At 38.2% G+C, this 58,812-nt stretch overlaps 3 protein-coding genes across 4 annotated transcripts; 2 read left to right on the forward strand and 1 right to left on the reverse strand.

Annotated features, from left to right (window-relative positions):
• Positions 1–9,475: 9,475 nt before the first annotated feature.
• Positions 9,476–14,613, forward strand: LOC105680060 (uncharacterized). The gene is made up of 2 exons (XM_067349280.1): positions 9,476–13,575; positions 13,788–14,613. The coding sequence occupies exons 1-2, from the start codon at positions 9,476–9,478 to the stop codon at positions 14,611–14,613; spliced, it is 4,926 nt and encodes a 1,641-aa protein (XP_067205381.1).
• Positions 14,614–34,796: 20,183 nt separating this feature from the next.
• Positions 34,797–36,955, forward strand: LOC136998287 (uncharacterized). The gene is made up of 5 exons (XM_067350848.1): positions 34,797–35,109; positions 35,331–35,492; positions 35,603–35,862; positions 36,028–36,193; positions 36,475–36,955. Exons 1-5 carry the CDS (start codon positions 34,950–34,952, stop codon positions 36,630–36,632), a joined length of 906 nt encoding a protein of 301 aa, XP_067206949.1. The 5' UTR covers positions 34,797–34,949; the 3' UTR covers positions 36,633–36,955.
• A 29-nt stretch (positions 36,956–36,984) lies between these two features.
• Positions 36,985–39,059, reverse strand: LOC136998286 (putative nuclease HARBI1). 2 transcript variants are annotated; one of them, XM_067350847.1, is made up of 5 exons: positions 38,796–39,056; positions 38,482–38,622; positions 38,318–38,355; positions 38,088–38,245; positions 36,985–37,791 (listed from the first exon to the last, which is right to left on the reverse strand). In XM_067350847.1, the coding sequence occupies exons 1-5, from the start codon at positions 38,984–38,986 to the stop codon at positions 37,255–37,257; spliced, it is 1,065 nt and encodes a 354-aa protein (XP_067206948.1). In that variant the 5' UTR covers positions 38,987–39,056; the 3' UTR covers positions 36,985–37,254. The 2 variants fall into 2 exon arrangements, with proteins under 2 accessions (XP_067206948.1, XP_067206947.1); XM_067350846.1 differs by having other exon boundaries at positions 38,088–38,355; positions 38,796–39,059.
• Positions 39,060–58,812: the final 19,753 nt, after the last annotated feature.

Genomic DNA, 58,812 nt, shown 5'->3' on the forward strand with positions numbered 1-58,812 from the left:
CGTGGGCTGGCAATTGTTAAGAAAATAAGCCAGAGGCGGATTGTCGTGAGCTGGCAATTTTCAAGAAAATAAACCAGAGGCGGATTGTCGTGGGCTGGCTTCTTTATTATAAAATGTAAAATAATACCAAATTAATGTGTGTATGTGTGTGCGTGTGAGTGTGTAAAAAGTAAATAAACAAAGGATTGCTGTTCTCAAATATAAAAATAAGATGGAAATTTGTAACATATTTTGTATAGGTTTTTTATGTAACAGGAATAAATATTTCAATGTATAATTTCTATGAGTTAAATAAAACTTATATCTTTTCTTTGCAGACGTCAATTGCTGAGAATGCAGATGCAAAACTCACAAGCAGTGAATCAGGTAAAGGTTACTAATAATATTGACAATGAATCATCATGTCGACAGCATGACATGAAAGATTCACCAATTAGTACAAAAGTAATGCAGTGCTTTCAACAGCAGCAAAAGGAAATGTACAAAGAGGAACCTACTCATGATATTGATAATGAATCATCATGTAGACTGCACGATATGAAAGATTCAAAAATCAGTACCAATGTAATGCAATATCTCAAACAGCTGCAAACAGCTATGTACAACGAGATAATTACAAATGGTATTGATGAGGAATCTTCATGTCGACAGCATGATATGAAAGATTCAGAAATCAGTACAAATGTTATGCAGTGCCTCGTACAGTTGCAAAAAGTTATATACAAAGAGGTAATTACTAATGGTATTGATCACGAATCGTCATGTAAAGTGCACGATATGAAAGATTCAGAGATCAGTACGAATGTAACGCAATGCCTTGAAGAGCAGCAAAAAACTATGTACCAAGAGGTAATTAGTAATAATATTGATCACGAATCGTCATGTACAGTGCATGATATGAAAGATTTAGAGATCAGTACGAATGAAATGCAATGCCTCGAACAACAGCAAAAAGCTATGTGCAATGACAATGTTGAATTATGTGAAGATAACAGTTTTGTTGTCGAAACCATAGACAAGGACCTCTTAGATACAAATCGTATCCAAGAAAGTTTGCCCGAAAGTCGTTGCATAGTCGACATTTTTTAGTCGACAGTTATTGCTGATGGTGACAGTAGCGTATATCAGACCATTCGTGATAATAATCCATACAGTAAACAGATGGTAACTGTAAAAAAAATAGAATGCAGCAATCATTTGCTTCGCAATTTGTGCAAAAAATTGAAAATGGTGGCAGAGATGACTCAGTCAAAAACGCAAAAACAACGTGGCTTTGTACAGTTGCGAAATGTTGTAAAAAACATTTTGAATATTCGAAAAGAGGTAGAAAAGGTAGCCGAGCTACGAAGAAAAGAGCAACAAACACCTCAACATTACAAAGCTGTAGAATTACAACAAGATATATTGAATATTCCTAGCCATATTTTTGGCGAACATAAGCGATGTGAAACACGCGGTCATATATGCAAAGAAAACGAAAATAAAACGACTAAAAATTATGTACCATATCTGAAAGCATACGGCCTGTATCACGGAATAGAAAAAGCTTTCTCATATCTAAGCTGTTATTCCGACTTGTTACTGAATTTTACCAATAATCCTGCAGAATCGTTTAACTCGATAATCTGCAAAGAAATTGGTGGAAAACGCATTAATTTTGGAAAGCGAGGCTCTTATAATGCTAGAGTTGCGGGAGCAATACTGCAATACAATACGCAACAAGTCCTAACGCAATTGCATCAAAGTATGGGTAAGATTGTTCCATCTATTGTCGAGAATCTTGAAAAGCAACGACAAATTAAAGTTGCAAAAATTAGAGAATCTCGAGAAGCACAGGGAAGGCAAAAAAAATGCAAAAGAGAGTCAGGAACAGATCGTCATTACGGTCCAAAATCGCAAAAACCGGATCTTCCGTCCCACGTATATGAACAACTTCGACAAAACCACTTAGAAAAGTTGTTAGAAAATGCGAAAAACTGGCGAAACATCGAAATCGATACAAGAAACCAAAGTCAATCCGAATTATGGTTTTCATTGAGACAACAAATGTTGACGGCATCTAATTTTGGAACTGTATGTCGCATGAGACCGACAACATCTTGCGCAGCAACGGTAAAAGCTATTTTATATCCTCCATTTATTGATAACGCAGCCATAAAATATGGTCGTGAAAATGAAGAAATAGCAAAGAAAGAATTGGCTTTGAAATTAAAAAAAGAAGTGAAATCTTGCGGATTATTCATTGATACTGAAAATCCATGCTTGGGTGCTTCTCCAGATGGACTTATTGATGAAAATGGTCTAGTAAAAATCAAATGTCCTCTATCTGCTGAAAATTTAGCAGCTGAAAAAGCCATAGAGACATTGCCTTCTTTAAAAGGCATCTTTGATAAAAAAGATCTGAACAAAATGTATCAGAATCACCGATATTATTATCAAATTCAAGGTCAGTTAAATATAACACGGCGAGAATATTGTATCTTTGCTATTTGGACTCCAAAAAGCATGAAAATATTGCGCATTGATGCAGATAAAACATTTTGGACAAATCAAATGCTGCCCTTCTTGACACGCTTCTATAACGAATGTATGCTTCCAGAAATCTTGGACAGTCGTCATAATAGACATATGCCTATCAGAAATCCAAGCTATATTATAGAAGCTAAGGAAGAAGCAGCGAAAAAAATACTCAGTCGAACAAGTAGACGAAGAGTAACGGAAAATGAAAATGATATAGAAGAAAGCAAACGATTCAAACTGAACGTTTCACCAATGGAAGCAGCAAAAACCGATGCAACTGTTCTTGTTCTGCAAGATGAGCAAGAGCAAGATGATGACTGTATGATCGTAAGTTACTCACAGAAACGATATATAAGTGAGGATGATATGGTAAGACATAAAAAACTATTGGATGAAACCTTTATTCCTATCACTTTGATAAAGGAGAATGTCTTGCCTGTAAAAAGTCAACTAAATAGTGATTCGTTGGATCAATTTTTGCGCATTATAAAAAATACGTCTTCTTTCGAAACACAAAGTGTACTGTATTTACAATACCCTCACATAATTGAAGCTAGTCATAGTGACAAAAGCTTACAAATAATTGGAGGGAATTGTAGTAATCATTGGAGATGTATTTTCTTTGACGGCACCAAACTTCGGGTGTACGATAGTCTACCTGGCTGTACATATGATAAATTGGTAGCTGAAGAGAAAAATTATATACATCTTCGTTATCCTACAGTAAGCTCAAGTAACATAATTTTTGAAAAGGTTCAAAGACAACCTGATGGAATGAGTTGTGGACTTTATGCTGCAGCTTTCGCTACAACTATAGCTTTAGAAGGCAATCCTTGTGAAGTAAAATATTCCAAGGATGTAAAATGCATGAGAGAGCATTTTTATAAAATTATAAAAAACAATAAGCTGTTGCCTTTTCCAATATTATAAAATAATTACACACATATATGTATATATTAGGTCCTTGAATAAGTTCTCGCTGTTTCTTAAAAGATGGCGTAGCGGCACTCTGTGCATGGAATTTCGTACGGAAACGCATCAGCTAAGTAGTACTATATGTAACCTCAAATTCTAGTAGATACAGTTTACCACAGTGTCAACCACGTGTTTAATTACCTATTGCGAAAATGTCTACTTTTGTGCCAAATAAAGTGTTTTTGCGGGGAATTTTATTGCACTGCTTTATTCAAAAGAAATCTGCAGCTGAAGCACACAGAATTCTTGTTGAAACATATGGTGACAATGCTCTGTCGAATACGACATGCAGAGACTGGTTTAGGCGCTTTAAAAATAATGACTTTGACCTTGAAGATAAAGAACGTTCTGGAGCACCGACAAAGTTTGAAGACGAAGAATTGGAGGCATTGCTTGATCTAGATCCATGTCAGACGCTAGTAGAGCTCGGGAAAACATTGCAAGTAGATGCGTCAACAGTTTCAAAACGTTTAAAAGCGTTAGGAATGATCCAAAAGCAAGGACATTGGGTACCGTATGAGTTGAAGCCGAGAGACGTTGAACGACGTTTTCTCATGTGTGAATTGCTGCTTCAACGGCATAAAAGAAAAGGTTTTCTGCACCGTATCATCACTGGAAATAAAAAGTGGATACACTACGATAATCCTAAGCGTAGAAAATTGTGGGGTAAGCCCGGCCATGCATCAACATCGTCGGCAAAGCCGAATATCCATGGTTCGAAACTTCTGCTCTGCATTTGGTGGGATCAGCAGGGCGTAATTTATTATCAGCTGCTTAAACCTAATGAAACTATCACGGGAGCTCGCTATCGACTTCAGATGATGCGTTTGAGTCGAGCTCTAAAAGAAAAGCGGCCACTATACGGGCAGAGACACGACAAAGTCATTTTGTTACATGACAATGCTCGGCCACATGTGGCAAAACCAGTCAAAACTTACCTGGAAACGCTTCAATGGGAAGTTCTACCTCACCCGCCGTATTCACCGGACATAGCCCCCTCGGATTACCACTTGTTTCGGTCGATGGCGCATGGTTTGAGCGAGCAGCGCTTCCATTCTTTCGAAGAAACCGAAAAATGGGTCGATTCATGGATTGCGTCAAAAGATGAATCGTTTTTTCGACGGGGGATTCAATTACTGCCAGAAAGATGGGAGAAAGTGGTCTCTAATGATGGACAATACTTTGAGTAAAGTTATTGTAAGCCTTATATTTTAAATTAATGTTTTTTTTTAACAAAAAAAACAGCGAGAACTTATTCAAGGTCCTAATATATATATATATATATGTACGTATGTATATATATATATATATATATATATATATATATATGTATATTTAAATTATATATATGTATATAATAACTTTTTTAAACTGTTTTTTACTGTATTGTAACGTATAGAAAATTGCAATTCATAAGAATATATGTATCATATACACACATATGTATATTAGTATTTTCCTTATATACTATGCACATACATGTATACATAAATATATGCATACATAAATGATGAAATGTTATTTCTCTTGAAAGATGTATGAAAAGTATATAATGTGTGAGCAATTCATAATGTGAGCAATGCTGAAATTGTGTTCAAACTGTGCAATAAAGACAGACACAACTTTTTACTGTCATCGATACGCATTACATACGCTTAGATACACGTGCGAGACGACAGAGCAATAAAAATATGCAAAAGTGTCTGATTTCAATATATTGAATACAATGCTTCCTCTAAAATATACATTTAGATTTCTGTTGATAATAACAAAACTAAAAATTATCGACATTATCGATATTTTTAGTTACTCGTGTCACGTCCCGGCGCGGTGGCGGTAACACGTAGTGTTCGCACCTTTACGCGAGACTCAATCGGTAAGATTCACGAACCAATGAAAAAGTAAAAGATCAGAAAAAGAACGTGAAACACAAATGTTGTGTTTAATATAAAAATCGTAACCAAAATCCCTTTCTAATGGATAGCGAAATTAAATGAGAGATCGTAAGGGAAGCAGTATAGCATTGATATTTTGTTGCTCCTTACGCGAACAACGTGTATGACCAATAATTAGGACCGTATTCTAATGAATAATAAATTTAAATAATAAATCGTAAAGGAAAACAGTATCGCATTGATATTTTGTTGCTCCTTACGCGAACAGCGTGTATGAACGATAATTAGGACCGTATTCTAATGAATAATAAATTCAAATAATAAATCTTAAGGAAAGCAGTATCGCATCGATATTTTGTTGCGACTCTGCAAAACAACGTGTATAGTAATAATTAGGACCGTATTTTAATGAATAGTTAATTTAAATAGAGGCGAATAATGAATCCGAGTAAGACCACAAGAAAATGAATATGATAATAATGCAGCAACGTAGTAAGAAATAGTAATCAACCATTGTGACTGACATGTAATTATTTAAGTTTTATTATCATGCATTTGAAATGAAAGAATCGCTTAATACCATTAGAATGCATCAAGTATATGTTGACCGAAAATTTAAGAGAGTAACATTGGGTTTCGCTGATCATAAAAACTTTCTCCGTTTTCAGCGAGATTTTGCATATAATTAAGGTACCTGTCTTCGCATTCGTGACACTCGGAAATCGGTTGAATCAACGCGAGGTAGCGATGGCAAATAATGCAATGTAATCTTGGGCGGCGACGCCCGACGGATGCGTAATGCCTATCATTTAAAACTACGAATAAACTTTTATATTCAATCGGTTCGCTAGCGATGCATTCTTTGCAAAGACGCTCTTTTGCCGTAGGATTCACGAAGCTGGTTTCACGAACGCAACTAGCTAAGGAGTACCTATAAAGATATTCCAATCGAGGCGACCGACAAGCGTAACGTTTCCCCACACACATATCAATTATTTAAAATTCGATTAATCAGACGGTTGATTTAATAAGCTGGTTATAACTAACGTACGTATTCCCGGGCCTCCGCCAAGTAGAACGCTAGTAGGATCGGGAAGATTAACAACACTTCGTCCTTCTCGAGTTAATTGATTTGTTAGGCTTATAAAATGATTGAGACACGCGAGACAGTGACGCACTGGAAAAGGTTGAGATACGTTCTGGCCACAAACACGACACTTTGCTAATGGAACTATAGAACCGATATTCAAATGATGTCCGAGGACGTGTTCGAAATCATTTCGCGTTGGTTCTGATAAATCGTGATAGCAATTGAGGCACAATATCGTGCCAGTATTTCTATTCAAGCACGCGTTATCCAAGATACAGTACACGAAACGACAATTACAATTTGAGTCTGGGCGCGAAGATGTTACTTCGGTATCTGGCATTTTCTCTTGCTCAGATTTTAACTTTAAACCTTCCCATGCAAATAAATTTGGAACGGACTCACCGGTGTCGACTTGTATGGTACCTGAAGCCAGTGATAACTCAATCTAATTGTAAGGCGCCCGATCGGTTCCAGGATCGATCTTCCAATAGCAGGCTGATAGTCGTATGGAGATGAATCTTCAGATGCGTCATTGTTGCTGGTTATCTTGCGGTCGAGGAATCACTGCACTAGAGTTATTTCGCGACACGTCTTTACCTTTTATTATTCGTTGGAATTTAAGGATCGCACGCTAAATTGGAATAATGTTTAAGGATTTGAAATTAAAGATAAAATTCTCAAAGCAACCAAATAAATGTAATTATAAATGAAAATGAGAGTACATTGGTTTATAAATGAAATTACACTCAAATGAACTTATAAGATAAGAATTCTTACAAACATATTAGCACTTATGTTCTAGAAATGGAACGCGCAGTTCGCGAATTAAGTAATTGAACATATAAAATTGATAAACCGAACTTAAATTAACCGTACTGAACTAGGACGAAACTAGAACTAGAATTAGAATTAGAATTAGACCGAGACTGAGTCAGAATTGAAATTGCGAATGCGAAAACTAACGACTTGACCGAAACTGACTCTCTGACTGAGTATTGACGGCTTACTGAAAAATTGAATACTGACTCGGCGGCATCGCAGGGCCCGTATTTATACTCCTCTGGATCTTCAGAGACAAAGGTTTGTCCTATGCAATAGGACCGCACATGAATGTAATCTCGCTTTAGAATATCGAATGTTCGAGGCATGGTTTATATAAAACTGCAGGCGATACTTGAACCTAAGTTTTGAGAGTGGTATGGTTAACATAAAACCGTAGGTGATATCCGGACCTAAGTTTTGAGAGCGACGACAGATAATTTATAGTCGTACGCTTTGAAACGCAACAAGGGGTTTACGTTACGCGAAAGGTTTCGTGTTGCGCCTTTCTGGCGACATGTGTCGAGCGCTATTGATACAGCGAGCGATAATTCCAAGAGGCGATAAACTAGAAAGTTTAAGACAAAAATTTACGAGTGGAAATCTACTTGCTAAAATATGGGGACGTTACACTCGATAGAAATTATCGACATTATCGACATTATCGACATTTATAATTACTCAATGTTATCGACATTTTTAGTTCTATCTAGATGAGGGCGCAAACCCGTAGGAGTTCGATCTTCGCTTTAGGATCCCCTTAAGTGTGTATTTTTTACACATTTGGATTTGCAGTGTAGACAATAACAGAAACTTTAATACATATAACACTGAACAGAATTACACAGAATCCCGTTTTAATCGTACACTGCTGAGCTAGCAGAAACCGCACTTTTCTGCTCCCAAAAATCTGACATCTGTTTCCTTGTTTACAATCTCCTAGCAACAACTTGTTTATTTATAATATCCTAGTAACTATTAAACATCTATTATTTCTTAGCAACTATCCTCTTTTATTAACTCCGCAAATCAATATATTGATTGCGGTTCCATCAGCTGTTAAACGCGATATCGGGCGATAAAAGTCAAAACGGCAAGAACGCAACAATATTAATACGTTGATAAAGACGACGAATCAATTCAAACATCAGCTTTAAATCTACTTCAATTGAATGCAATGCAATTAATTATCAACGTGCCTAAAAATTGTAAGGTCTCTCATACAACTATTAAGCAAATAATTGATGGCATTACAAATTTGTTCGAAGTTTACTCAAGTATTATACAAGTATCTTTTTTATGTATTTATGTAAATTTATAACTATTTAATTTTTTCAGAGAATTGAAACAAGCAAGTAATCCCGAGACATTGTTCGGGATAAAGCGAGCGACGGAGATAGAGCGCGAGGCCGTGTCTCTCTTTCCCGCTCTCGTTGCGAACCGACGCGCGCGAGATGAGAACTAGAGCCGGCCTTCGCCTTGCGATAACACAGCGGCGAGCGTAAACATGCTCGAGTTGGAGCAAACAGCGAGAACAATACTCGCTGTTATTGCTATCTTCTGTTTAATTAACAGATTCCTCTCGAAGACGGAAAACCTGTTGACACTCTCAGTTTCCCACCTAGATCTTTTCGGGAAGGGCCAAGGCTTATAAGGCGCGCGAACGGAGCGCGCCTCAGTAGTCGCTCTTACGAATCTCGAGGAAATTAAAGACTAGAATATGTGAACTATTTAACGACACGGCTTTCTCTACATAGAATTGAATACGGAAATATCGGAACGACTTCTTATAACGGACTTCGCTTTGGACTTTTTTTGAACTGTTTGCTCTCGATAGGCGTCGGGGTTTTCTCGATAAAATTGTCGAACGTTGTTAAATTGCGTTAGCCGTTAAGAATTTTCGCGAGTGGTAACTATTCGTTGTTTAAATAAACCTCATTATATTAAAGTGACTTTTGCCTTCTATTCTTTGTCGGGCGGTCGCCAGAGCTTGTCTTGTCTCGAAGTTCCGATCCTAACAGTCCCTCACTCTCTCGCTAATTGTTCTCTCGCGAATATTAGCTGGTCCTTCGAGCCGGATATCCGCGTCGCCGGTGCCGGTAAATTTGAGTGAATGCGGTGACGTGACTGTGACGTTCGTCGACGATCTTTCGGTGAGCGCACCTGCCAGATAGGCATGAGTAGCCCGTCGGACGACCTCGTGCAGGCTCAGCACGACCTTTTTGGACTTCTTTCTCGATCCTACGACAACATGAGGAAGTCTGGAGAAGCCAACATAACACTCGGGCTCCTGGAAGCCCGCCTCCAGACATTGGAGGGCTACTGGAGCAAGTTCGTCACTCGCCATGAGCGGCTGTTCCAGGAGTACGGAGACGACCTCTACGAGCACGAATATGTGACGAAGGACTTGATGTTCAAGGCCGACATGTCGTACCACACGCAGAAGGGCAAATATCTGGACGATATCCGCGCGATGCGTGGTCCAGGCCAAGCGGCGGTCGCCGCGCCCGCTGCCGCCGTCGCGGCAGCGGCTCCCGCCGCTCCGAAGTTGCCTCGCATCTCCATACCACAGTTCTCCGGCCAGTACGAGGACTGGCCCGCATTTCGTGACCTCTTCTCTTCGCTGGTGATTAGCAACAGTTCAGCCACGCCGGTTGAGAAGCTCCACTATTTGAAAATCAGCCTGAAGGGGGAAGCGGAGCAGGTTACTCGCCAACTGCCAACGACTGACGCCAACTTCGAGCGTACCTGGCGGGCATTGAAGACGCATTACGAGAACAAGAGGCTCCTAGCGAGGTCATACATCTCGCGGCTCCTGTCGCTGCCAAAAATGAAGGGTGAGTCAGCCGCTGAGCTCCGCAAAATCTATCATTGCGTACAGACAACCGTCGGGTCTTTAGAGGGGATCGGTCGCCCCTTGACGCGTAGTGACGATCTTTGTGTCCAATTGATCACGGAACTTCTCGATTCGGTGTCGCGCCGGGAATGGGAAACGCAGCTTAGTAAGACGACGGAACCGCCGTCCCTCGACGAGCTGCTCGTATTCGTTGGCCAGAGGATGCGGACCCTCGAGTCGCTGACTACCCCGAAGAGCAACGCTGGCTCAGCTAAAGCGAACTCGAGTACTCCTCGTCAGAAAAACGCGTTACAGGTGCGCAAGCAGGAAAGCCAGCGAGGCCGCTGCTTTCTCTGCAACCAGGATCACTACGTGCGTCAGTGCGATTCGTATCTCAGCAAGACGGCTGCCGAACGAAAGCAATTCGCGTCGTCTAATGAATTGTGCGTGAACTGCCTCGGTAAGCACAAGCTTACCAAATGTCCGTCGCGAAAATCGTGCCTGTCGTGCAACGAGCGTCATCATTCGACCTTGCACGACGCCTACGCCTCAGTCGCGGTTGTAAAAACTCATCTCGTGAGAACGAAGAAGATCGCAATGTCAATGCTGCTGCAGACTGCTCGCGTTCGAGTGAAAGATCGCCACGGTGTCGACCACGTCGTGCGGGCACTGGTCGACGCGGGATCGGAAACGTCGTTGGTGACGGAGTCACTGATTCAACGTCTGCGATTGCCTCGCTCGCGGTCGGCTTTCGCGGTCTTCGGAGTCTGCGGCAAGAGGAACGGGGTATCGCGCGGTTTTGTCGATCTGCAGATCTCACCTCGAGAAGGCGATTTGTCGTTGTCGGTCTCTGCGTTGATCTTGCCGCGAATAACGTTGTACGAGAGCGGTTTCCGAGCGGATCCGACCGCCTGGCCACACCTGAACGGCATCACACTCGTCGACCCAGATTTCTTAGAAGCCGAGTCTGTAGACATCCTCCTAGGAGTCGACATTTACGGCTCCCTCCTCCGAACTGGCGCGAGGACGAGCGAGCCTGATCAGCCTGCAGCACAACAGACTGCGTTAGGATGGGTAATCTCCGGGCCAGTCGGCCCTGCTGATTCTCCCGACCGCACGCGGACTATGCAATGCCGGATCGAAGAGGACCTTGCCAGCCTGGTGAGGAACTTCTGGCAGCTGGAGGAACTGCCAACCGGTCCTGTTCCTCTCACTCCCACCGAGCAGGAGTGTGAGGATATCTTCCGACGCTCACACAGACGACAAGCGGACGGTCGTTACATCGTGCGGCTACCAGTAGTTGCTCCTCTGCCCGACTTAGCAGCTACTAAGCGCGCCGCTTCCCGCGTCCTGACGGGCACGGAAAAGCGATTTGCGCGAGACGACCGACTGCGTCAAATGTACGTAGACTTTATGAGGCAGTATGAAGACTTGGGTCACATGACACCGGTGCGAGCTGACATAGCTGCCGGAGATCGTGTGAGCTACCTGCCTCACCACGGAGTCCTGCGGGAGGCTAGTTCCACCACGAAGCTTCGCGTGGTGTTCAATGGCTCGACTGCGCTTCCGTCCGGCGATTCTCTCAACCGGAGTCTACTGGTGGGCCAGAACCTGCTGCCTCCCCTCGCCGACGTTCTCTTGAAATGGCGACTTCATCGCTACGTCCTGGCCTCGGACGTAGAAAAGATGTATCGCCAAATTCTGGTCCATCCTGAGGACCAGGATCTTCAGCGAGTCCTGTGGCGATACCATCCCTTAGACGAGGTGACGGAGTATCGTCTAAATACCGTGACATACGGTTTGGCATGCGCTCCCTTCCTGGCGATGCGCACTCTCCGCCAGCTGGCCGACGACGAGGCGGAGAATTATCCCCTGGGAGCTCGAGCTCTTCGAGGGGAAGTCTACATGGACGATGTCTTGACCGGCGCCTCTACCTTGGAGGAGGCGTGCGAGCTGCAGCGACAGCTGGCCAGATTGTGCATGGCGGGCGGCTTCCCCCTGCGCAAATGGTCGTCTAACAATTCTGTTCTTTTGGCTGGCGTCCCTGCGGAGCATCGGATGCAGCTTGAACTGCGGGATTGGCGACCGCACGAGACTCAGGGAACGCTCGGTCTGCGGTGGCACCCAGCCACTGACGAGTTTTCCTTCGCCGTCCCGGAAGCTACGCTGGTCGACGTCACAAAGAGATCGGTGCTCTCGTTCACGGCACGCCTCTTTGATCCTCTTGGCTGGCTGGCACCTGTGGTCGTGAGAGCCAAAATCTCCTTTCAGGCTACTTGGTTGCTGGGACTGAACTGGGACGATCCGCTGGACGAGGCTGCCGGACGACAGTGGCATGCCTACGCGGAGGAGCTCCCTCAACTCGAGTGTCTTCGAGTTCCGCGCTGGCTGGACGTCGCATCGTCAGTCGACGATGCGGAGGTGCACGGCTTCGCCGACGCATCCGAGCGTGCCTACGCTGCGGTGCTCTACATCAGGATCGGCTGCGGCGACTCTTGGCGGACGAGCTTGATATCAGCCAAGACCAAGGTCGCTCCTTTGAAGACGGTGTCTCTGCCGCGGCTGGAGCTGTGCGCCGCCTCTCTCCTGGCAAAGCTCACCTCTCAAGTCTGTGCCACGCTCGGCCTGAATCGGATTCCGATCCACCTGTGGTCGGATTCCACGGTCGCTCTGGGATGGATACGCGGTCATCCAACTCGATGGAAGACCTTCGTGGCCAACCGTGTAGCGGATATCCAAACCAGAGTCCCGGACGCGCTGTGGCATCACGTGCCCGGACTCGAGAATCCTGCCGACTGCGCCTCTCGCGGATTGTCGCCCGGAGAGCTGGTGAAACATCCTCTCTGGTGGCAAGGGCCGCCGTGGCTCCGGACGGCTCCATCGACATGGCCCTGTGACGTGGCGACGCCCGACGAGGACAGCTGGCCGGAGGCGAAAACTTTAATCCACGCGGCCAGGACTGCGCCCGCTCCCGTGGAGGAGCCTGACGAGCTCCTACGATTCTCGTCGCTCCGTCGGCTGTTACGAGTGACGGCCTGGTGTCGTCGATGGCTTCACCGAAGACCTGCCGCCGGACGCGAACTGACTGTCGATGAGCTGGGAGAGGCTAGGCTGACCTGGATCCGTCTAGTCCAGGCTGGGGCTTACAAGGCCGACCTAAAAGCTCTTCTGCAACACTTACCTCTGCCCACTTCCAGCTCCCTCTTACGTTTGAGTCCTTTTCTAGATGCTGAAGGCCTAATGCGTGTGGGTGGCCGATTGAAGCACTCGCTCCTGGCCTACGATGAGCGACACCCGGTCATCCTTCCTGGCGACTCTCACTTGGTCCGTCTGATGGTGGAGTCCAGCCACCGCTGCTCACTGCATGGCGGGGTCCAGATGACACTTGGAGCGGTCCGTCAGCGCTACTGGATTCCACGCGGCAGAGCCGTCGTCAAGCGGTGTTTGCGCCGTTGCGTGACCTGTGTGCGATGGCGGGCGGCCGTTCCGCAACAGCTGATGGGGAGTCTGCCGCGGGATCGAGTGACTCCTGCACGGCCTTTCCTCAACACTGGCGTGGACTACGCCGGCCCCATTCAACTGCGGACAAGCAAGGGGCGTGGTCAGCGCTCCTACAGGCATTTATTGCCGTTTTTATTTGTCTGTCCACTAGGGCGGTCCACCTCGAAGCGGTGTCGGACTACACCACCGACGCGTTCCTGGCGGCCTTGCGGCGATTTATGGCACGTCGTGGTCTGTGTCACACGATCCGAAGTGACTGCGGGACAAACTTCGTCGGTGCCGACGCCCGGTTGCGGGCCTTCTTCGCTGAGGGCAGCCAGGAACTGCGCCGGATCGTCGGACAACTGGCGACGGAGCAAATTCGTTGGAGATTTAACCCTCCGTCTGCGCCGCACTTCGGCGGCATTTGGGAAGCCGCGGTAAAATCCTTAAAGCACCATCTGCGGCGAGTCCTGGGTGACTCTACCTTGACCTTCGAGGAAATGAGCACCCTCCTCGCTCAGGTGGAAGCCTGCCTCAATTCTCGTCCGCTCCAAGCGTTGTCCGATGATCCTGAGGACTTGTCGGCTTTGACGCCCGGCCACTTTCTGGTGGGGGGACCGTTGACGGCCATGCCTGAGCCGTCGCTGACGGAGCTGCCTGTCAACCGTCTGACTCGTTGGCAGCTTCTGCAGCGGATGCGCGATCACTTCTGGGAGCGCTGGTCACGCGAATACCTGCATTCCCTCGTCCATCGTCCGAAGTGGTTGAAGGGGGTGGCCGACTACCGTGTTGGACGCCTGTGCCTCATCCGGAACGAGAATACGCCGCCGACGCGCTGGCCGCTCGCGCGCATCGTGCAAGTTCATCCCGGAAAGGATGAGCATATTCGCGTGGTCACCGTTCGGACTGCAGCGTCGACATTCAAGCGGCCGATAGTAAAAATTGTCTTGCTACCGGTCTGCGACGACCAGGTAGACGAGGAACCGCTTGAATAGCGTTTCAAGCGGTCTCCTCAACTATGTATATATCTGTCTATATATTAATTTGCCCTATGTAATTAATAAAATCTCGTTTATTTCTGTTAGCGGTTGAATGAGCATGTCGCCCAAGGAACGACTCGGGCGAGGCGGGCGGGATGTTCGGGATAAAGCGAGCGACGGAGATAGAGCGCGAGGCCGTGTCTCTCTTTCCCGCTCTCGTTGCGAACCGACGCGCGCGAGATGAGAACTAGAGCCGGCCTTCGCCTTGCGATAACACAGCGGCGAGCGTAAACATGCTCGAATTGGAGCAAACAGCGAGAACAATACTCGCTGTTATTGCTATCTTCTGTTTAATTAACAGATTCCTCTCGAAGACGGAAAACCTGTTGACACTCTCAGTTTCCCACCTAGATCTTTTCGGGAAGGGCCAAGGCTTATAAGGCGCGCGAACGGAGCGCGCCTCAGTAGTCGCTCTTACGAATCTCGAGGAAATTAAAGACTAGAATACGCGAACTATTTAACGACACGGCTTTCTCTACATAGAATTGAATACGGAAATATCGGAACGACTTCTTATAACGGACTTCGCTTTGGACTTTTTTTGAACTGTTTGCTCTCGATAGGCGTCGGGGTTTTCTCGATAAAATTGTCGAACGTTGTTAAATTGCGTTAGCCGTTAAGAATTTTCGCGAGTGGTAACTATTTGTTGTTTAAATAAACCTCATTATATTAAAGTGACTTTTGCCTTCTATTCTTTGTCGGGCGGTCGCCAGAGCTTGTCTTGTCTCGAAGTTCCGATCCTAACAGTCCCTCACTCTCTCGCTAATTGTCCTCTCGCGAATAGACATATTTAATTAATTTTGAGGATATTAAAAAAATATACAAGGAAAAGTATCCTCCTACTATATTTTCTAATATAAAAACGAAAAAAAGATTGGATAAAATATTTGTTGAAAAATTTTATATGGTATCTCAAACAAAAATTTCTCTTAGTACTGGTACAAAATGGAAGAAAAAAAGAACAAATAATTTTCCTAAAATCATTGATATTACATATGATGCATATATAGTTCTATTTTTAGACAATTTGAAAAATCTTTTCATAAACGAGCAAATATTGTTAAATATTGAAAATCTTAAACAGTATGAAGATAGACTATAAGGTGTCTGGCAATAATCACCTCAACGGTCATATACAGGTAGAGGAGATCAAACCGAGTAGAAAAGTCTTTTATCATTTTTTTATTTTTGTATATAAGTACTGAGGACGCAAGGATCTAGCGTTACGCGCCGCTCGTATATTGCCGTTGTCATTTGTAGAGCGCTCCTCCTAACGCTTCATCGCACGCCTAGTGATCGCATAGCAGTGGAATGTCCTTCTCGCCGCGCGCGCTTTACTCGCGCGGATTCGCCGATCTTTTTTCGTTAATTACTCAGTACTTATTACGAAAATCAAAAAATGGTAAAGGACTTTTCTACTCGGTTTGACCTCTACCTGTATATGACCGGTAGGACAATTATTGCCAGACACCTTGTATATCATACTATATTAAATGGATCTCATTATCGTAAGAGTGAATTCTTTTCCAATCATAACAAATCATTGGTTATAATATTTTATTACGATGATCTTGGTATCACTAATCCTCTTGGAGGAGCGTCTAAAATTTATAAAATGTCAATGTTTTATTGGACACTTGGTAATATACATCCGGAATTACGATCAAATCAGAATGCTTTTTAATTGTACGAAATTACAAAAACGGGATATCTCAAAAAACCTGGTGCTTTAGACAAAATATTGGAACCATTTATGTCAAACATGAAGAAGTTAGAATCAGAAGGCATAAATATTAATGTAAAAGGTGACATTAAAAATATTAAAGGTTCTTTACTCTTCTGTGCTTGTGATACTACTGCAGCAGCATTATTAGAAAGTTTCAAAGAGTCTACATCTGCTTATCGACTATGTTGTACATGCATGATGACAACTGAAGAATGGAAAGATAGATTTCGTGAAGACGATTTTATATTATGAAATAAAGCTAATCATAAGTTACATAAGTAGATATACTAGGGGGGTTCTAACCGAAGAGCAATGAGGGAGGTGCGGGTGAAGAGAGGAAGAGTTTGAGGGGGAAGGGGTAATTTTTGAGTGGTGGGGGTCGTTTTAGAGGAGAGGGGATAATGTTTTCTTAGAATTGGAGAGGGTAATGTTTGGTATCAGATTATAAAGGGGTATCAAGTTACAAGGGAAGTATCAGGTTACATAAAGGTTACATAAAGGTTCCTGGCGACGGTGTGCCACCTTGTCATGGTGCTAGGGCTCCCTGCAAATCCACTTGGAGATGCGGGGTCTAAGAGAAGACCCGGAGAAGCTTAACTCCGTTATAAAAACTTGGGGCGCCATACCCAAAAAAGGCTCTGAGGCTTGCACTTTACTTTATGACCTAAAATTTGGTCAGAGAAGTACAACTCTGTAAAAAAAACTGAGGGGGAAAACCTCAAAATAGGCCACTGTAGACTGTATCCTTTTTTCTTTCTTTTCCTACTCCCTCCTTACCCTCTCCCCCCCTCCCCTTTCTTTTTCCCTCCCCCTTCCCCTCCGCCAGCCTGTATGCCCTAAAAAGCCGAGGAAGGAATACCTTATCACAAAAACCGGGGGTTTGAGATACCTTCTGATGAAAAATCTCAAATGGGAATAACCAGCTGACCGAGATCCAGGCTTAACAAAGATCGTCCCGAAGAAAGAAAACCTCGTTAAAAAACCAAGGGTTTGAGAATACCTCCTGATGAAAAGTCCCAAATGGAAATAACCAGCTGGCCGGGATCCAGGCTAAACAAAGATCGCCCCGAGAAAGAAAAACCTCGTTAAAAAATCGGGAGTTTGAGAATACCTCCTGATGAAAAATCTCAAATGGAAAGAACCAGCTGGCCGAAATCCAGACTAAACAAAGATCGCCCCGAGGATGGATAGCCTCGTTAAAAAATCGGGGGTTTGAGAATACCTCTTGATGAAAAGTCTCAAATGGGAATAACCAGCTGGCCGGGATCCAGGCTTAACAAAGATTGTCCCGAGGAAGGAAAACCTCGTTAAAAAACCAGGGGTTTGAGAATACCTCCTGATGAAAAGTCTCAAATGAAAATAACCAGCTGGCCGGGATCCAGGCTAAACAAAGATCGCCCCAAGGAAGAAAAACCTCGTTAAAAAATCGCGGTTTGAGGATACCTCCTAATAAAAAATCTTAAATAGAAATAACCAGCTGGCCGGGATCCAGGCTAAACAAAAATCGCCCCGAGGAAGGAAAACCTCGATAAACAACCGGGGGTTGAGATACCTCCTAATGAAAAGTCTCAAATGGAGATCCCTGGGAGTGGACAACCCGGTAGGTAGCAAAGGTAGCTACCAAACCTACGTCCGACGTCCCGGAGTAACGACCCGGAGAAGCGAGAAAAAAACGTTCCGGAGAAGGAATAACTTCGTGATCAAACCTGGGTTTTCTGACGAGGTTCCCATGATTGAAAAAACCCTTCGTGATGGGACGACTTTAAGTCGTCAAAACTGGTGTTGTAGGTTTTCCTTAAACCTTTGTGTTGGACCTTCGGCCACTTCACTTTCCTCCTCGTTGTGCGCCACCTTGTCGTGGTGAGGAGGCTCACCGTGGGATGGTCCATTTGGGTCTTTTCACGGTGCTAAGAGCGCACGGTTCCTTCTATGGAGGGAACGGGAGCCCGGCAACTCCCTCAGAGATTTATCCCAATTGCCGGTAGAGGTTGGTGGCCCTGACTTCAATCGCCCGGTGGCACGGCACCGTTAAGGGGAGATTTCCATCTCTCTTCCGTGCACGGGCGGCCAGGCTTGTTAGCCCTGTGGGGCGGCTGGTCAGGGGGGTGCTCTCCTCAGAGTCGAGACCTGTCCTAGCCGGGGTTGCTGCTCCGGAATGACGGATCTCTGGTGGGTCATTTTGGTGACCTCGCCTAAAGGGGTCGATGTGGATGCCGGTCCTCCTTGTGTCTGGGGCCGACTCTTCCTCTTCCGGTTTTGGGAGAGGAAAGGCGGCCTGGCATGGGGGGAAAGCGGTGTCTCACAATGGCGGCTCTCCCTTTCCGATCAAACGACTCATGGACGTGGTTCTCGAGTACAAGGTCGTGAAGGAGAGCGACGGGCCGTCAATGTCCCGGAACTCCCGGGCTCGTCGGGCTGGGCCATTCCGAGCCGCTCGGACGTATTCCGAGGCGGGGTCGGAAGGCGGAGGGTAGCTGCTTGGGCCGCTCGAAAGTATTCCGAGACAAGGTCGAGCAGTGAGGACCAATCACTACCGGAGTGCGTTCCGGTTCTACCGGTTCCGGAGTGATCAGTCGAGGAGTCTGCTGGTCGCCACGGCGGGTAAGGCGCGAAGTGGGTCGCAACTTTTCCTGCCCCAACCGTCCGTGGGGCCTCCCGCGTAGCTGCGCCCACTGCGGTGCCCACATTGTCGGAGGTGTGGGACCTCCGAAAGCCACTGGGTAAAACCAGGAGTAAGGGGCCGAAGGCCAGTGCACCGGATGTTTATTCCTGGTGCCCGCGCCATATGCTGACCTCCCGGGGAAACTCGGGACTTGGAGGGTGTTACGTATGGCGACTCCACCTAAGGTCCCCATACTCTACTCTCTCCGTTTTCTCGCTCTCGTATACACGGGAAATTTTAAAACTTTATTAACAATAATAATTACAGATAATTATTCACTTAAATTTACAATATAAATAATAAATAAGTATCTCTATTATAGAATAATCATAAAGTTATACTAATTGCGTTATAACCTTTAATAGTTTAAACAAAAAGCCAACAATGTTATTAACTAGTAAGCTATAATTATAAAACGACGATTTGTTATACCTAAATTATAAAATCAAACAGTAGAAAGCCGAAACTCGAAATGACATGTAATACGAATTCACTATTATACTAGTCTATGGTCGACCGCTAGTGGCAACGAAAAGTAACTAGGTCGAAATACTTTTAGCAGCACCTGTAACCTAACCTAAACTTTCATCTCAGACTATACGAATGTAAACACAGGTGTGACTCAATGATCTCATCCGAAAGGAATGTACAGATCACGCGATTGATCATACGATGTCCAATGCGCAAGTCAAGAGAGTAGGGATAGCCCTTATATAAGCGATCATCCTCGTCAAGAGCCTACTTAACTACACAGTCTCTACTTCTTCACTTGACGACTTGATCTACTAGTAATAATTCAGTACTCTCAGTCCGGGACTTAACCTAAAAATTAGTCACCACGTGTAAGTCGGCCTTCCGCCTTTTAATTGTTATACGCGCTTAAATTATTGTATAAGTAAACTAAATAAAGTGTGAGCCTTAGTGGCAATCGATAATAAAGTGCCTCAGTGTTAAATAAACTTTACAACACTTAAACTAATAACCACGAGTCAACACCATTCCACAACTGTGCAATTATCAATCTACAACACACTGCGAAGGATTGTTAATAACAAATAAGGTCTTTGTAACAGTAAACCCATTTACTGCATCAAAGGTAAGTGAACAATTTATTAACATTGCTATTGTACTACCATCTCACTAACGCTTCTCTAATGCTTTTAATAATAATTTTTATACATGCTTAATTAACTACTTTTCAACTATTTATAATTATAAACAAAATAGTGGTGAACGATTTAAACATTAAACAGTGCCCTTATTACAAACGTCATTTTATAAACAATTGTGAACATATCTAACTGTGAGTATACTTATATTTAACAGACTACTTATATAATTTATAATTAAACAATTACGTTAAAGCGCTGTCATTTACGCGCAATTCTAAAGTATAAATTACTCAATTATTTATGGCATAACTAGTCAACTTATTCTAGTAACTGAACCATTATATTTTATAAACAATAAACATTAACATTAATTAATAATTAAGTTGATAAGGTGTAATAATAGAGCTTTTCCCTCCCCACCTTGAGCGCTTCCAATAGAGCGTTCTAAAACTCATCTCCTTGAGCGCTTCCTATAGAGCGTTCTAAAACTCATCTCCTCGAGCGCTTCTCGTAGAGCGTTCTAAAACTCACAATTCTTAGCGCCTCCCATAGGGCGTTCTCACAGTAATCTTGCTTTACATCTCTTTCTCTTACCAATTTCACCCTCACGTTATCTATTTATTATTAATTAAAATACGTTTTACCATATAACATTATTTTATACACATTATTGTATTAACATCATTTGACTACACACGCCAGTATTCATTAAATTAATAAATCTCAGTAGCAATTTAAATTATTTATTTCATGTTAAATTATTACACATAACTATTAACAATTACAATAGCTTTCATAATCAGCTTATATCTTTTTCTATAATTAATATACTGCATTCAATCTGTTATGTCTAAGGGAACAATAAATTTATTAAACAAATTACAACGTTATTTAAACAATTAACCAATCATTTAATAAAGTATTGATCGGAGCCTTCTTGACATCTTTCAAGCCTCTCATTCAGTAACTAGATCTGTAACAAACAAATTTAACATAAACACATGTTTAACAATTAATTTTATATTAATTAATTATACGATCTCTTCCGTAAATGTTCAGTTATCTTCCCATCAGGCCTAAATATCAAATCTATTATTTATAACAAAGATATCGCTTAATAACCAATCTCTCTAGGAAATCACTAGATTTTCTCTAGACACTTATTAATAAAAAATCAAAAGAACTAATAATCAAACTAAAGTCAGCTATTAATAATCTTTACAGTGGTTCTCTAAACAATCAATTGACTTATTAACAACATAAATAAAACATTATTAATTAACATTATTACATTATTACTTTATACTTACTTCCAAACGGGTTGATCATCTTCCTCCGATGAATTGGACCTGAAACAGATATAATAAATGGTTAATGATCATCCATAAACAATATACTTACCTTCGACTCCATCGTAATAACACCTGAAACAAAAGCAATAAAGATTAAAATATAATTAATAACAATTAAGTCGGTACTTACCTCGTCCGCGTTTTCCCTCGATGATTCCAGTTGGACGTCCGCCGGCTGCTCCTGAAACAAATAAAAGAAATAAGTATTAACAAATTAACAAATACAAATAACAAATGGTATTAGATTCGATTTAATTAACGTAGATGTTTTTACTGATTATAATGGATACCTTTAGATGTCGCGTTTCCGACGCTCGGGTAAAGCCGTGCAATTAAAACGGCTAAGATACGGGCTACTATCTGAACCCGACTTTTCTCAAAGATCTATTCTGGAATTTCTCATACCAGTTGAAAAGGAGGATTTAAATCTCTACGAAGACCTTGAAATCCAGCTGAGTCCTCCAATAATCTCGGAATTAGAACAATTTACGTCCGAGTTGGGCCAAGAGTCATTGCTCAGAGCACTTGATAAGGATAATTCTTTTATAAATTTAACGGTTGGACCGCAACCCACCGTCTCTGAACAGAAGTTAATTCTCAAAACGGAGAAACCACCGTCTCAAGCGTTTGATTACGAAGGAGACTCTGACGCCTCTTCACAAGCGTCGACAATTATTTTAGATCGAAAGACTATAAAAGCTCTTCCACGGATTATATACAACGAAGTCGTATTCTTTAAGCTCAGGCTAGTTCCGCAGCCACCATTGATAACCATAGACTGAAAAATAAATAAGTCGAACTCCATTAACAATGTGATACATTCTCACCAAAGTATTTTGTTTATACACTTAACTATGTTTAATCTTTAATTATGTTAATTTCTATACGATACTTTCTTTATCAATGTGATTAAGTTAATTTCTTTTTTTTGATTGTTAAATCGCGATAGCATTTATTTTGGATCTTATATAAGATAATTAAGCCTACTCTACAATGACATTTTTTAAATTTTTTTTTTCAATAAGTTACTGCGTTTAGTTATAAATAATATATTCTCTTTTTAATCTATAAGAATACTGCTGTATTGCTATATTCATTTTTCTCTTATATATATATATATATATATAATTACATATATTATTATGTTCCTTCTATAATTACTATTTCTTGGTAGACTAATAACTCTATTTCCTGTATTCTGACCAATGTCTTTTCTTTTTTTTTTATATATTATTTTATTCTCTATGAATAAAAATCATAATTTTGTTCCCATTTATAGGTTATTATATCTTACCTACGCCCACTAGCGGCTATTCCACGGGAGCCTTCCTTACCGACACTTGCCAGTGCGATCAATGCCTGCATCCGGTAAATAAGGGTCCTTCCTAGTCGATGACCGCCTTCGCGCTAGAATAAAATAATAAATAATCAAAATGATTATTAATAAACGTTAGTAAACTGCCATGCTACCACCCTTATAATTATAAATTCAAAATAAAAATATTTACCTTACCATATTAGCGGCAGATCAACCAGGGTTCTTCTTTATCTATTACCACCCTGTGCGATCAACGTCCGCACCGGATCAACCAGGGCCCTTCATTTTTCACAAGCGCCCTGCGCGATTAGCGTACTGTTTAAAAAGGAACCTCTCATAGCGCCCTTTGCGTTAACTAAGCGTACAGGTTTCCGCTCGGCCCCGCTTGTTGACAGTTAGGCACTACAAATATATATATATTTTAACAATAATTTTATTATTAACTACAGGGCAGTCTGTCTCCCTTCAATTTATTTTTCCCTCTCCATTTTTTTATAATCTCAGTTGAATTAACCGCGGAAAATTAAACAAGACGTAACAAAGCGTTACATTTACAATAATTCTTAGTCAGTAAGTGTAAATATAACCCCGTTTTGCGTTTAAACATAAATTATAATAATATCAAAAATTAATTAGTTTTTTTCTCAGTTTTAAGACTCGTGATAAGCGTCTTGAAGAACAAGACGCTAAGTTTATTTTTTACAATCATTATGTTTGTTATAGACTCGCGAACTCATTATTTTATGTTAGTTAAAAGTAAAACGCGAGTCACAAGGATGTTCCGTTATTATTAATATAATTTTGTTTGTCATCCGCGGCTACAGGCAAAAATTATTTTATTTATCAATACGAGTAAAAATACTCAAGCGGCCTGTAGCATTTGATATTCCTTATAAGGATTCAAAAGAACGATAGCGCAGACAGCGGTAAAAACTATCAAAGAAAATGAAAACAGTCGGTCAATGTTAACCGGGCACCGCGAAACTTTTACCGCTACGTATGAATGGGCTATTGTGCTTTTGATGGCTCGATGCCGCCGCCGGCGTAAGCAACTTGCGTCTTTGTCGGGTGATCTTTACACCGATTGGCGGAAGTCTAACTACCAGAAAACCTGGAACCGGATTGGCGAGCGCCGCCAAGGAAGGGGAAAGCGGTAGCCAGAGGATATAAAAGGAAACGATCGAGCCGAAAGGAAGAAGTTGCTTCCGAGACCCGCAACCACAGACTTCTATAATATAGGCTAGACTGCTAACTCGTCTCTTTAACTGTTGCCAGTAAATATTTACATTTCTCGCGTATGCGCAGTATAAGCTTCAGGCATGCGCAGTCTGATGTTTTATATACTTGAGAAAGAGATATATATCGAGTGTGTAAAATTATCAATTATACATTACATATTAATTTAACATGCTTCATTAATAATAATATATATAAAATGACTAATAATATTGTATATAAAAAGTTTTTTTTTCTGTATTTTTTTATTATCCTTGTTATATCACAAAGGAGAAATATATATATTTTTTCCATAAAAAATTGAAAAAAAAATTTATCATTTTAATGTGTAATGTATTAATGTGTAAAATTAAAATTAGATATTTAAAAATAAATATATGTAATAGGTGATTAATACATAAATAAATAATACATATTAATATCATTTACATTTTTTTTTAGATTTTATTTATTTTGTATTCATTTTTTTCGCATCGTATGGTACATCAAAAGCTATTTGATTTTTCGAGACATGTACAATACGTACAACAAAATAGATACAATTATATACAAAAATAGATATATTTTTTTCAATAATGTTAGAAGAAAATAGAAAAAACATATATTAAAAAAAAATAAAATTATTTTTGTTTTCTAATAAGTAACTTATTACATAAATATATATAAATATTATATAAGAGTATTATTATATATTTATATAATATTTATATATAATAAAGCTTATTCATTATAAAAAAGTATTTGTTTTGTTAAACGATGACGTTTTCTTTGTGGTTGTAGAACTTCTTGTACATAAAATTTTGTATAAGAATACAATCTTATTTTAATGTATCTATGGGATACGGCATTAATTAATTTTATTTTATGCGGTGTCTCTAAAAATTCGACATTATCACAAGATAAATTAGGAAAAATGGTATTATCAAAGACTAACTTACGTCTAATCGCATGTAATATTTTTAAATCTAAATTATTTTGTGACCATTTTGTTAATCCACAAGTTTGAATTTGTATTTCTTTCTCTGTAGCGGTCACTATTTTTTGGACACTTTGTGATGCATAAAGTAATCCACCTCTTGTCACATGATCAACAAATTTTGAAAAAGGACCATAACTATTATAACAATGATCATTTTGTTCTCGCAATAAACTATTGTAACAAGTTAAACAATCAATAATTTTTAGCTTTCTTACAATATATCCGGCAATATAATATAGTATATTTTCATTTATTATTTGTAAATTTGTTGGCAACAATAATGCTGTAGATAAATTTTCTTCGGATTCATTTTCATCGATATTTACACATGATAAGATTTTTTCCTTACTTTTTTCTTTCCACACTATATCAAAAACAGCACCAACAGGATCATTATCCATTTCCATACAATTCATAGACTTACTACATTTTATACTATTACGCATTAGAATCTGCCTCATAGCATATTTAAATTGTAGAACATTTGGATTATTGTTATACCCATGCCGACTTCTAATTTTAGCGAATAGTATTTCTAAATGATCCTGAGAAAACCGATATGTTAATAAATATTTGTACCATTCTTTTTCATTAAATATTTGTTCTGCAATTTCTATAATGGATTTTACTGCTAATGCTAAACCACAAATAAATGTTTTTCTTCCTGTATGTTTCAAAAATCTGCCATCCATAATTTTTAACTCATATAAATAATTTATTTTTTCAACAATTATTGGTTTTATATATTGCAATCTATTTTTTGTAAGAGGTTGTTTGAAACCCTTTCCAAACGGATTTCTACTATTTAAAAAGTCAAATAACCAATCAATTGTTTCAATAAACTTAATAGTACTTTCACAGTCTTGAAATTCTTCCACATTTGCATCTTTCAAGTACTTCATTGCACTTGCTACTGAAGCACTTAAAGTATGAGCAGCAAATTTTACTTTCATCTTATTTTGTCGCCAATTAATACATTGTGAACTTAATTTATTTTTTAATTTTAATGTTAACTGTTGTTGAATCTTATGTAATTGTACAATGTGTTCCCACTTAATATTTCCCTCCTTGGTACATAGAACTTTATAATCTGCTAATGTATTTCTGCCTAATTTCAACATGTGACATGCATCTAATAATACTCTTATGTTATAATTTAGTACCGGATGTGGAAAAGAATTTTGAATATCTTGAAACCTATCGACAAAAATATTACATCCAAATTCTTTTAGTGTAGAACAATTGACAGTTTCTCCATCACATATAATTGCAAGTACATTTAATTGCACTTCTGCAGTTAAGATTAAGGCTGTTGTTATTAATTCTTTTAATATAATGGCAGTCATTGAATGTTTAAAAAAATAGGCGATAGGCCACTTCCACTTTCCATTTAAACTTACTAGTAAAAAAACTAAAGCTTCTTTAGTTGTTGTTTCGTTACATTCTAGACTAATATTACTCCCATAATCGCAAAACCCAACAAATCTATGATTTTGTTGATCCCATAAAACTTGTTGACGAATAGCCATACCATCAAAAATTAAATTACAGTCTTTATCTTCTGCAGGAAGATTCTTTAATCCTTCGAGAACTTGTTTCTGAAAACCAGGTGAGGCGTCCACAGTTGAGTTCCAATTTCTGATCGCTGTTGGATGCGGTAATGTAAATACTGTCCTATAAGAAACAAAACAAAAACATGTGTGTGTATGTGTATTACATATTATATGTTATGCTAATACAGGAGGTTTGCCAATAAAAAATTTCCACGCTCTATATTTTAATAATCCTTCAAAAATCATTCCGTAACATCGCGAAACGCGTCAATTATTTCAAGAAGCTACTCTTTCAAAAAGATTGGAGTTTTTTCAAATAATGCAATATGTTTCGCGATTTTCCCGAATTTTATTCCATTTCCGAAATATAGAGGGTGAAAACTTGTATAAAAAATTCAGTAAGAAAGATATTCCGAGATGAAATTAACAAAATGCAAAATAATGTATAGGAAAATGTCATATAAACAATATAGAAACATGCAATAAAATGCAAATCATTAAATCATCATAAAAATTCCATTATTCCATTATTCGAAAATGTATGCAAAAAAATAAAAGATAAATTAAAGAGAAAAAAAGGTGCAAAGAATCCACACACTGATTGTTCATGCACATATTACAAATCGAAATAAACCAACCATTTCAGCTCTTTAATTTAGCCACAATCTTAGATATGGGTTTTAGCTAGAAATATATCATTATATTATATATTATAAAAATAATTAAATGTTAAAATAGAAAAGGAAAAGAAACCTGCTAACCTACAAAACTCATAAGCCTTGGGAGAATGATAGTGTAAAGTGACAGCAAATTTTTTTACCTCTTTGCTGTATCGCTTTCCATGAGGTGATTTTTTTTTGTTTTTGTGTTCATTTATAAATAAATCCTTAGAATTTTCGAACTCATTCAATAGAGTATCATATGATGTACTTTAATAAATTCATATTTAATAATTTGCTTAGCAATTCTTTGATTTTGCTCTCTTTTCTTTTAACTTGAACTCGTAATAATTTTAATTGTTTATTTTTAATGACTAATTTCTCTTGGGATTCCTTTTGCTGTTGTTCAAAAAGATTTTTTAATTCATTCCCTCGAATTTCAAATTTTTCTTCATATTTATTTTCCCAATATCGTACTTTATCTCTCAATCGATTATTTTCCTTTTCTAATTCCTCAATTTTTAATTGTGTTTCTCGTAGTGGATCTGAAGCTTTTCTCTTTCTTGATTTTGACTGATTAGTGTTTGTCAAAATGTCTATGAAATAAAATAGTTATTAAATACAAAAATAATAAGAAAAAAAATTATTTATAGTATAAATTTTATACATACCAGTGTGTATACACCAGTCTGTCATACTATTTAATTTTCTTTGACTATCATTTTCTTGTCTATCCAAATGTTGTTCGTAACTAATAACAGCCTCTTCTGTGTTTGCTATAAATAAATAATATTTCAATAAATGTACACAATCAAAAGTCGGATCAAAACAGATAAATGATATGTACATACCAACATCTATAGCTGTCCTCAATTGTGTTTGTGTGTTTTTTTGAATGTTACATACTTTGTAAGAGATATCTACCTTTTTTTCTGTAAAAATATATATTTAAATAAAAATAAAACAAACTGAAGATAAAATAAGAAAATATATAACAGGAATTATAAAAGTAGATATTCATAGATGTTCAACAAATATATTGCACCATTAATTCAAAAAATAAAATTTCGGATATATGTGGTTAGCAAACTTATTACAAAATTTAAATAGAAATATTTTGTATTATAAAATTATCACAAAATTTAAAATAGAAATCTATTTTATTTATTATATATATTCTAGTATCTCTGCCTCTCCCTTTCTCTCTCTCTCTTTCTCCCTCTTTCCTATACTTACGCATATTTGTTGTACAATGTATATATAGCGTTGGTATAACATCTGCTTTCAGTCGTTTTCTTATTTTAGATGTCGTATAATCTTCCTCTCTAAAATGTAAATTGCATATGACACTTGTTTCAGTGGGTATCCAATTACTCCTTCCGGTTGCTTCAATCCATTTTGCTATGATGACTTTTTCTTGTGGAAATCTAAATTTTTTATATTAATGTAAATTATCATGTACTTTTAATGTAATATTATATATATCATGTGTATATATTTTTATAATTATCATATGTATATATTTTTGTAATATATTAATTAAACAAAATTATATTATTACTATATTATATATATATATATATATTTATTTTTCATTGCTTACTTGAAAAAATGTGTCTCGCCCTTCTTTCCGTCCGTTGCATTTGAGCAATTCAGTACAACGCACTTCGGCATTTTTTACAAAATATAAAAAATTGCAAAATTATTTTATATATGCAATAACAAGATCAATAGCACATATCAGTAGCACGATTATGTATCCGAGGTTTCGAGGTTAGAATGAATTTTTCCATACCGTGCATGCGTTAGCCACGTTAGACCGAATGTTATACTGCGCATGTCTTCTGCGCAGGCAACAGTTTTACATAGGTAAATAATAGGAGTTAGCGGTCTAGCCTATATTATAGAAGTCTGTGCCCGCAACACGAGACTGCGGATCTCTCCGTTACAATGTATTTACATTAAAATCGGGATGTTTCGGCAAGTAGTGAGCCGAACATCATTCTGAGGACCGAGATTATCGGCCTCACGCGACGCGAGCAACCGCGTAGTGCGTAACACCAATAATGTATTGCGTGTGTGATAATCACTTCGGTGATAACTGTGAATAAATATTTTACTTGGTTAAAATATTTCAACCTGTGTCGAACTGAATTACATCCATACTGTTACGTCGTAACTTCGTTACGAACGTGTTAACGTCCGCCGCTGTCACGTTCCGGGTGGTTCGTGCTAACGCGTTATTGTCTATCTTCAGGAACGAGAGGCCTTTGTCGTCTGAACGATGGTTACCTGTTTCCCGAAGACCATTAATGTGGATATATTAGCCGCTGCCACCAGTTTTATTGACGTGGTTTGCTCCACGAGAGGTCACTGCAAGGACGCGGGACTGCCGTTACCTGTCTGAACGTCACAGTCGGCCTGTAGCAGGATTTGTGTGTATTTCTACGTTTTAGGAGAATAAATAAATTTCTTGTTCTGCAATGTAAATGTCGTTTATTTATTCTTCTTCTTCCTTCCTTGATCAATTTATTATAGTGAACATAAATGACATCCTTAAATTATGGAAAAACTTTTGACATGGACTGTACTGTGTGGTCTTGAAAATTTTTGACATGGACTGTACCACACAGTCGAAACTTTTGACATGGACTGTACCGTGTGGTCTTGAAAACTTTTGACATGGACTGTACCACACAGTCGAAACTTTTGACATGGACTGTACCGCACAGTCGAAACTTTTAACATGGACTGTACCGTACAGTCGAAACTTTTGACACTGACTGTACTGCGCGGTCTCGCTCAAGGCTACGCTTAGTAAGCAGAATGGATAGAGAATGAAGGAGCGACCGGTAACCGTTATCTCTGCTGGCGATAACGAAAGAATTTTAACACTGCTATTCGCGCACTGACTCGACTTCAATCTTTTTATTTGTAATGTCTAAACTTGAATCTGTTACCAGTTTAAGGTCCTTATTTCTGCTGAATCTTCAATGATGTTCTCGTAGTTTTGTCAGTCTTAATATATTTGAAGGATGAATAGGCATGGGAGTAGATTATCAAAAGAAAATGCTGGTTGATGTGATCCGTTAATAATTGTGCGGCTGACCGCACTAAATACCACAGATCTGTGTCTCGATAGGCCGTGTGCGGCTGACCGCACTACAGATTCTCTAAACACGTGCTCACTTCCAACAGAAAGGTAAAAAGGAATTCGTGAAAAGTCGGGTAAGTATTGGATAGTTGGAGAACTTTACACTGCTTCAATTATAAAGTTTATTATGAGAATAATATACAGGGTGATTTAGAACAACCCAAGTGTCCTTGCACAGACGTATTCCTGAGTTAATTCTGAGACGATTTTTCCTTTACAAAAATTTTGTCCGCGGCTTATTTTTCAAGTTATAAAAGAAAAAAGTTATCAAATCACGGGACGAATACAGAAGATAGGCAGGAGCGGCGCAACTGGGCGCAACTCCATTCGACACGGGTGATTACGGGACGCACGTTGCGATTAAACACACGTGATGAAACACGCGCCACACACACACACACACACACACACAGACACACACAAACACACACACACACACAACTCTCTCTCTCTCTCTCTCTCTCTCTCTCTCTCGCTCGCTCACTTATTTTTACAAATTCGACGTCTTCATTCTGTTTGACGGATGAATAATTTTACCGGGGATAAGCAATAAAAATTTACACAGCACTTGACATGCAACAAATCCATACCGAGATTTATAAGACATACATTTTTTTTCGTATCACGTATCGAATTTACTCACGTAAATGAATGATTTATAAATCAATTCATTGCTATTAATCACTGCCGAATAATCATATTCCGCTTACTTTTATTAAGAAAAAAGTACACACTACATGCAATTACAGTAATCAATACTTTCACAGATTTACACACACTCACACACGAATCTATCGGTTTGTTATTACTACCGATTAATTATTCGATGACTAAAAATTATTCGAAGGATACGCCTAACGTTTACACAACGCACGTAGCTCGATGCGGAGACAGTACTCGATGTAAACAATGAACCAGATTATGTTTTTATTGAAAAGTATTGTTACGCCTGTGCTTTTCGCCGCTGATGCTGTGTGTTACAGCTGACGGACCGATCGATAATATCGATCAGTCACTATAAGTTCAAGCCGTATGGCATTTGTAAATAAACAAGTTGTTGCTAAGAGAATGTAAACAATCGATAATATCAATCGGTCCGTCAGCTGTAACACACAGCATCAGCGGCGAAAAGCACAGGCGTAACAGTATTAAGTCGATAATTGCAGTTGATAAATCATGATGTCTGATATAATAATGCAGAGCATTAATGACCGACAATAAAACGCTTCGAAACTTCTTACTGCTAAGATCCGATTGAATCAACTTAACTTTAGCTTTAAGCGAGATTTACATGTATAAATCTTTATTTTCTTTATTTAAAAAGAAAGATAAACACATTTTTTAAGTCTCACTTAAATCCAAAATAATATTAGTGATTCAAGTGAATAAAATTAGTAGGTAATGTTTAAGTATCTGCCTGTTAATCGAAGATGTGGATTTTTTGTTAACAATTTGCGAACTCAAAAAAGATGTTCATCGTAAATAAAATATTTGGTTGCCCTGAAAAGGGCAGATTAAAAGATATTTTAAAAGAATTTAGTTCTTATAATAAATGTTCAAAATGTCCGCCGTTCATTGTGATGCATGCTCTCATACGTCTCAATAAATTTTCTTGAGTTTTCTCCATAACTTCGTCTTCGATTAGAAAAATGGCATGATGAAGTTTGTCATTTAATTCTTCGACGTTCTCAGGAAGCTGTCTGTAAATTATTTCCTTGCAGTAGCCCCACAAAAAAAAATCCAACGGATTGAGGTCTGGTGATCTTGCAGGCCAACGAATCGGACCGTATCGACCCATCCAACGTTCGGGAAATTGGTGATTTAAAAAATTTGTGACAATTCTAGCGTTATGTGGGCCAGCACCGTCTTGTTGAAATAAAATTTTATTTCTATTTAATAATGGTATTTCTTCTAAAAAATGTGGCAGATTTTCTGCAAGAAATTCCACATACGATGCGCCATTGAATCTTTCCGGTAGAATAACTGGGCCCAATATTTTTGTACCCATAATTCCAGCCCAGACGTTCAGTTTCCAACGAACTTGGTTATTTCTGAGTCGTGTCACTCGAGGATTTTCTTCGTCCCACACATGCATATTGTGTGAGTTAAAAACTCCTTCTCGTGTGAACAGCGATTCATCGCTGAATATTACACGAGAAGGAAATTCTTGATCTTCGTCTACTCTTCTGAGGAAATCCTCGCAAAATCTCTTCCTCCGAGGATAGTCTTCCTCTCGCAAATGTTGCACGCGAGTGTAGTGGTAAGCGTGCAATTTTTCTTCTTTGAGTATTCTTTGGACGGTAGAAAAAGAGAGTTTGTATTCTCGAGCAATGTCTCGAATACTACTTTCTGGTTCTTGCTCAACAGCACAAAGAACTGTTTCCACGGTTTCCAAATTTCTTGCATCACGATGTCTACCAGTGTCTTTTTTCGTCGGTAAGACACTTCCAGTCTCATATAATCTTTGAGCTGCCTGAAGTATAACATTGGGCCTGGGATGTCTTATTCGGTTCGGATACAATTCAGCGTATCTTCTTGCAGCAACGTAATATTGCCCCTGACATTCACCGAGTACCATGAGCATGTCATAATACTCCGCATTTGTATACGCTGCCATTTTCGTCTCCAATCGTCTCCAAAAAATCTTGATTCTCTAATAATCGAGAGATTATTAATTAAACAATTGATCGATGCTCCGTATTTATACGATCTTCGCGGGGGGTCGAGCCCTCCCGACGAATCGTGTCGCATATCATCTGCAGATATTATTCGTCGGGAGGGACGTGGTGGGGGCTCGATCCCCCGCAAAGATCGTATAAAGATTGTATAAAGATCGCGCGCGCGCGCGCGCGCGCGTGTGTGTGTGTGTGTGTGTGTGTGGCGCGTGTTTCATCACGTGTGTTTAATCGCAACGTGCGTCCCGTAATCACCCGTGTCGAATGGAGTTGCGCCCAGTTGCGCCGCTCCTGCCTATCTTCTGTATTCGTCCCGTGATTTGATAACTTTTTTCTTTTATAACTTGAAAAATAAGCCGCGGACAAAATTTTTGTAAAGGAAAAATCGTCTCAGAATTAACTCAGGAATACGTCTGTGCAAGGACACCTGGGTTGTTCTGAATCACCCTGTAGATGATAACGTAATAATGGTTAATATATAAAAATAATAATTCTTTAATTTTCTGTAATTTTATTAACTTGCGGGACTCGAGACTGGCTATTAGCCTATACCGCGTATGTACTGTCTTTCTATGATTTATTTGAAAGTACCAATTTGTGCAACTGTTCACTTTGATACTTGTTTAAAAGTGAGGTTAAAACGGACCGTAAGTCCAACTTCTTTACTGTACTGATTTTTTCCCGAGTGCCTCCGCAAGTGCGGGGCACGCGTATATATAGGCGTTTGCACACTCGTTCAGTGGAGGGGTGATGCGCCTGGCTCAAGACGATTGGTTCCCTTTCTTAATGATGGGGTGTGTCTTCGCCTACTCCTCGTTGAGATTCTCTAATGAGCAGATGGAGATGTACTGGAAGGGGCTTTATCGCCTTATCTAGATATTAGTTACATAGGCAACTCGCTATCGCGCGAGCCACTGGTAGGGGCACTTGTGCCGCCTCCGATGACTGCATGCTCTTATCTTTATCAGTACTTTCCCTGTCATATCTTATCCTCCTACTCTTATCTTTATCGGTACTGATAAATTATCTTCTAATAACTTTCCTCGTCTTATCTTCTCTAATGTTTTGCCTATGTCTTGCCTTCGTGTCGCCTTCCTCTTCTTAACTTCTCTGATGTTTTGCCTATGTCTCGCCTTTGTGTCGCCTTCCTCTTCTTATCTTCTCTGATGTATTGCCTATGTCTCGCCACTGCGTCGCCTCCTACGTCACCTTCTAATAACTTTTCTCCTTTCAATCTTATCCATATATCGATTGTTCTTTATTTCGATATATAGATTGTTCTCTATTTCGATATATCGATTGTTCTCTAATTCGATATATCGATTGTTCTTTATTTTGATATATCGATTGTTCTCTATTTCGATATATCGATTGTTCTTTATTTCGATATATCGATTGTTCTCTATTTCGATATATCAATTGTTCTCTATTTCGATATATCGATTTTTTTCTATTTTGATGTATCTATTGTTCTCTATTTCGATGTATCGATTGTTCTCTATTTCAATATATCGATTTTTCTCTATTTTGATGTATCGATTGTTCTCTATTTCGATGTATTGATTGTTGATTGTTCTCTATTTTGATATATCGATTGTTCTCTATTCAATATATCGATTGTTCTTGTTAGAATTAAGCGTGGCGCGTTCAGATCTATTAGTAACCATACTGAGGGTGCGTTCCATATAACGCTCGCAACGCTCAGATCGCTTTTTGTGCCGTTCCACTTAACGCTCGCAACGTTCAACAGACGTTGTTGCGAGCAACTTCAGGTGATTGAAATAAACGCTCACAACGTCCGCGCTAAAGAGATGGGTCGACGTGAGCGTTAAACCCATAAGGCATTGTTTCGCGTATTGTAGGTTATGTGTCTTCAACCAATTTATATCACTATAGTGCAATTAAGGTTAATGACAGAAGAATTCTTTCTTAATAAAATGGAAAAAGTTACATTGTACGACAAAGATAATGATAAGGTGTATGATATAATGTTATCTCCAGAAGATGCACGCCGTGTTGCTGTAGGTAAAATAAAAAAATATTAATTTTAATAATTGTTACGATTCAATAACCTTGCAAACTATATTACAAAGTCTTCTTTAAAGTAAATTGTGTTACTTTAAAGAAAGTTTATTTATAATTAATAATTATATAATTTTGTTTTAATAATTATATAATTTATTAGTTCATCAATAGTTTCATTAATTTAATTTTTGATAAATCATATTCTTTCTAATATTATGTAGATATCACCTTTGCAACAAGTATTTTAAATGCATCAATTATGGAAAAAAATATAACTGAGAAAAATGAAATTACATCAGAAAACTTAAATGAAAATACGCAGTCTGACGCAATGTCAGAAGCCTCCGATGTACATATTCAATCAACAGACATCTCTGAAGAAAGTAAGTTAATATTGTCTTTAATATTCGTATTTTTTATTTTAATATTGTATGATTTCTACTTTTATCAATTGTTTTTGAGAATGTGTTTAGTTATATGTTATATTTTATAGGTTCTTTATATCGTTGGCCAGAAGCATCTGTTCTTCTTTTATTGCGAACATATGAGGAGATGGAAGAAAAATTGAATACTGGAAAATTATCGCATAAGAAATGTTGGGAACTAATTGCTCAAATATTGAAAAAAAATGGATGTAATGTAACAGGGCCACAATGTGCCTCAAAGTTTAGAAGTTTAAAGAAAACATATAAATCGATTAAAGACCATAATTCCAAATCTGGGAATAATCGACGAACATGGCAGCATTTTGAAGTATAATTTTTTATTAACATCTAATTTTTTATTGACATTGCTCTTCTATATAATCTATTTTAAAAGGAAAAATTTAAATTTTATCCAAGTATATGAAATTATAAATAGTGGATGAAGTAAGTTTTTTGACAAATATGCATAACTTGTATACTTATTGTTTTATAGGTCATGGATAATATGTTTTCAAAAAAAGCCTGGTGCAAACCTGTAGCACTTGCTTCGTCAACTGGTCAATCAATTAAAAATATAAACACAGAAGAATATTTTCCAACTTGCTCTAAGTTTTCCAATGATTCTTGTTCTGAGAAGGAAAATGATTTGTCTGAGAAGAGTATATTAAATTTTAATTATTGAAAACATTTTATAGGGCGCGTTTTTATTTGCTAGATTGGTTGTACGCTAGTAAAATAATAGAAATGCATACAACATTTTTAGTAATTTACTGGCTTATACAATCAATCTAGCAAGTAAAAATGCACCCTGTGCCGCTAATTTTATTTTATAATAATATTAATTTTATATATATATTATATATATAATAAATTTTATATTATTATAATATATATATATATAATTAATTTTATATATATAATAAACTTCATTTATTTTTAGGTCTGAAAATCACGAAGACATCAACAGTAACAAAACTTCTTCAAGAAAGATTGGTACAAAAAGAAGAACATGAACGTAAAAAACAGAAACGTCACGACGAGAGAATGCTTATAGAAATGAAACTGGTTGACGCTCTTACACAATTTTTAAATAAGTAATTAATATTTACTTAATTATTTACTTTTTTAATGTTTATTTATTTCAAAATATTTTCATTGCTATATTATTTTTATTTTATAAATTAAAAGTGATAAACATTAATATTATTTTTATATTTTAAAAGACTGAATATTTCTGGTCATTTGCGTAAAGGATTCTTTTAATACTGTTTAATTTTAGTTTACATCTTGGGGTCGATTCATGCAATGTAATAAAAATTACAGAAGTGAGCAAAAGTGAGTAAAGTAGTTACTAAAGTATTTATGATTTTATGGGTTAATAAGCAATAAATTTGCTCACCTTTGTAATTTTCATTGCATGACAGAAGCACTCCTAAACTTTGTAGCTCTGTTTATTTTTATTATAAAATTTTAAAAGTAAAAAAGGCACAGTGATATTTTTGTTAACTATGCTGTGAAAAATTTTTATCTCAGTTACTTACCATAAATTTCTTATGTTTATGTTAATTAGTAATAAGATACGAGTAAGCACAATGATATAGATAATATGTAGTTGTACTATATTCTTTATTACATTACATTCAAAAGATACAAGTTACAAATATATATATTGTTACATATAAATATATTATTATTTTATTTTTGTATTTATTTTTAAAGTTTAATTACATTCTCTTTGTAAAATATTCATAATCATGTTTCTTTTATAAATTCCATTATTACCATTATTTGCTTGCCTTTGATTAATATGGTGATTTTGCATTGGATTATCTGTAGCTGATATTGGTATTATTATGAGTTCATCTCTATTTAGTATACAAATATTATGAATGACACAGCATGCTACTATATATTCAGCCATGAGATCAACTCTGGTCATAGGCAAGCAATGCATCAAACTTCTTAATCGTCCTTTTAATAAAGCAAAACACCTTTCAACTACTACTCGTGCAGAGGATTGACAAAAGTTATAATACTTTTGTGCAGTACTCAAATGTCCGTTATCTTTAAACGGTACTAGCAAATGCTCATGTAATACATAAGCAGAATCTCCTACTAAGTGACTATCAAATGGAAATTTTTTGTCATCATTGAGATATGTTGCCACTTCTGATTGCTTAAATATTCTTTGGTCGTGAACAGAACCAGGGTGACCCACATAACAGTGAGTGATGAATGCTCTATGGTCGCATACAACCTACAATAAAAAAAGAAATTGAAAATGAATAGCTGCATTTAACAAACCATTAATTTTACACTAACGTTTTCCGTGCTGAGATTAGATTATTTTTCTAGATCTAAAAGAATAATCTATAATTTTAGTTCAGAAAACTTCCAACAACAATTACAAAATAAATATTCTGCTAATGCCCAGTTTCACCAACGTAGATTAACTTTAATCTTAGTTCAACTTACTCTTCATAAATGTTGCTAATAATAATATAACACAAAAATAACTAAAATTGCTATAAATAGTTTAATGATTTTAAATACCTGAAGCTGGATAGAGTGATATCCCTTTCGATTCACATAATCTGCTGCGTTTTCTTTCGGTGCATCTATTTTAATGTGCGTACCGTCTATAGCACCAATTGTATTTGGGAATCTACTGCTTTCTTTAAATTTATTTATAACTGTTCGCGCTTGTTCACCTGATGGCCAAGTTATAAATTGATGAGCTACTTTAAATAATGCTTGCGTTACTCTTCTAACGGCTCTCAAACCTGTAGCTCTTCCTACATCAAATCGATCACAGATAGATCTGCAAATACATATATAAATATTTATATATTGTAATAAAAATAATTATAAATAAATTTAAGTAATTACATACTAGACATTTAAAACCATAATAAAAAAACATAAGTAATAAAAGCAATAATCGTACCGATAAGAATCCATTGTAGCGATTTTCCATAAAGCGATCAAGAATTGCTTACGAGGTGGAATTGTTCCGTAACCTTTTGTCTTCCGAATAAGATCATCAGAAATTATATCTAAGATGTATTCAAATGTTGCTCGTTTCAATCTAAAAATAAATTAAATATTATTTAATAGTATCATTAGATAAATAATAATATGAAATCAAATAATATAAAATCATCAAATATTTACAATTGAAATTATTTATTAATAAGAATATAACAGATAAACTCTGTCAAGATCAGCATATAATTACTAAGAAAATAAAAGATATCTAACCTGAAATGACTTTTAAAATCGTCATCCGTATAGAGTTCAATGACAAACTCTACATTTTTCATGCGAGCACGTAACTTGCGTTTCTGTTTTTCTTTTAACAATTCCCATTCTTCATCAGAACTTGAATCACTTTCTGTTTTAATTTCTTGTAACATTAATACCGCACTACTAATTGCTATATTTTCCGCCATGTTTTATCATTAACAACGCTCTTAAGATCCACAGGCCCGTTCCACTTGTCTACTATGATCACGCTAGTGGAACGGGTGATTGCGGCGTTGAGAACGTGAGCGTTGCGAGCGTTATGTGGAACGCACCCTGAGTAACTCTATATAGAGGGCGTTCTATTATTTTATTTTTTAGTGGTGGACAAACTACTGACTGACTTTACTTTCGCTTTACCTTTTCTGGTGTACGTTTATCTTTAACTAATCTAGCAGTATTGTTTCACGTATTCTTTTTTGTGTTCTAAAACATTAATTAGTCCGCTACTGATTACTATAATCACGTGCTGCTATCGGGTGTATGTATAATAAACATATCAGTTATACAGAAGTGTCTGTATTATTTTATAACCTATAGTTAAACAGTTCTCTATTTCGATATATCGATTGTTCTCTATTCAATATATCGATTGTTCTCTATTTTGATATATCGATTGTTCTCCATTTCGATATGTCGATTGTTTTCCGCTCCGGTGTATATCGTATGTCGTTCGATATATATCGATGTATGTCGATTGTTACCCGCTCCGGTGTATAACGATTGTTGTTCGATATATATCGACTTATATCGATTGCTTTACCGCTCCGGTGTATAACGATTGTTGTTCGATATATATCGACGTATATCGATTGTTTTACCGCTCCGGTGTATAACGATTGTTGTTCGATATATACCGATATATATCGACTGTTCCCCACTCCGGTATATATCAATTATTGTTCGATTAATATCGATATATATCGACTGTTCCCCGCTTCGGTATATATCGATTATTGTTCAATATATATCGATATTAATTGACTGTTCTCCGCTCCGGAATATATCGATTATTGTTTAATATATATCGATATATATCGACTGTTCCCCGCTACGGTATATATCGATTATTGTTAGATATATATCGATATATATCGACTGTTTCCCGCTTCGGTAAATATCGATTATTGTTCGAAATATATCGATATATATCGACTGTTTCCCGCTACGGTATATATCGATTATTGTTAGATATATATCGATATATATCGACTGTTCCCCGCTTCGGTAAATATCGATTATTGTTCGATATATATCGATATATATCGACTGTTCCCCGCTCCGGTATATATCAATTATTGTTCGATATATATTGATATATATCGACTGTTCCTTGCTCCGGTATATATCGATTATTGTTCGATATATATCAATATATATCGACTGTTCCCCGTTCCGGTATATATTGATTATTGTTCGATATATATCGACTGTTTCCCGCTCCGGTATATATCGATTATTGTTCGATATATATCGATATATATCGACTGTTCTCCGCTCCGTCATATATTGATTATTGTTCGATATATATCGACTGTTTCCCGCTCCGGTATATATCGATTATTGTTCGATATATATTGATTAATATCGACTGTTTTCCGTTTCGGTATATATTGATTATTGTTCGATATATATCAACTGTTCCTCGTTTCGGTATATATCGATTATTGTTCAATAAATATTGATATATATCGACTGTTTCCCGCTCCGGTATATATTGATTATTGTTCGATATATATCAACTGTTCCCCGTTTTGGTATATATCGATTATTGTTCAATAAATATCGATATATATCGACTGTTCCCCGCTCCGGTATATATCTATTATTGTTTGATATATATCAATATATATCGACTGTTCCCCGCTCCGGTATATATCAATTATTGCTCGATATATATTGACTGTTCCCCGCTCCGGTATATATCAATTATTGTTCGATATATATCAATCTATATTGACTGTTCCCCGCTCCGATATATATCGATTATTGTTCGATATATATCGATATATATCGACTGTTCCCCGTTCCGGTATATATCGATTATTGTTCGATATATATCGACTGTTCACCGCTCTGGGATATATCGATTATTGTTCGATATATATCGATATATGTCGATTGTTCCCCGCTCCGGTATATATCGGTTATTGTTCGTTATATATCGATATATATTGACTGTTTCCCGTTCCGGTATAAAACGATTATTGTTTGATATATATCGACTGTTCCCCGTTTCGGTATATATCGAATATTGTTCAATAAATATCAATATATATCAACTGTTCCCCGCTTCGGTATATATTGATTATTGTTCGACATATATCAATAAATATCGACTGTTCCCCACTCCGATATATATCGATTATTGTTCGATATATATCGATATATATTGACTGTTTCCCGCTCCGGTATAAAACGATTATTGTTCGATATATATCAACTGTTCCCCGCTCCGGTATATATTGATTATTGTTCGATATATATCGACTATTCCCCGTTTCGGTATATATCGAATATTGTTTAATAAATATCGATATATATTGACTGTTCCCCGCTCTAGTATACAAGGTTTACGAAAAGTGTGGAAACTCCTAAATATCTCGGAAAATATACGTTTTACAGAAAAGTGTTTTGAACAAAAGTTGTAGAGTTTAAAAAGATGCACATACTGATTCTATCAGATTGACCTTAGATGGCGTCGTCAAGGTCAGGTCAAGGTCACATTGACTTTTTTAAATGGCACTCCTTACATTTGATTGCATATTCTTATAGCTTAATTCAAGAGCTTTCCAAAGCACTATAATAATGTTCATTTTCATTACGTACTTTGCAAGTTATGAGGGTTTATCGTTAGAGTACCGCCGGTTTTAACATTATTCAAGGTGTACCACATGGAGGTTACTCGCTCGGATTTGCATCTGTTGTGTGTGTGATCCAGCCAACTATAAGGCAAGATCGGTCGTGGATCCAGCCAACTAGAACAAGATCGGTCGTGGATCCAGCCAACTAGGACAAGATCGTTCGTGGATCCAGTCAGCAAAAGCAAAGACCCAACCAAATTACAATCGAGCATTTAAAGACCTGGAAAGTAATCGACATAGCAAACATAGTAAACAAATTTGTGGATGCTTATTTATCATAATAATGGTTCGAAATGCGTGTGCGTGCGTGCGGTGCGTGTATACAGAGATTAGGTTAGGTTGCACCGGACAATTGCAGATGTGTTTTAATGTGTTAAAGTAAATGCTGAAAGTGGCTGCCATTTACTTCCTGACAATATGCTAATCTTTGGTAGAATGTAGAAATGGCTTTACGATTCGTTTCAAAAGGTATCAAAGCCATTTCATTCCTTATTCGCTGTATCAATTCGTTGATGGTTTCAGGTTTTGTTCTGTAAACCTTACTCTTCAGGTATCCCCATAGATAATAATCAAGAGGAGTTAGATCTGGTGACCGACGGACACACAACAGATGCAAATCCGAGCGAGTAACCTCCATGTGGTACACCTTGAATAATGTTAAAACCGGCGGTACTCTAACGATAAACCCTCATAACTCGCAAAGTACGTAATAAAAATGAACATTATTATAGTGCTTTGGAAAGCTCTTGAATTAAGCTATAAGAATATGCAATCAAATGTAGGGAGTGCCATTTAAAAAAGTCAATGTGACCTTGACCTGACCTTGACGACGTCATCCAAGGTCAATCTGATAGAATCAGTATGTACATCTTTTTAAACCCTACAACTTTTGTTCGAAACACTTTTCTGTAAAACGTATATTTTCCAAGATATTTAGGGGTTTCCACACTTTTCGTAATCCCTGTATATCGATTATTGCTCGATATATATCGATATATATATATTGTTCCCCACTCCGGTATATATCGATTATTGTTTGATATATATCGATATATATTGACTGTTCACCGCTCTAGTATATATCGATTATTGCTCGATATATATTGATATATATATATATTGTTCCAAACTCCGGTATATATCGATTATTGTTCAATATATATCGATATATCGACTGTTTTCCGTTTAGGTATATATCAATTATTGTTCGATATATGTAGGAATAAATAAATAGGAAAACATAATTTATCTTCTAAGTGATTTGAAAAATAATGTAACGGGCGTGCGAGGATGTCAATGCGTGGGGAGATGTTTTGTTTTGAGGCCTGAGCGAGTAGGCAAGCGAGCGGGCAGAGTGAAGGAGATCACCGAGCCGAAAAGACGAAAAGACGTGTTTATTAAGTGTATCTGCATTAGTTAATATATATATCTCAAAATTTTAAAAACTCTGTTCCTTAGTGAAAACACCTTACATTTTGGGGGCTCAACCGGGATTTGAAAAGAGATTTGCGAGTTTATCGGGAAACAGAGGTGAGATTGTGCGATATACCGGAAGTACGACGTGCCGAATTTATTGAGAGACGACGAACGACGACGAGCATTGAGTACGGCGTAAAAACTCAGTGTGCGTGGGCGACGAGAACAATTATAAGAGGTACGAGCGTTTTTCGCGGAAAAAGACGAATATACGACGGTTAAAATAAGAACGGTGTGCATGATAAAGACGATCGCAAGGCGTACGAAGCTACGAGCAGAGAAAGCGCGCCAGGACGCAAAAGAACACGAAAAAAGTAATAACAATACACGAGACAACCAGAACGCTGTGAATACGTTGAGGTCTTCGGTGATTAGAAAATACGATAATTATGCCTCAACCAAACGACTTTTCGGTGCTGGAATTAAAGGAGAAGGCGAAGACGCGTAAATTAACGACGACGGGAACGAAAGCCGAGCTTATTGCTCGCCTAGTAGAAAATGATCCCTCAGGTCGATGGATGGACGACGACGACGAGGAAAATTCGCGACGTGAAGATGGCCTATGCGAGCAAGCGATTGAGCTATACCGACGTGAAAAAGAATTGGCCGAGCGCGAACTTGAACTCGCTTGACGCGAGATCGCGATGTTACGTGCTAACGAACGTGCGGGCATAGTGGACCAGGCACACGCGGCAAATAATGGCAACGGCGGTGCTATAGCATTACCGTCGGTAAATATGCGAATGAATTTGACGACAATTGCGGACTTAGTGAGTGAGTTCGACGGTGTTTCTAGTAATTTTGACACATGGGAAAAACAAATTAAATTTATAAGAGCGACGTATAGACTAGAAGATGACTTTGCAAAAATTTTAATCGGAATGAAGCTGAAAAAAAGGCGCTTGAGTGGTTTTACTCGAAACCGGAGTACATTGAGATGACGTTTGACGCGCTTATTGGTGAGCTAAAGAGGATGTTTCGTCATCGCCAAAGCAGGGTAACGATGCGAAGAAGATTCGAGGGACGTCTATGGAGGAAGGACGAAACTTTTCACGAGTACGTTTATGAGAAAGTAATCATGGGAAATCGCGTACCGATCGACGACGATGAGATGTTGGACTACGTCATAGACGGTATTCCAGACAGTGCATTGCGCGATCAGGCGCGCATACAACGTTTCGACACGACGGAATCCTTACTCAAAGCATTTGAAAAGGTGACTCTACGAGATCGTCACGCGGTGGGCTCGAATCGGCGGGACGGGCGGGGCGGCGGCTCAGCGACGGCTGGACGTGGCGAGAGGACTGGTGGGGGTGAGAGAGGCGATAGGAGCGGTTCTAACTCTGGAGCGGGGAAGACGGCGACGGATGTGCGGCGATGTTACAATTGTGGCATGCGAGATCACGTGAGCGCGGCGTGTCCGACGAGAGAGCTAGGTGCGAAATGTTTTAATTGTGACGAGCACGGACATATTGCCTTGAAGTGTCCAAGAAAAAGCGGCGAAGCAAGAAACACTTGCGCTGTGACACACTCCTCGCGTAAAAAATATACGAAGGAAGTGACGATAGATGATAAGATTATTGCGGCGCTTATCGATACGGGAAGCGATATCTCGATCATGCGTGCGGACGAATACGTTAGTATAGGATCACCTCGATTTAAGCCAACTAAAATTCAATTTTCAGGAGTAGGATCCAAGGGTATCGCGGCCCTAGGAGAGTTCCAAACTAAAATTACAATTGACGGACATACTTACCCGATTCTTATTTGAGTTGTTTCCGATACGGTGTTGCAACAAAAATTATTAATTGGAACCGACTTCCTAGATACGGTAGAAATTCACGTAAGGCAAGGCGCGATCCGTATTAGTCCAATGTGCGAAGTTACCGACGAGGAAAGTCGACCGGAAATATTCCAGATCAGCATAGAGAGCGAGAAGGAGGTGAATGAGTTTACGCATATTTAAGACGTGGAATCGAGACGTGCGATAACAAATTGTATAAAGAATTATAAACCGAGCAAGACGGTCGAAACTGATGACGATAACGATAACGATGAAGTAGTGTACCAAAAAGCGAGGCGCTTATCGCCATTAGAGAACGCGATTTTTCAAGAATTAATTCGAGATAGAATAGCACTAGTATATATAGACGACCTAATTGTTCTTTCTGACGACGCCGCGAGCGGACTGAGAAATCTTGAGAAGGTGCTTGAAACGGCTGGCAGCGCCGGTCTGATTATTAATTGGGAAAAATGTTGTTTCCTGCAAAGAAAAGTCAAGTTTCTTGGACACACGATAGAGGGTGGCTCTGCCCGACCTTCAGAGCACAAGACGGAAGCAGTGAGACGCTTTCCTAAACCGACGAATATACGACAGGTACAAGCGTTCCTGGGTTTAACGGGATACTTTCGCGAGTTTATTCCAGGATACTCAATAATTGCGCGACCGTTATCAAATCTTTTCCGAATGTTGAATTTGATTTTGCAGCGGTCGAGAAAGATGCGTTTACGCGGTTGAAGATTCTGTTAAGCGAGCGACCCGTATTAAACTTATATCGGTTGGGTGCAGACACGGAGCTGCATACGGACGCATCAATGTACGGTTATGGAGCGATTCTCCTGCAACGAAATAGCGAAGATCAGTTGTTACACCCGGTGTACTACGCGAGCGGTAAGACGACACCTGCGGAAGAAAGATATACAAGCTACGAGTTAGAGGTACTTAAAAAGAATTACGATTCTAAGAGGAAAAGAGCCTTCAGCTATCGAGACGGTGACATTGTCGCAATCCAACGAACTCAACGCGGCCCTGGACTCAATGCGCACAGGTATCTTGATCCATACGAGATTATCGGGGTCCTACGAAATAATCATTACGTTGTTCGCAAAGTTGGCGAACGAGAGGGACCTCTTCAGACTTTGTCGTCCGCGGATTCTATGAGGCCACGGGTGTGCGATGACGGATAGCATGGGCGACAGCGACGAGGAAATTGATACTGGCGGACATTCGAGGCGAATGTTCGGTCAGGACGGCCGAATGTAGGAAAAAATAAATAGGAAAACATAATTCATCTTCTAAATGATTTGAAAAATAATGTAACGGGCGCGCGAGGATGTCAATGCGTGGGGAGATGTTTTGTTTTGAGGCCTGAGCGAGTAGGCAAGCGAGCGGGCAAAGTGAAGGAGATCACCAAGCCGAAAAGACGAAAAAACGCGTTTATTAAGTGTATCTGCATTAGTTAATATATATATCTCAAAATTTTAAAAACTCTGTTCTTTAGTGAATACACCTTACATATATATCGATATATATCGACTGTTTCCCGCTCTGGTATATATCGATTATTGTTCGATATATATCGAAATATATCAACTGTTTCCCGCTACGGTATATTTCGATTATTGTTTGATATATATCGATATATATCAACTGTTTCCGGCTCCGGTATATATCAATTATTGTTCGATATATATCGATATATATCGACTGTTCCCCGCTCCGGTATATATTGATTATTGATCGACATATATCGATATATATTGACTGTTTCTCGCTCCGGTATATATCGATTATTGTTCGATATATATCGACTGTTCCCCGCTCCTGTATATATCGATTATTGTTCGATATATATCGATATATTGACTGTTCCCCGCTCCAGGATATATCGATTATTGTTCGATTTATATTGACTGTTCCCCGCGTCGGTATATATCGATTATTGTTTGACATATATCGATATATATTGACTGTTCCCCGCTCCGGTATATATCTATTATTATTCAATATATATCGATATATATCGACTGTTCCTCGCTCCGGTATATATCGATTATTGTTCGACATATATTGATATATATTGACTGTCCCCGCTCCGGTATATATCGATTATTGTTCGATATATATCGACTGTTCCCCGCTCCAGTATATATCGATTTTTGCTCGATATATATCAATATATATATATTGTTCCCCACTCCGGTATATATCGATTATTGTTTGATATATATCGATATATATCGACTGTTCCCCGCTCCGGTATATATCGATTATTGTTTGATATATATCGATTTATATCGACTGTTCCCCGCTCCGGTATATATCGATTATTGTTTGATATATATCGATATATATATATTGACTGTTCCCCGCTCCGGTATATATCGATTATTGTTCGATATAAATCGATATATTTTGACTGTTCCCCGCTCCGGTATATATTGATTATTGTTTGATATATATCGATATATTTCGACTGTTTCCCGTTCCGGTATATCTCGATTATTGTTCGATATATATCGATATATATCGACTGTTCCCTGCTCTGGTATATATTAATAATTGTTCGATATATATCGATATATATCAACTGTTCTCTCCTCCTGTATATGTCGATTATTGTTTGATATATATCGATATATATCGACTGTTCCCTACTCCGGTATATATCGAATATTGTTTGATATATATCGACTGTTTCCCGCTCTGGTATATATCGATTATTGTTTGATATATATCAATATATATCGATTTATATCGATATATATTTATTACTGATTATCCATTTATCCGGCCCGAAAGGCCGGAACCACTTGGTGGGACCCGAATGGCCGGAACTACGGGGTGGGGCCGGAACCACGGGGTGGGGCCGAACCACGGGGTTGGACCCGAAGGGCCGGAACCACGAAGTGGGGCCCGAAAGGCCGTAACTACGGGGTGGAGCCGGAACCACGGAGTGGGGTCCATAGGGCCGGAATCACGGGGTGGGCCCAAAATGCCGGAACCACAGGGTGAAGCCCGAAAGGCCGGAACTACGGAGTGGGGCTCGAAGGGCTGAAATTACAGAGTGGGGCCCGACGGACCGGATCCACGGGGTGGGACCGAAGGGCCAAACCACGAGGTGGGGACCGAAGGGCCGGAACCACGGGGTAGGACCCAAAGGGCCGGGTGGGGCCAAAAAGGCCGGAATCACGGGGTGGGGCCCAAAGGGCCGGAACCACGCGGTGAGGCCCGAAAGGCCGGAACCACGAGGTGGGGCCCAAAGGTTCGGAACCACGCGGTAGAGACCGAAAAACCGAAACCAAGAGGTGGGGCCTGAAGCGCCAGAACCACGAGGTAGGGCCCAAAGGGCCCGTAAGGGACGAAACCACGGGGTAAGGTCCGTAGAACCGGAACCACGAGGTGGGGCCGGAACCACATGGTGGGGCCCGATGGGTCGGAACCACGGGGTGGGGCCCGAAGGGTCGGAACCACGGGGTGGGGCTGGAACTAAGGGGTGGGGCCCGAAGAGCCGACACCTCGGGGTGGGGCTAGAACCACGGGGTGGGGCTAAAATGGCCGGAAGCACGAAGTGGGGCCCGAAGGGCCAAATCACGAGGGGGGGACCAAAGGGCCGGAAGCATGGGGTAGGACCCAAAGGGCCGGGTGGGGCCCAAAGGGCCGGAATCACGGGGTGGAGCCCAAAGGACCGGAACTACTCGGTGGGGCCCGAAAGGCCGGAACCACGAGGTGGGGCCTAAAGGGCCAAAACACGGGGCAAGGCCCGAAGAGCCGGAACCACGGGGTGGGGCCCGAAGGGCCGGAACGACGGGTTGGGGCCCGAAAAGCCTGAACCACAGTGTGGGGCCCGAAGGGCTGGAACCACGGGGTGGGGCTCGAACGGCCGGAACCACGGGGTGGTGCCCGAAAGACCGAAACCACGGGGTGGGGCCCGAAGGGCCGTAACCACGTTGTAGGGCCCGAAGGGCCGGAATCGCAGGATGGGGCCGGAAACACGGGGTGGGGTCCAAAGGACCGGAACCACGGGGTGGAGCAGGAAGGCCCGGAACCATGGGATGAATCGACATATATTGACATACATCGCAATACATCGTACGAAAATCGTCATATATTGCAATATATCGAACGATAATCGACATATATCGATGTATATCGCACAATAATCGACATATATCGCAATGTATCGCAATATATCGCACGAAAATCGACATATATTGCAATATATCGCAATATATCGCACACCAAGAGGGAGGAGCCATTGGCCCCGCCTACCAAAGAGGAGGAGCCACTGCCCCGCCCACCAAGGGGGTGGAACTACCGGCCCCGCCCACCAAGGGGGTGGAGCCACCGGCCCCGCCCACCAAAGGGAAAGAGCCACCGCCCCGCCCACCGAGGGGGAGGAGCTATTGGCCCCGCCCACCAAGGGGGAGGAGCCACCGGCCGGCCCGCCCACCAAGAGGGTGGAGCCACCGGCCGGCCCGCCCACCGAGGGAGAGGAGCCACCGCCCCGCTCACCGAGGGGGTGGAGCCACCGGCCCCGTCCACCAAAGGGGAGGAGCCGTCGGCCGCCCCGCCTACCGAGGGAGTGTAGCCACCGTCCCCGCCCACCAAGGAGGTGGAGCCACCGGCCCTGCCCACCAAGGTGAAGGAGCCATTGGCCCCGCCCACCAAAGGAGAGAAGCCAACGACCGGCCCGCCTACCGAGGGGAAGGAGCCACCGCCCCGCCCACCGAGAAAAAGGAGCCATTGGCCCCGCCTTTCAAGGGGGAGGAGCCACCGGCTGGCCCGCCCACCGAAGGGGTAGAGCCATTGGCCCCGCCCACCAAGGGGGAGGAGCCACCGGCCGGCCAGAATCAGTTTTACCTAAAAAAAAATAAAATACAATTAATTTTAATAAACAAAAAAATCCAATAAAAACTTTCATTAAAATTATAAATAAAAATATCTTTGATAATTCTTTTTTATTCAAACACATAAATATTTTTGGAATATAAATTTTAGGGTTAATACTTATGTATTTAAATAAAAAAAAATTATCAAAAATTTTTTCATTTATAATTTTAATGAAAGTTTTTATTGGATTTTTTTGTTCATGAAAATTAATTGTATTTTATTTTATTTTTTTTTTAGGTAAAACTGATGTCGACATCTTTAAAAATTATTTATTGGGGTATTATTCCATAATAATTGGAAGCAGAGTTTTATTTAATATTATATATATTATTTATTTTTTTGCTTTTATTGATTTATTTTTTTTTTTTATTATTTTATAGATTTACATCTTTTAATATAAATTCAATAATATATTATATAAATAATTATTTAATAAGAATTTTTGATTATTTAATTATTCATATAATATATTATTAATTTTATAGTAAAATATTTAAATCTTTAAAAAAATCAACTAAAAAATAAAAAAAAAAATCAATAAAAGCAAAAAAATAAATAATATATATAATATTAAATAAAACTCAGCTTCCAATTATTCTGAAATAATACCCCAATAAATAATTTTTAAAAATGTCAGAATCAGTTTTACCTAAAAAAAAATAAAATACAATTAATTTTAATGAACAAAAAAATCCAATAAAAACTTTCATTAAAATTATAAATAAAAATATCTTTGATAATTCCTTTTTATTCAAACACAAATATTTTTGGAATAATAATTTTAGGGTTAATATTTATGTATTCAAATAAAAAAAAATTATCAAAAATTTTTTTATTTATAATTTTAATGAAAGTTTTGAGAGGGGTTTAACTGCCTACATTCCCATTTGCCAACAGCTGCGTTTGCCCACAACATTTTGCCGACAGCTTCAATTGCCGACATTCCCGATTGCCTACAGAGCGATTGCCTACAAGCATTATTGCGCACATTTAAAAATTAAAAATACAAACGTACGTTTGCACACAAGACATTATTGCGCACATACACATTGCACACATAATATTATTGCACACATTTAAAAATAAAAAATACAAACGTACGTTTGCACACAAGACATTATTGCACACATATAGATTGCACACATGACATTATTGCGCACATACACATTGCACACATAATATTATTGCGCTCATTTAATAATTAAAAATACAAACGTACGTTTGCACACAAAACATTATTGCACACATACAGATTGCACACATGATATTATTGCGCACATACACATTGCACACATAATATTATTGCGCACATTTGAAAATTAAAAATACAAACGTACGTTTGCACACAAGACATTATATTGCACACATGACTTTATTGCGCACATATACATAGCACACATGATCGTAAGGGACACACAAAATAAAGAAATCATATTAACACTTTGTACACAGGATATTATTGAGCACATACACATTGCGCACATATACATTGCCCACATAACCATATAGCACATATACACATTGCACACATGACTTTATTGCGCACATACACATTGCACACACAACCGTAAAGCATACACAAAATAAGAAAATCATATTAACACTTTACACACAGGATATTATTGCGCACATACATATTGCACACATGACCGTATTGCACACATACACATTGCACACATGACTTTATTGCACACATACACATTGCACACACGACTGTATTGCACGCATACACATCCCAAGGAGAACAGAAAGTCAATATGATGTCGAACTGATATTATTTTGACTTTCTGTTTTCCTTGGGATTGCACGCATGACTTTATTGCACACATACACATTGCACACAAGTATTACTCACATAAAATAGAAAAAATCACAACTTTGACATCAGGAGCGATTTAAATCTACAGAAAGAGAGAGAGAAAGAGAGAGAGGGAGGGAGGGAGGGAGGGAAAGATAGAGAGATCTGTGCAACTGTTAATTCGATATCTTCTTTATTTGATTATACACATACACATTGCACAGAAAAAAAAGTAGTGTTAAATCAAATCATATTTTACATCTTAAAATGCTTGAATTTTACATGTAAAATTATACAGTGTTTATATCGTTATGGCGCGAATACGTTATATACGTTATATACGGCGCGAAAATGCTTGAATTTTACATGAAAATGCTTGAATTTTACATGTAAAATTATACAGTGTTTATATCGTTATGGCGCGAATACGTTATATACGTTATATACTACATGTAAATGCTTGAATTTTACATGTAAAATTATACAGTGTTTATATCGTTATGGCGCGAATACGTTATATACGTTATATACGGCGCGAAAATGCTTGAATTTTACATGAAAATGCTTGAATTTTACATGTAAAATTATACAGTGTTTATATCGTTATGGCGCGAATACGTTATATACGTTATATACTACATGTAAATGCTTGAATTTTACATGTAAAATTATACAGTGTTTATATCGTTATGGCGCGAATACGTTCTATACGTTATATACGGCGCGAAAATGCTTGAATTTTACATGAAAATGCTTGAATTTTACATGTAAAATTATACAGTGTTTATATCGTTATGGCGCGAATACGTTATATACGTTATATACTACATGTAAATGCTTGAATTTTACATGTAAAATTATACAGTGTTTATATCGTTATGGCGCGAATACGTTATATACGTTATATACGGCGCGAAAATGCTTGAATTTTACATGAAAATGCTTGAATTTTACATGTAAAATTATACAGTGTTTATATCGTTATGGCGCGAATACGTTATATACGTTATATACGGCGCGAAAATGCTTGAATTTTACATTTAAATGCTTGAATTTTACATGTAAAATTATACAGTGTTTATATCGTTATAGCGCGAATACGTTATATACATTATATACTACATGTAAATGCTTGAATTTTACATGTAAAATTATACAGTGTTTATATCGTTATGGCGCGAATACGTTATATACGTTATATACGGCGCGAAAATGCTTGAATTTTACATGTAAAATTATACAGTGTTTATATCGTTATGGCGCGAATACGTTATATACGTTATATACTACATGTAAATGCTTGAATTTTACATGTAAAATTATACAGTGTTTATATCGTTATGGCGCGAATACGTTATATACGTTATATACTACATGTAAATGCTTGAATTTTACATGTAAAATTATACAGTATTTATATCGTTATGGCGCGAATACAGTAGGAATATTTTTTACGACATAGTGGACATTTATGATCTTGCAATCGTTTTTGGCACTCACTACAAATACACAAATGTCCACATGGAACAAATATGTACGCGGCAGTAGCATTCAAGCATGTGCAGCATGTACCATTGGAGCGATTGCGCTGGCTTGATGCTATTGTACTAACAGGATGAAAAGGTAAGTGATCCTCTTCTTTATCGCTTAGACCAATCGTTCCAAAATCATCTTCTGGTGTGCGAAAAATATCTTCAAAATCTATAAAATATAAATTAATTAATGATAATAACAGGCGCGTGTTTTTAAAATAAGATCCAGTCCATCGTAAAAAAGCTACAGTTAATTACCCAGCGAGAAATGACCTATCAATCGATGTCAAATCGACATCAAATCGACATCGAAATCATCAATATTACATCATATTGATGTCGATTCGACGTCAATTCGATGAGTCATTTCTCGCTGGGTATAATTATGAAAATCTTTTAATACAAATTAAGAATGCTTTAATATACACTTAATTTTTCTAATCACCGTTTCTAGTCGACCTCGATACACTTTGTACTGTAGCATCAACTTTTTTATAATCTTAAATAATTCTGCCGTCGATAAATTGAATCATTTCATTTTGAAAGTTGAACAAATGTGTGATTATGTGATTTTGAAAACACTGACAAGAAAGTCACTTTTAAGATGTAAAATATGATTATATTTATAGGTGAGATATTAATTGTAGGAAGAAAAGTGTAGGTTAAAAAGTTCACAGTCGAATCTATTCATCCAACTCTATAGAATTGACACTGATTTTCTTTGATTATTCTTCCACACTCTGGATAATCCCACAATGATTATCACATATTTTTACACTTTAAAAGTGTAGCTTTCTTGCTAACGTTTTCAAAATGGTCACACATTTGTTCGACCTTCAAAGTGAAGTGATTCAATTCAGTGACAGCAGAATTGTTTGATACCTGTATAAAAAGGCTAATGCTACGATATACAATACAAGATGCACCGACGTCAATTACGTAGAAAAATTAAATATATGTTAAATTATTTTAGTTTGCAATGAAAGATTTTTATAGCCATTGTCGTATTCTTTATGGCTAGTCGGATCTAACTTTAAAAATGTGTACCGTATTATGATCACAAATGGGAATATGTATACTAACCTTCATTATGCACCATCTCATTCTGATCGCTCGAAACTGCTTCTATTTCATTTTCTTCATTATGATCAGATTCACTCGACAACACTTCTATTTGTTGACTTCCTTGTTCAGTGCTTGTATGTCCTGAAATAATGACAATATTTATCAACATATTCATTAATAAATATAATTTTTTTTAAATGCTTTATTTTCCATTATGTCAAATTATTACATTTATAAAATCAATAATGTACAAATCTTTATGCTGTATTAATTGTTTAGATATTTATATCGGATAATAGTATATATCATAATAATCAATTCATATTTTTATTATTTTCAAAGTTAATCGTGTTTATTTTTAAAATTATATCGATTCAAATTCTTTACAATGTGATAAAATCCCGAAAAAGATAACATCAAATTGATAAAATACATATATTATTAATTAATATTATCACAGCAATGTAATTATTGTCAGTTTAAGGTAGTACTTTCCGCGACCATACCTGAGAAAATCATATTTCTTAGGAATATTTTTAAATTTTAACTGTATATTAATAAAAATAATACCTACACCTATGTAATGTTAGAAAAAAATTAACCGTACCGAAGCTGAGATATTTAAAGTTAAAGTTAGCACTTTTATGTAATACGTATAAAAAATGCTAACTTTAAATATCTCAACTTCGATACGGTCAATCTTTTTCTAACTTTACAAATGCGTAGGTAGTATTTCTATTAATATGCAGTTAAAATTTAAAAATATTCCAAAAAAATATGATTTTCTCAGGTATGATCGCGGAAGTACTATACCTTAATATTTATTTCAGTTTACTATACTATATTATATAGCGAAAAATAATATGTTTTACCTGTGATTTCTTCAGTCCGTGAAAGCGTCGTAAATCTGCCGCGTCGTCCACGTTGTTTAGGAGGTCTGCCACGGTTCCTGCTTCTTGTTAGTTCGCCATCCAAAGTAAGTGTGTCCAAATGATGTGAAGTAGCTATGGAAATAATGTAAGTATATAGTCACACATAATACTCATCATATTCATTTCTAATAAAATAAATCATGTATCCATATCAATAATACATCCGATGTGGATACATTATTGATAATTCTCGATAGACATTTATTTTATTGAAAAATTTCCAAATATGAATTTCCGATATGAATGCTTCATTGAAATATAAACAAATTAAGTATACTGTAAGATATCTAGTTTAATTGAATTAGATATCGATTAATCAGGAATTAATAAGAGGGGAATTGGAATACATCGATAGCACTCACGTATGAAAACGAACTTTTATAAACTTTATTATTAGTAAAGTTATTTAATACACCATAAATAATATCTCGCACTATGATACGAAGATTTTATTACTAGATCTCGTTTAATGGGGTACGCGATAACACATAGAAACTTCGAGAAAACCGTATCACGATTACAAATCAGGAAAGCGTCCGAATGGTCGCGCGTCTCCCGAAACAAGACGCCCGCTTAGTAACAGATCTTCGCCTCAATCCCTCTGTTTACATATTTCCTTGGTAACGCATTTCGCAGCTTAAACCAACATCTTAATACAATTGAAATGCGCGCTCACACATGAATATAAATAGCTTGAATTTATAACCAATCAGGAATCATTCAATCATTACATATTCAGCCTACAGAGTACGCCATCTTCTGACCAAATACGCATGACATAAAAGTCACCATTAAAAACTTTACAGTTCGGCCAGCCTGAAAATGTCATTCGTCTCGAATAATTAACAATTTTTAAAAATAAAAATTTCAATAAACATTTTTATTATGAATTAAATTACCAAATAATATTAATTAACTCTTTTTTTTTTTTTTAAACAAATAAACTTTTTTTTTTTTTTAAACAACCAATTACTCAAAAAAAAATCTCTAATAAATACCTTCATTGAGAAATATTGAAAAATTCCTTTACACAATCATTTGTCGCTAATAGTTTCATTATTTACAGCAAGTTTCACCCAAGGTTTGATTCTGTCAGGGGACAAAATAGAATTATATGGCCTAGGAGAAATATTAAAACCTGGTATATCAGTAATGACATATCTATTATTATTTAAAACTTTAGCCACTTGATAAGGACCTTTATACTTAGGCTTAAATTTTTTATTTTTACCTGGTTTAACAAAAGTATCTCTTATAAGCACATATTCCCCTTCTTTATATTGAGATGGTTTTGTATGATGTTTATCATAGTATATTTTATTATAATTTTTAATTTTTTCAATGGCTTCTAAAGCAACTTGACGATTTGTCTCTCTTTCTGAACAAAAATCCAATTCTGTCTTTGAAATTTCTTTCAAAAAATCAACTAAATCTGCATCAGCATGATTCTTCTGATCATAACCCAGAAGAAGCTTTGACGGAGACGTCTTTAATGAAGAATGAAAAGTGTTATTGATTACATATTGGACTGAGCCAAGACATGCATGCCAATCTTGCAAATCATCAATTAACTTTTGTAAAGAAGATTTCAAAAAACGGTTAACTCTTTCTACTAAACCATTTGCCCAAGGGGCAGCGACAGCAATCAAGCGATGTTTGATTTTTCTTTCTTTAATAAAAGATTCAAACTCAAGTGAAGTGAAAGCAGTTCCACGATCTGAAATAATTAATTTTGGATTTTTAAAAATCTGAAATAAATTGACCTAATGTTTAATAAGTTCTTTTGAACCTGTAGACATAACGGGAAATAACCATGTAAATCTGGTAAAAGCATCGACTACCAAAAATATATGTTTAAAACCCTGCTCAGATTTATTTAAAGGACCAAAATGATCCATATAAATTATTTCAAATGGAGTGGAGGAACTTTCTGTGATTTGCATCTCACCTTCACGAGAGTTTGGCGCCGTATTTGCCAAAAGACAAACAATACAATTATCAATATGATTTCGAACGCGTTTACGCAACGAAGGAAACCAGTAATTCTCAGTAATACCTTGGAAAGTTTTTTCCATGCCACAAATGAGACATATCATCATGATACACACGTATTACATTTTGAATCATTGATTCTGGTACATAAAATCAAGATTTGTCTGGCCCCTTTCTGAAAACTAAACCGTTTATCAATTCAAATTTTTCATGATCTGTATGTTCAAGATCCTCAGCAATTGATTTAATATGCGAATCACTTAATTGTCGATATTCAAGTTCACGTTCCATAGGTAGAGATGAAATTAAAGAAACTACTCTACTTAGAGCGTCCACATGAACCATTTTAACTCCAGGTCGATGAGAAACCGTAAAGTGGTACGCTTGTAATCTCAAAGTCCATCGAGAAATACGTGGATTTAAATGCGCTTTATTTAAAGCATACACAATCGCATGACAATCCGTAATAACCGTAAATTGAATTCCATATAAATATATGTGAAATCTCTCGATAGCTTTTACCACTGCTAACATTTCAAGCTCGAAACTGTGGTAACGAGATTCAGCATTATTAGTCGTCTGACTGAAAAAAGCCACCGGAGCCCACAAACCCCTTTCTTGCTTTTGCATGAGAATTGCCGCTAAAGCAATCGAACTTGCATCCGTATGTAGTTGCGTTTCAGCCAACGGGTTATAAAGACGCAAAACCGGATAAGAAGTCAATGCGCATTTAAGAGATTTGAAAGCTTGACGACATGCAGCATCAAAATGGAATTTAACCGTTTTACGCGTTAAACTATGTAAGGGTCTGGCTATGAGAGCATAATTCTCTATAAACTTTCGAAAATAATTTGTAAGACCAAGAAATCGTTGAAGTTCAACTAATTTTGTTGGTTCTGGAAAATTATGAATCGCTTCCGTATGACGCGAACTTAAAGTTATGCCAGAAGCAGACACAATATAATCAAGATACTCAATTGTATTTTTGAGAAATAAACATTTTTTATAATTAAGCTCAAGCGAATATTTCTTAAAAAGTAAAAGAACCTTATGCAAAATTAACAAATTCTCATTAACCGATGAAGTCGGAATCAATATATCATCAATATATACAATTACTTTATCGTCACGTATAAGAGGCTGTAAAATATGAACAATTCTTCGCTGAAATTCCGCGGGAGATTCACAGTAACCAAACGGCATTCGATTATATTCATATTGCCCGTCCGGAGTGGCAAAAGAAAAGAATTTTGTGTGCTCCGGATGGATTTTTATTTGATGAAAACCATCCTTGAGATCTAACAATGTGAAAACCGATTTATCAGAAAGCCTGGCCAGACAATCTTCAATAAGCGGAAAAGGAAATTTTTGCTTAACAACTCGATCATTCAAAGGACGTAAATCTACACATAAACGCAAAGTTCCATTCTTCTTGCGAACAGGAACGACACGCGCACAGTATGGAGACGTACTTATTTTAATAATATTACGTTTTAAAAGATCGTCAATAATTTGACGAATCTGTAAACGCTCCGACCAAGCAAAACGTCGCGGCGCATAAGCATATGTCGATTCATCTTTTAAGTTAACTTTAACAAAATAGTCATCGCTCGCAAGAGAAACAGTTGTATTCTTAATTTCTT

This window comes from Linepithema humile, chromosome 2 (genome assembly GCF_040581485.1).
Source record: "Linepithema humile isolate Giens D197 chromosome 2, Lhum_UNIL_v1.0, whole genome shotgun sequence".
NCBI lineage: Eukaryota > Metazoa > Arthropoda > Insecta > Hymenoptera > Formicidae > Linepithema > Linepithema humile.

Bases quoted from the DNA above. Each gene is read 5' to 3' on its own strand.
- LOC105680060 (XM_067349280.1), top strand. From the start codon at position 9,476: ATGAGTAGCCCGTCGGACGACCTCGTGCAGGCTCAGCACGACCTTTTT. The intron at 13,576-13,787 runs GTGTTTGCGCCG...TCTGTCCACTAG, and splicing joins GGCAGAGCCGTCGTCAAGCG to GGCGGTCCACCTCGAAGCGG.
- LOC136998286 (XM_067350846.1), bottom strand. From the start codon at position 38,986: ATGGCGGAAAATATAGCAATTAGTAGTGCGGTATTAATGTTACAAGAA. The intron at 38,356-38,481 runs GTACGATTATTG...ATGTATTTGCAG, and splicing joins GCTACAATGGATTCTTATCG to ATCTATCTGTGATCGATTTG. The intron at 37,792-38,087 runs GTATTTAAAATC...TTTTTATTGTAG, and splicing joins ATCACTCTATCCAGCTTCAG to GTTGTATGCGACCATAGAGC.
- LOC136998287 (XM_067350848.1), top strand. From the start codon at position 34,950: ATGTGTCTTCAACCAATTTATATCACTATAGTGCAATTAAGGTTAATG. The intron at 35,110-35,330 runs GTAAAATAAAAA...AATATTATGTAG, and splicing joins TGCACGCCGTGTTGCTGTAG to ATATCACCTTTGCAACAAGT. The intron at 35,493-35,602 runs GTAAGTTAATAT...TATATTTTATAG, and splicing joins AACAGACATCTCTGAAGAAA to GTTCTTTATATCGTTGGCCA.